This window comes from Balearica regulorum, chromosome 1 (genome assembly GCF_011004875.1).
Source record: "Balearica regulorum gibbericeps isolate bBalReg1 chromosome 1, bBalReg1.pri, whole genome shotgun sequence".
Lineage (NCBI taxonomy): Eukaryota > Metazoa > Chordata > Aves > Gruiformes > Gruidae > Balearica > Balearica regulorum.
Genome location: NC_046184.1, coordinates 34,609,574 through 34,681,662, shown reverse-complemented (window position 1 = coordinate 34,681,662; position 72,089 = coordinate 34,609,574). Strand labels below are relative to the sequence as shown.

At 41.7% G+C, this 72,089-nt stretch overlaps 1 protein-coding gene and 1 long non-coding RNA gene across 2 annotated transcripts; both read left to right on the top strand.

Annotated features, from left to right (window-relative positions):
- The first annotated feature begins 23,927 nt into the window (after positions 1–23,927).
- LOC142600480 (uncharacterized) lies at positions 23,928–31,068 on the top strand. The gene is made up of 3 exons (XR_012833985.1): positions 23,928–24,397; positions 27,431–29,700; positions 30,241–31,068. It is a non-coding gene; the product is annotated as an uncharacterized LOC142600480 (long non-coding RNA).
- Positions 31,069–44,539: 13,471 nt separating this feature from the next.
- On the top strand, positions 44,540–61,235 carry SLC38A2 (solute carrier family 38 member 2). Its single transcript, XM_075745232.1, has 16 exons — positions 44,540–44,834; positions 45,477–45,700; positions 46,011–46,092; positions 46,222–46,337; positions 49,484–49,557; positions 49,655–49,747; positions 49,947–50,028; positions 53,070–53,152; positions 54,144–54,202; positions 54,330–54,482; positions 55,253–55,332; positions 55,431–55,531; positions 55,922–56,046; positions 56,768–56,912; positions 57,030–57,127; positions 57,871–61,235. The coding sequence occupies exons 2-16, from the start codon at positions 45,582–45,584 to the stop codon at positions 57,967–57,969; spliced, it is 1,509 nt and encodes a 502-aa protein (XP_075601347.1). The 5' UTR covers positions 44,540–44,834; positions 45,477–45,581; the 3' UTR covers positions 57,970–61,235.
- The last annotated feature ends 10,854 nt before the right edge of the window (positions 61,236–72,089 follow it).

The window sequence follows — 72,089 nt, the reverse complement described above, 5'->3', positions numbered from 1 at the left end:
CCAGTAAGAAAGTTTGAGAGGTGAGAGTTAATGCTCATTTTCTTGCATCCAGAAGAGAGAGCTTCATTCAGCTTCACCCCTCAGAAGCTACACCAAAAAATTATGCTTCTTATGAACCCTGCACAAAACCCTCCTCTCAGCAGAATCAAAATGACACGTTTGTCGACAGAAGGGAAAGGAAAATGAAAGGAAAACACTGGATTTGTCAATACACAACCAGATCTACTCTAGCTAGTTCATCATCCCCAAGTAGTACCACCAATAAATATGTTAAGGATAAAAGATACACAAGCCTGATGTAAAGATTCTGCTTCCCATTGAAGTTATCCTAACCATTGAGAACTGTAGGTTACTTCACAGCTGGATGTTTTTTTCCACACTCGTTGCTACTGTCTCTCAAGATACTGCTATATGACAGTTGCCAACCTGAACTTTCACATGAATTGTTGAATCTTGCTATCCATTATTTTCTAAAACACACAGTGGCAATGAGCTCCACTCTCTCATCACATGTAAGAAAAAGTTGCTGCTTGACTATCCATCCTGAACTCAGCTACCGGGAAATGATGTAACTTATGATTAAAGGAACTACAAGGATTCCTGCTCACCCTCGCTCAACATATTGCTTCTTTTAGGGCAAGGCATAGGCAGAGTTCCATCAATTAAAGCTGTTCATTACAGATATATATATCACTTCTGTATTTGTTTCATTTTACACTTTGCTTTGTGCTTTTTCAGGCTGTAGTACATCTGTTCGGACCCCGAACCGTGCAGTGTGGAAAGTATACCTAACGAAGGCAGAATTTCAGGCATATTCCTGAGAAACTGTGAAACAAAGCACAATACCTTGATAGCTTCTGCTATTGTTTGGACTTGACTTGAAAATGAAGTTGGTAATCTTTTGATCATATACACTGTAAAATATTATTGTACAGCCATAAATACTATTTCCTGCCTTAAGAAAAATCACAGGCTATTTTCCAGATGCATTGTAGCACAATGGGCATGGCATCAAAAGACAAGATCAATGAGTACAAAAAAACCCCATATATTTCTCTTTTTTAATAAGTTAGACCACTTGACAAGTTTGATTGAGAATTCCAACACATCTAAGGTAAGATTTTAATAGAGAAGGAGCAGTCAACGCACTGAACAGGAATTTGTTCCTTTAACAGATGCATTATCAAATATGTGAAATACCCCAATTTTGTCAGAAAAGAATGGGCTAAATCCTCATCTCAGTAACCGACTGGCTGCAGTTCCCATGGGATGGAATTTGGTGCGGTGAATTTAACAGGAAACAATAGACCAAACAATCTCATCGCCTGTACAAATTAAACACTGTATTTTCATAACTTGGGAGTTATGTAAGGAATATCTCAGAGGCAGGCAGTTATAAGAGCTCCACACTCGGCAAGCGCACTGTGAAGGATAAGGCCAAATGATAATTGCCTCCAGAACTTGGGAAGTATAGAGATCTCAAATAATCACAATCCCCAGAGCACATTAGTCAGTTTGGAAGTTAATGCACTTCTGGAGAGGAGATGTGGGGGGACAAGGACCAGGGGAGGGAGGAGGCCTTCACACAGCCAAGTTTAATCATTCTTGCTCTATGTGCACATGCTTGTCCTTAACCAGCTAACCACCTTGTTCCCCTGAAAGTCCCAAAGTGTATATGCAGGTGACATACACCCCTACCACTCGCATGCATAAGGTTAAATACACCCCAGCATTTTCAGGAGCAGAAAGCGAGTCCCAGCACCTTCCACATCACTGGATTGGCTGCTTTTCTATCAGTAAAAATATGTACACTTTGGTCATGCAGGACAGTGGGAATCGCATACACACCCTTCAGTGTGTATATTGGCTAACCGAGAGCTCAGCCCAGAGTGCCATATCCATTTTTAAACTATCTCCTTTTAAGTTTAATAAAATACACATATTTGAAAAAAAAAAAATATTAAAACATCCATCCAGCTGGGAGAACAGATCTCATGGCTGGCGAGAACTGGGAAGAGGAGATAGAAACATTCCTAAAAGCCCAGCCCTCACCTTTGTCTTGCTTGTTAATTCCTCCCAGACAATGCAGACACCAGGCCTGTGGCTTTTTGGCCACCCTGTGGTCTGCTTCATGTTTCCCCTGTGTTCAGAGCAAGCTTGCTCATGACCAGAAAGCGATAGTGGAAGAAAACTGTAAAGAAGTCAGATTTCGAGGAAGGATTTGAAGAACGCAGGAAGCAACCTGGAATGACTGGAAAGAAGCTGCAGAAAGTGGGAAGAGACACAACAGTGGGAAGATCTCTGCTGGCAAACCCTGTGCCCCACCAGAGGCACATTTGTAGAGCAAGAGAGTCACAGCTTGAGGACCCAGGAACCTCACCACGTGTATTTCAAGATTTACTTTGCATGAGCTCTAGACTGACCCTGTGGCCCACTAGGTATGCTCCCGGAGAACATCAACAGAATTAGCTTCATGCGAAAGGAATTCAGTCAAGCCATGTACTCCAAGACTTGCAGCTTGATTCAAAGCACAGCAAGTGGTGATGATGGGAAAGTTTGCTTCAAAAAACATTCCTGATCCAAACTAAAATACTGAGTGAACACACTCTGGGAGATGTCACATTGCCAAAGCAGGGTAAATGGGCAAAAAGAGCTCCACTGGAATTTTGAACGTGGAATATGCCTTTGAAATCCACATGGATATAAACAAGGAACTAATGCAGACCACACAATTGAGAAGAAATAGTGGTTTATTCTAATCAGCCATACTACTAATCAGCCAACTGAGACCAGGGGAAGGGCAGGTTTCTGTACCCTCCTACCAATCAGGAGCAAAAGAACAACCCTGCCTGGCCATGTCCCACCATTAGGTATGCAGCCCATCCTCTCTCTCGATGTGAGGGAACCTCTGAAGGTTACCATGGCTACATACATAAGTTTTTTGCTTTGGTCTCACAGACCTTATAAAAATGCAAATACAACCCAAATAAAGGTACAAGTCTTCAGTGCAGGGACCACATAGGCCTATAGGACTCAGTCTTAGCACTGAACAGCTTTTCTTTATGCTTGTGACATACATCGGATACAGGCTCTGATCCAACTTGGGAGACATATAGTTGTCACGTTCCCCCAGAAATACCCGTTCAGGACGGAGAAAAATCAGTGAGCTGATTCTGTGTCTTGTCAGTAGAACTAATGCAAGAAGTCACTTGAAATATTACCCAGAGAAGTAGTCCATCTTCTTATGCTGCTCTCTGCAGGGCTGGCACCACAGTAAAATCAAGTTTTGCTGGAATGTTTCACCCATCTTTTTAAATACAGACTGTCTCACCCCTGATCTTGGGGGCAGAAGCCTGCCATTTCCAAGTGTTGCTCTACTGTGGCCCTTTGCTGCACGCTGAGGAGATGGAGTCAGGGTCTGTATCAGCAACAGAGCACCATTGCTGGATTTCTGTAAGACCAAGGGCAACTGGGAATATCAGACAGTAACGAGGGAGCTGCAAAACTGAAGATAAGACTCCTGCTTCCTCCTTGCATTCATCCTGTAATCAACATGGGAAGTATGACAGGTGAATAGAGGCTGTCTTTGGAGGCCACTGTCAATGCCACACTTGTGGCCAATGTGAAGAGCAAAGCCCCAGCTCAGGAGCAGCCAGAGAGTGCCTGCTGGGGTGTGCAGGACCCCATGCGTCTGCCAGGCTCAAAGAGTCAAGCACAGGCAAATCCACAAAAGAGACCAAAATGGCAGCAGCTTAGGTCCTCAAGGCCACTTTTAAAGAGCAATGTAGATTTCTATGTAATATCTAATTAATATAATTTAGATTTAAGAGTAATTTAGTACGTAATTCATTTCCTGAGACAGATGTAGCCTCTCTTCCTCTTTCCCATCCAATTCATTTGTCTATCTGCTTTCTGCCTGTACTTGACAAGAATAGGTTAATCCTCGACTCCACTGTATTAATGGGTATTTTGCATTGGCTTTCAGGGAACTTGTGATCACCTTGTCTTTATCAATGGAAAGAAAGCATAAAGATTTAAGTTGCAGGTAAAGATATGAATTAGTCATAAAGCCAGACTATTTACTAATGTAAACAAATTGTTGTGCTGCAGATGATACAAATTTTTCTACAACTATTCAGAGACGGTTTTTGAGAAACCCCACTCCATCAATGCCAATGGGCAGAGGTGCAGAAATTCAGTTCATATTTGTGATCGCAAGCTTGAAACAAAAGTAATGCAAGCTGCTACACGCAAGCAGGCATGTCCAAATCGGGGTATTATATTAGAGTGCTCTTCCCACATGCACAGAAAAGTGACAGCCAGTTATCACCCTGCAGTGGCAACCCATGAAGCATCTGAGGTGTGGCTCTTCCTGAATGAACACGAACGAAGCAGTGACCATATATAGTGGCATCCTCCCTGGCTACCAAACACCGTGCTGTTCCAAAGCACATGATATTTTTTTCCCCCTCCAACCTGCAGGCTCATTCATCACTGTATTATTCAAGTTTCATGCTGTTATAACTCTGTTAACACCAGGTCCATAGAAACTCTGATTGCCTGCTGATACTGAAAGAAAGCACACATCTTTCCAGTAACATAAAACCAGGTTTTGTTCTGTAGTTTCTTTCAAAACAAGCTGTTCCACTGCATTCAAGTGCATGACAGCTCTGTAAATTAAGGGCCACTTGGCAGCACAATTCTAGAAAAGTTAAATAAAATACATTATTAAAAGTCAAAACTTGCCTACATAAAGCAGCTTTTTTTTTTTTCATACCTTCCTTCTACTTTATTTAAGTCTTGAGTTTTTGACAGACATGTATTTGTTGTAGACTTCTCTTGCAACCACCATAACAAGGAAAGAAAGGGAAAGAAAAAAGGTCAAATTTTTTTTTTTAGAATTATTTAACATTTTAATCCAGGATATTCTTCTACCACACTCAAGAAGAATACACAGTAATACCTATCAATTTTTAAATCAAAAGAGGAATTCTCTTGCAGGCTTGTATTTAGCCATTTCAGCTGAAAGCAACAAATGAATAGCTAAAAACAGCTGAATCCAGTAGAATGTAAATAAGAGATCCTTGCCAAATCTTTCCTGGTTACCAAATGCTCTACCAAGTTTAAAGATCTCATTGCGATACCTTTGTACTTTATTTATATGGCTTTGAGTAAGCCACTCCCTTTCCATATTTGTTTGAGTTAATGCCCGTATTCCCATGATTATTGCAGAACAAATCCAGGTGAAAGGTTGTTCTTGCTTCACAGCAACATGGATGTGAATTTTTTCCCCTTTCCTGATGATATATTTTCAAACCATCGACTGAAATCTCAGAAAAATTCAACCAAAATATCTGAAGTTCCGTTGAAGTTTTGTTTTCCTCAGAAACAAGGCACCTTTCACAAAGCACTTTAACTGCACAGTGGGTCTCAAAGACCTCATTCTAAGGAGCTTTTGTGAAATTTCCAAAGAAGAAAAAACCCTCTGCTTTTCTCATTTCTCCAGCGGACTGAGAACTCTTTGAACCAGAGTAAAGAGACCAACTATTTGGATATCTTTTTGCTTCATCAGTGATATCTGTGGAGTACTGGATGCGGTCCCAAAGTCCTGCCTGAACATATTCCAGGCTGAGTTGTGCAGGACTTAGGAGGGGTTCTCTGAATACCGTCTCTCCTCTGCACCTCCGCTGGGAAAGCAGAACGGCGTTCCCAGGGTGTTACACAACCTCGCCGCAGGTAAAGCATGAGATACCAAGTGGGAATGGTAATTAGAAAAAATTCGAAACTGAGTGACCTTCCCTCAGTGCTAACATGCCACATAGTACTAGCTTTGTCCTGACATGTGAGGCACTTCTGTATCTAATCCAGGAATCGCTTTACATTTCATGAACCTACATGCAACATGAGTCAGATATAAACAGAGTTGCCCAACCCTTTAAAAAAATTCCATTACACTTACTCTTCCTGCCAATTCAAGTGAAAGTTTTAGGCAGAGCAGGTGGCCCACAGCTCACTTTTTTTCCCCTGGTGTGAGATGCTGGGATGAGACAGTGGGTGACAGTTCGGATCACTATCTGCACGCAGGCATCGCCAGCCACGTTTTCTCAGTTCAGTCAGGCCAAGAGCTCTTTTCAGGCCTCTGCTGCACTCCAGCCTCTGGTCAGCACAGTCCTGTCCAGGCATCAGTCCCACTGCACCTCACCAAGGATGCCTTTCGGGTGTCATCTTCTGCCTTGCATTCACGGCACAGGGCTGACCAGACAGCTACAGAGCTCAGCAGCCTCCTTTGGTGGATTACACTTCTCCAACACATACCCATGCTAGAGCTCTGTGGCTTACAAAATAATAGGAATTCCCTATAATCATTAAGTCTTTTTTGTTTTTATCTTATCTCATGATATTTCCTGCCTGCACCAGAGCTCCACTGAAATGGAATGAAGTTATTTGATAGGCAGTTCCTCTTTTCCTACAAAAAAAAAGGAGCGATGAGGTATCTAAAGATGCAGCCTTGCAGGTACCTCACAGCCTCACAGACAAAAAGCTGAGGGAAAACAAGAATGTTTTGTTTGAAGAAAAAAAAAAAACAGGGACAAAATGCATTATTTTCAAGTTCTTGGTACTGAACAGTAAAAGTTGCTTGTATTCACTTACCCTTTACTGCACAAGGAGCTGGCACAAAGGGTAACCACATGTTTCTCCCCAGAAATTGAGAGAAGGCTGGCTGATACATACCAGAGATTTGAACTTAAAATGAAGCAAGTTCAGAAAAATTAAACTAAAAAAATTAAATTAAAATTAAAAATTAAATCAACTTTTAAAAAATAGGCTCATAGGATTAGAAAAATACATCTTCGCCCTCCACCTAGTTCCTTCCTGAAACGCTTGCTAGCTGGCTGATTACTGCCCTCCTCCCCCCAATATAAAACAAAATAAGAAATCTTTATCTCCAACCTCACTTCAGTGACTCACACCAAAAACATACCCTTTTACTTCCCTGAACTTCTGAGGAATTTAGAAGTGCAACCCTCAAAGCCCCAAGGGAAGTTTGGCATTTCATAATAGCCCAGGAGCCCCACCTGAGGTATGAAGAATGCTTTGAAACATGCCTGCGATTAATTAATTAACATATTGGCACCTAACTAGCTTTTTAACACTCCGCCTAATGTTTTAGTTTAGAGCTGCCTGTGCCTGTCACAGAGACTGTGTGGATTGATGCCATTACCTTGTAAAGAATAATGCATTTTACATCTAAGTAAACATAACAATGTAACATAGATACAGCAACCTGAATTGAGGATTAATTACAATGATTCGTAGTGCTTAAAGAGAAGGCAGTTTACAAAGGGAGGAAGCAATTACTTTTAAAGACAGGGGTTTTTTGCTTCAACATTTCTGAGCAGTTGCATCATTCTTACTCCTGACAACAAAGTCAAAACCAGCACATTAGAAAACAGCCCTACAGATGAGAGTCTCAGCTCTGCCCTTCCGTCTGCTCTCCCAAGTGAAACGAAGGCTCGCTCTCCCCTCTCCCCACCTAAGGCCGGAGCCCTCCGTGCCCAGAGCTCCCCGGGTAGGCAGGTGCTGGTAGGTGCCCTGACCTGTGCCCAGGGTGAAGTGCCCAGTGGGCACCGACGGCAGGGAGCAGGGAGGTGATGGATGATTCATCCAGCAGCCTCGTGCTCCACACTTCCCTGTGGATGACGTGAATCAGGCAACTCTGAGATTTAGGCCCTCTTTCTTATCAGCTGAGGAACTCGACTGGGTCATTTCATTTGTGGAAAAAAGATGTTTGCTCAAAAAGAGTGAGTTATATTAAACCTTCATTGAAGTGTTAAGTCAATTACTTGGTTAACCAGGGTATGTTGAGTATTTCTGGTTGTTTGGGTACGCACAAAACCCACACAACCGTAATACCAAAGTACAACCAAAATACTTAAACAAACACAAATCCTCTTTCTCCCCTTCCAGCTACTAGAATAAATAACTTGTTTGTTGCATATGAGAGAGTCTTAGGCAAGTACTAAATCAAAGGAAGGAGTTTTACATTTCGCCCTGAGAGTAAGGGGGTCGATGGCCGTCTATACAGCTCGTGGGTGCACATTTCACTGCGCACCTATAACTTCAGGAAAAGCTGTCCCCTGTGCTCGTGGCTTCCCCGTGACAGCAGAGGAACACTTCATCAAAGGTGGTGCTGGCACAACTGCTAGTGGGTAACCCAGGTGGGATTTTTGGGCTGCTTTCCATCAGCTTCGAAGGGCAAGAGGAGACTCTGACTGCTACCAGGGTCTACCATCTCTGGCTCCTTGAAAAGGAGCCCGTGCAGAGTTGAGAGCAGTCCCTTTTCTTTTCAGTTTGTGTACTGGTCTTTGTTTTGGTCTGACTACAGACGGCAAACTGCAAAGTTGTACACCGAATTTGGAGGTGGTTTGTGAATGTCCCACGGATCAGTGGAAAGATCATTTGTATCTAGTTTTCCAATTTAAAACATGGAAGAAAGTAGTTTTCTCTTTGGATTTCTCTTTGGAAATTTCCCTTTGGAAAGGATTTCTCTTTGGAAATGGTGCAAAGTCTAGATCTTGCAATTGTGATCATCAAAGGAGGCTGATTTTCTAGTGATGAGTGAGACGCAAGATAAACATCAAAACCAAATCAATGTTCACAAATAAAACGATGAGATAAAAAATTCTGGTGGAAAACAAGCAAGTGAGATTCAGTTTAGAAAAAAATGCATATAGAAAATAATAACCCTAAAACCTTTGAGAAAGAGCAGCCTTACTAGAAAAGAGTTGGTACTGAATGACAAAATGTTTATAAACCTAAAAATTATAATTTGGTACTGTTGGTGCAGAACTAAGATATACTGATCTTTCTTATATGACTCTATATACAGATCTGGATACCTCAATACCAGAATGACAGCCACAAATTGGAAAGGCTTCAGCAAAAAGCAGCAGTGGAGATAAAAGAGCTACAGAGACTAATGTATGTTGAGAGAGTAAAGAGGTTAGCACATAGCCTGAGGGTAAAAGAAAAAAATAGTAACTCTTACAAAATATTTGAAAAGTGTGAACAGCAAGGAATTAAACTGTTTAGATTGCTACATTAAGAAGTAAGAATAGTGGAAGTAAGAACAGTAACTTATCCTACCCTTTGTATTACTAAAGAAATATAAACATCATGTACTAAGTAGTCTCATTTGGAGGTGGAAATTAGGAACTGGGTTTTTTTCAATTCTGTTGTTCCTATGTTTGTTTTCCACTTTTCCAAAAGATTTTACTCTCTCTCTAAATTCACATATAAGGTAGCCAAGTAACAAGAGTGGAATTTTTTTTACTGCTGATTGAGCATCTGTCATTTCCACTCTTCCCACATTTCCAAACTCTGTATTCTAGGAGTTACTATGTTTCCTCTCAGCAACAAAAGCATTACAACCATAGCCAATGTCATGGGTGCTTAAGACTCAGCTGCATCCTACAGAGATGAATCTTGACCCAGCATTTCATCACGGACCATGCGAACAACTCTGTGCCATTGCAAGTGGCCAAGTTTTGCTCACAATTACACATCTGTTGCTAGGCTTGAAGGTACATTTGTAACCAGAGGCCCATTGCCTTGAGAGGATCATAATTCACAGGCTAATCAAAAATAGCTGATGACAGCATTTGTTGTTCAAGGGAAGGAAACAGCCTTTGAAGGGCATTTCCACCCATCGGATTTCATTATGCAACACTAAAATACATCTTTCTGAGCATCTGGAGATTTCACATCCTGCACCTTGCAAAGGGCAAACTTCACTCTTTCCCAAAGGGATGACGGGTGAGAAAAAACTATCATCAGGTATAAATTCCAGAACCTGCTTTTGTCCTCCCTTAAAATTTTCACAGTCGATGGTACACTCTGAGTCAACAAGACTCAGCTGACTCAAACTCTCTAGTATGATCGTATTTTTATTAGACACTCTTCACAACTTTTATTCTCACTACATGGTAGCGAACATTGCATTTTCAACATGAATCACCTGCATAAAATGTTACATTCATCACTTAGGATTCTCAGTTCTGACAAGGTTAGAGGAAAAATTTGAAGAAAAGTAATAATCACAGTTACATGAAATCTATAATATTCAAACCATGCTAATCACAAGCTGTATATACTGATTATATATTTTTATAGAAATCTAGCCATAAAGGATCATTGAAACACAAATTCACACTGCATACTACCAATTTCCTTCAGAGGAAAAATTACTTGCTTATCTAAAGACCGATTTTTGGTTTTGTCAAATAATTGGATAACAAAGGCAGTAAGAAATCCCAGGCTCAATTATTCTTCTTCCACATAGCTTCCCTTGACAAAAGTTAACCTACTACTATTGCACTACCTGTTAATTATGGTTTAAATCCTGCATAAGCTTGGCTTTGTGACCAAATTTTGTAGTTCTTCATTGAGAAAAATTACTTTTGAAACCAAGAGGAATGTTGACAAATCAGAACTACAAACTGCAGTCCTGCACAGTTATAAGCCGCACAGTTGTTTGTTTGTATATGAAAACAAACAGCAGTATAAATTAGTCCAAAATCTAAATTAAGGGTACCAATTTGGAAAGCAAATGTGTCCCAAAAGAGTCAAAGACTCAAGGACTTGCTTATTATTGTTTTTAACCTCTCAGATTCTTCTGTAAGTTCAGCTGTGGGTGACAACACAGAAAAGCTGCTGCATTTTCTCAGTTGTTCGGTGGCTGTAAGCGATGTAGGTTGGTGGTCGCTGGCACTGATTTGTGCACTTGTTCAGGAGGGGGGAAGCCATCTACAAAGTGTCTCTGGTCTCTGCCGGGGCCTGGGCACATGCTAGTGACCCTCCCGCTGCATCTGCCCAAGCTCAGCTTCTCCCTCGGCAAAACCTCAAGGGTGCGAGCGTGAATTCACTGGAGGCTATGGCAAGGCTTGCACTGATTTCACACCCTATGAATATGTCACGCCCTAGTTTCAGACACCAGAATTATCAACTTGTTGTTTTCCATCACATCATCAGCAATTAAAAAGGGAGGCAAGAGACTGAAAAATGAAGTGCCATATGGAACAAAACACCAGGAGGGGTTTGATCCTCTGTGCATGCATCCTCCTCAGCATCCCATCCCTCTGTTGTTCCAGGGACACCCAGCACTGCAGCCGAGAATATTTTGGCAGTATAAAAAAGCCAGATTTGTACGCAGCCAGCTCTGATCGGCTTGATGTGTTGAGTTGTCCATGTCTTACCAGCAGAAGTATTAATCACTTATTGGGAGGTGTTAACACCCCAGCAAGGAAACACAGCTCTGCCACTACTCTATGCACACCAAGGCAGGTAATACATTGCACGAGGCTGGAATCTGGGCCGTCCAATAATCTGGCCTTTGTAAAAGAGAAAGAGCCTACTAGGAATTAACGTACTGCACACAGAAACGTCTGCTTGCATTCCTCTTTCACAGACATGTGTTTGGCGCCTGGGGTATTAACTTTCAGACTTTGTTTCTTTTTACTGCGTATTCGTCTGCAGTACTGTTGCCTGCAAATGGGGTGCAGTAGAAAAACAAGCTGTGTTGCCTTTGCCCTTTCTCAGTTCTCTCAGATGAAAAGCTAGTTCATTCATAAGATCATAAACAATCTCAATATTTTCTTATATGAGATGCCATAATCTAATGAGAGTTTATTTTCAATTTTGGTCAGAACTATAACCCATATTAAGTTTCTATTTATAAGTAACAAGGGGTTTTTTTAATGCTCCAGTAGCAATAAAATAAACAGCATTGTAATGAAGTGTCTCTGGTAAACAAGATGAAAATAAGAAATGCTTAGACACAAAACTAAAGGCAAATCATTGTATTTTAACAAACACACAATTGCTTCCAAAAATATTACATCCTTTTCTGGTTCAGAGTTACATTACATGCTATTTTGATTTGGCTTCTTGCATAAATAAAAAACAACTCTTATTTTGCAGACATAAGAATGAAAAATATATTCGGCAGGATGTTACTCACAAACCATCCAAAAGACAGTTTTGACCATAATGCAAAGAATTCAATCTGACCAATGAACTGTAGAATTTATGTTCTGAAAACTCTCTGTTCTATAAAATAGAATTTGCTACATTTCTTCAGAACTAATGTATTTCCCACTTCATACACAAAAATACTATTAGTTCAATCCAGTAATTTCTTTTTTTTTAATGTAGCTGAGAATATGTTTTGATTATATCTTTCCCTGTGTTCCAATGCATTTTTCATAGTTCTAGTCCTTCATCCTCATTTTGTAAGAATAACCACGCAGGTTTCTATTTTGACACTAGCAGGTTGCAATCCTCGAGGCAAACATCAAGAATTATTTAACTTGATAAGTGCCGATTCATTTTTTGCTGTTTGTAAAACAGTAGCTAACAACAAGCATTGGTACCTATGGATAACACATATTATATCCACATGTATAATGTATATTATATTCATTCAATATTAAGCAAAACATAATTTCAATAGCAGGATGTAACTGCTTATACATTATTAAATAAAGGGAGTTGGAAAGAACATTTATGTGAATACACTCCAGAAAAGAGTAAATGGAAGGAGAATACTTGGGGCAGAAGTCATTTCACCATCTTCTAACATGACAGCAACTCTGTGTTCACATATGCACAGCTACTCAGTGCAGGAAAGCTGAGATTAAAAGCTCCTGTGCATGAATACATGTGGACAATGATGTTAACACAAGTCACTCAAAAGGGGATAAAGAGACAATGAGTCAAAAAAGGAAGTGATTTTTGTTAGCAGCATTATCCTCATGTATTCACTAGCACAAGAGCTTCTAAGGCTTTGAGAGCAGAATTCCTTATTCTGTATGCATGGCCAAAAAAGGCTCACACAGACTATAATAAACAAGCACTTTCACACAGTGAAGTGGTTACAGTATTTACCTTCCTGAGATGGTTGTTACTGGAAATTATGCATATTTGGAAAAACACTTACTTTCCCCTACATGAAATACAAGGTTTTTATTATTACCATTTTTTTTGCTCGTTGTTTAAAGCTACTTCTAGGTATCTCTGGATTTCTAGCTTCAGATCCCTTGTAGGGAGTTCATTCTAGATGGAATTTCATGATAATGTTTCAAAAAAAAAAAAAAGAAAGTCTTTCTTTGGCATTTTCACAGCTCTGTCTGGTGCTATAACATATCAGTAGCCATTGATCAAACAGTTGCTGTGAACCAGAGTAGCACCTGCTATTCTGCTCATAGAAAGGTATATTGATCTGGATATTGTGCAGTTAATTTAGTGATGGTTTATTTATGTATTTATTTATTTATTTATCAACATCCGTTCCACTAATTTCAAACAGCTGCACAGAACAGGGTGCTGTTATTGTACAGGTAATAGGGCATCATTACAGAAGAGCCTTTCTTCATTTCTAAAGAAAACCTCATCCAAACACTTATCTACAACTTATTATGTTTGCAAACTGAAATAGGCAAATTCAGAGACAAACTCTCACGTTCCTCCCTTCTTAGTTTACCCCAGCGAGAAATGAGCCTCTTCTTTTCTGTCTTGCCATGAATTTTAGCCCCTATTTCTTTGCATACACAGAAGGGGGAGCTCCCAGGTGGGGTTATACTCCTTGAACTGTCTCCCGGCCATCACCATTGCTACTCTCACCCCCTGATCCCGAGTGAGCAGAGAAGCGACACACCAGTGAAGGGACACAGTATTCTTCCAAATGTACTGGAGCCTCCTCAGAGAAATTAGCAACACTACGTTAATGTAATGCGCTTGATTACACAGGTCTAGAGATGAGTCCTATCTGAAAAATTTGCTCTGACAGCTACTACATGGGACCTCAGTGGGCAAGGGGACCAGCACCCATGCAGCTCCTACCTCTGTATTGACCAATCTGAGGACGTTCCTGGCCAAATGTCAAAGTGACTTGCTCTGGCTGGGATAGCTCTGCATCCTCACATTAAACCCTTACCTGTTGGAGTGAGTCCAGAGGAGGGCCACAAAGCTGATCAGAGGGCTGGAGCACCTCTCCTATGGAGACAGGATGAGAGAGTTGGGGTTGTTCAGCCTGGAGGAAGAGAAGGCTCCGGGGAAACCTCATAGCAGCCTTCCAGTACCTGAAGGGACCTACAAGAAAGCTGGAGAGAGACTGTTTACAAGGGCATGTAGTGACAGGACAAGGCATAATGGTTTTAAACTGAAAGAGGGTAGATTTAGATTAGATATTAGGAAGAAAATTTTTCACTGTGAGGGTGATGAGGCACTGGAACAGGTTGCCTAGAGAGGTTGTGGATGTCCCATCCCTGGAAGTGTTCAAGGCCAGGTTGGATGGGGCTTTGGGCAGCGTGGTCTAGTGGAGGGTGTTCCTGACCATGGCAGGGGGGTTGGAACTAGATGATCTTTGAGGTCCCTTCCAACCCAAACTATTCTGTGATTCTATGACTCTATGATCTCCTCTTCTAAAAAAGATGAAGGTGAATTCTTCTGTCTCCATCCCTTCCTTGTTTTTACCCACAACAGGTGAGCAAAGCCCCAAACCAAGAAAACCTGACACATCCTTTCACTAGTATCACTTGAGTACTCTATTTTACCGTAATTAGCTCACAGTTACATTACAGATACTTTTCCAGAAACTTGTCTTGCCTCACTAGATAACAATGAGTAGAAATTTCACAACACAAAGCTGAATCTTTTGTTAGCTGTGAATCTCAACCTTAGTGTTCTATTAATACATTTCTAAAGTGACTATCTCTATTCCAGTTCATTTCTAATTTTAATCACCTAGATTTTAAACCAGCTGTCCCCAAGTAAGGATGTGAAAGCCGACTTACTTCCTCTTCAGATGAAAACCAGACAGCCCTTTCTGCTCGCAGAAAAATAATATGACTCACCCATTATTTTGTAAAACTCTATGGAAAGCAATATAGATTTGGAGATGCTTAGAAGGAAAGAAAAGTCACTGAAAGAAAGATTATTCTCACCAGCTCCCTGAACCATCAATACCTTCCTCTGTGTTCCCTACAAGGGACTGGATTTTTTTTTCTCAGGAGGAGAGTAGAAAACATAAGAACAAGGGTCACAACTTTTCCAAAAGATTTGAATAATGAAAAGGAAAAAGGAAAAAAAAAAAAGGCTTTGGTGGCCAGTTATGATATTGGCATGATGATAGACAATAGATGTCACTTCTGGGTTCTGTCAAAGACTTTCTGAGTGACCTTGGCTTAGATAAGTCAAAATCGCTCTGGGCCCGAAGTCCATACGTTAAGCAGGGATAACAGTAATACTGTCTTTGTGAACCCATAGATATAATTCCTTAGTGTAACATCTGTCTCCTATTAAGTCCACGTCAGGCACCTAGGACATTATTGACCACTTATCCAGGTTGACACTGCTGTATGATGTAGGCAACTATGATGATGCAATAGTTGCTCAACAACTTTCTGTGCAATATCATAACACCTAATGCAGATCCAGTTAACCTTATGCACTTATTATGTCTGAGCATATCAAATCTGCCTGTGGGCATGTACCCACTTAAGTTGGGCAAATGCTTGTGGAAGAAAGAAATACAGATGTATAAGGAGGCTAAGAAATAGTTTCTCATGAGATCTTAGGCATCTAAGCTAGATGTCAGCAGTTATTAAATGCCTAGGCCCAAACTGTAAGTCTTGAAACACCATCAGTGATGAGTGGTGTCCTTCAGGGGTCTGTATTAGGATCAGTACCGTTTAATATCTTCATCAATGACATAGACTGTGGGATCGAGTGCACCCTCGGCAAATTTGCAGATGACATCAAGCTGAGTGGTGTGGTTCACACACTGGAGGAAAGGGATGCCATCCAGAGGGACCTGGACAAGCTGGAGAAGTGGGCCCATGTGAACCTCATAAAATTCAACAAGGCCAAGTGCAAGGTCCTGCACATGGGTCAGGGCAACCTCTGGTATCAATATAGGCTGGGGGATGAAGGGATTGAGAGCAGCCCTGAGGAGAAGGACTTGGGGGTGTTGGTGAATGAAAAGCTCAACATGAGCCAGCAGTGTGCATTTGCAGCCCAGAAAGCCAACCGTGTCCTGGGCTGCATCAAAAGAAGCATCACCAGCAGGTCGAGGGAGGTGGTTCTGCCCCTCTGTTCCGCTCTGGTGAGACCCCACCTGGAGTACTGCGTCCAGCTCTGGGGGCACCAGTACAGGAGAGACATGGAGCTGTTGGAGCAAGTCCAGAGGAGGGCCATGAAGATGATCAGAGGGCTGGAGCACCTCTCCTATGAGGACAGGCCGAGAGAGTTGGGCTTGTTCAGCCTGGAGAAAAGAAGGCTCTGGGGTGACCTAATTGCGGCTTACCAGTACCTGAAGGGGCCTACAGGAAAGATGGTGAGGGACTGTTTATCAGGGAGTGTAGTGACAGGACAAGGGGTAATGGGTTTAAACTAGAAGAGGGTAGATTCAGACTAGATATAAGGAAGACTTTTTTTTATTATGAGGGTTGCCCAGAGAGGTTGTGGATGTCCCCGCCCTGGAAACATTTAGGGTCAGGTTGGATGGGACTCTGAGCAACCTGATCTAGTGGAAGATGTCCCTGCTCACTGCAGGGGGGCTTGGACTAGATGATCTTTAAAGGTCCCTTCCAACCCCAACTATTCTATGATTTTCCTGCTGCCTAATCCTGTATGTACCTACGTCTTTGTCAGCAGAGTTCTTCAGTACACTATCAATTGTTTGAGCATGATGCAAAGTCACCAGCAACTGCTCTGTGTCCCATGTCCTGTGATATCTACCACTGTGCATGCTTCCCAGTGCTGCATGGCACGTGAACACACTCCCTACGCCTATAGGAGCAAGCACTGGAGGAAGTATTGCAACAGCTGCTCTTTCACTTAGAGGAGGAAGAGAAAAGTTCTGTTGCACAATAGCTTAGCAATTACAGAAGATAATTCTTCCCAGATCCCAAGCAAGTGCAAACCCACCTCTGCCATCTCTCAGAGATGGCCTGAAGTGGGAGGCAAGGCCACGCTGCAGTAAGGATGTCCTTGAAGCACTCACACTGCACGTGGTGTAAGGAATTTCAGTGCAAGAAAGAGCCTGCGTGACTCTCCAGTAGAGAGGTCACATACTGGCCAAGAAGGCAGGTCACCGAAGTTCCCAAACCTGCCCCAGATACAATAATACATAAACAGCTTTGTGTCATCCATGGTAGAAGAACAGGTGAAGCAAATCTCATATACTCAGATATACTTACACACATGCATGTATATAAGTGCATTCTAAGAAAAATGAGTCACTACACATCATTTTTTAGACTAATAGTGAAGGTACTTATCTCTAAAGAAGACTACTTGCTGGAGGAAGGCTCCACCTACAATCTAGAGTTATCTCCAAAGCTGAGTAAAGAAATGGGGCTCAGAACATATTTCATAAGAAAGAAAAATGGGGAAAGAACAAGGACAGATGGTCAGAGGTCTGCAACAGCTTCCATGTAAGGAAACAATCAAATAATTCAGGACTCTACAGTCTGGGAAACAGATGACTGAGGGATGTGGCAGAAGTGGGTAAAATCAGAAGTGTCATGGAGAGGGTAGTCTGGCACCAACTTTGTACTGCATCTACCAATTCAAGAGTGGGGGATATCAAATGAAGCTCCAAATAAGAATTCAAACTTAACTAAAAGATGTAGTTCTTATGAAATGGGTGGGATTCCTTGCAAGGAACATCAAAGATGCTAAAAGTTGATATGGGCTTAAGCAGCAATCAGATCACCTCTTCCTATTTTCTTCATTCAGCATCTGCTTAAGATTACTGGTAGTTCGGAGGTAGGAATATGCTTTAATTCAGGAAAAGGAAGAAAAAGTCTCCTACATCACAAATTTTACAGTCAAGTTCCCTGGATATGGCAAAATTGTAGGAGTCAGCCTACCTGAAGTGCTAGTGATGAGGATCACTCTCAAAAACCACCTTCATGATTAGAATGGCTCTCTGTCAGCTAAGTATCATAGACAGCCTGCTGGGCTGGGTGAATCCTTGTTCTGACCCAGCACAGCCATTCTTAGTTCACCCAGCCCCATGGTATCTCTGTTCATTATCAGACTCTACTCATTCACGGATTCACAGATTGGTAGGGGTTGGAAGGGACCTCTGGAGACTGTCTAGTCCAAACCCCCCTGCTAGAGTAGGATCACCTAGAGCAGGTTGCACAGGATCGCGTCCAGGCAGGTTTTGAATATCTCCAGAGAAGGAGACTCCACAACCTCTCTGGGCAGCCTGTTCCAGTGCTCGGTCACACTCAGAGTAAAGAAGTTTTTTCTCATGTTCAGATGGAACTTCCTGTGTTCCACTTTGTGCCTGCTGCCCCTTGTCCTGTCACTGGGTACCATTGAGAAGAGTCTAGCTCATTCCTCTAGACATCCACCATTTAGATATTTATAAGCTTTGATATTGACTATCAGCATCAACTTATATACTTATACACTAAATACTTCCAATGGCTCAAGATGCAGATCTTAAAAGGCAAATGAGCCTATCTGGAACAAGGCATAGGTGCTAAAATAAACATTCATCACCATGGTCAACTGCCTATGGTCTTGTATCTTTGAAAGTTACACAGGATTTATAACCCCTCTCCTTAACTAACTTCTATCATCTAGATTGCACAGGAAATGTCAACGGGGTATTCTGGATTTGCCCTTAATACAAACATGTCTTGAGAGGAGAATCAGTTAGCTAAATAGAAAGAGTCTGATGAAAACTTAATTAAAGTAGATGGAAGAAACTCCATTGTACATCCTACTCTGGGAATATATGAACCTTATGGAGTTTGAGTTTTTGTGAACCTAAGGGATTTTTAAACTCTCCGAGGACTTGCAAAATGAATTTGGTCTCTTTTTACTCTGTCATTTAAATTCATAGTTTGTTTTATTTCATATAAGGATAATTCAATTTTTTAAAAACCACAAAAAATGTTTTTCTAGCTACAGACAATCATGTGCAATGTATTAAGGTCAGAACAGCCTCCAAGTCCAAGGTTTGGCACAGTCTCAGTCCTAAAGAGACATACTTACAAAAATTGGGATATTTTTTTCTTTCCCTTCTCTGCTGCTTTCCCAGGGTGCCTCTTTCTTTATTCACACAGTCAGCTCTCTGCCTCTCTTCTCACCCTGTTTTTCACCATATATACTTCTGTCTTCTCCCTTTTTCATAGTCACCCTTGAAGAGATAAGCAAGACGTGCTCCCAGTAACGCCAGCGTCAACATCAAAATTTTTAATGAATAATATTTCAGCAGGTTTGAAATCTGTCAGAATGTTTTAGGCCACGTCTAATAAGAACAGGATGTCCATGGATTATTTCCAGCACTCTCTCTTGTGAGTTTATCCCTTCTGATTCAGAAGCACTGCATTTTGAATAGCACCAGGCCCAACCTTCAAAAAGTATTCACTCAAATTAAAATTTGGATTTGTTTGGATGTCTTCATGCTCTCTTTTGCATTCACTCATCATGAATGTGCCACTATGTGAAATTATGACAGAACTGATCAGAGTAAGAATTTAATTGTAACTAAATACATAACAAATTCAACTGTTGGGAAGGATCCCAAGATCATAAAGAATTCCTAGAAATTATCAGGAAAATTTTTTGAATAAATTTGAGATAGCTGTAAATAGTCAGTGGGGATTTCTTTAAGAAAAAAAACAAATTTACACAGGTATGTATCAGTAAAATACTCAGCACAAATATTGAGCATACTCTTCATCAGAGACAGAGTTGAATTAATGGTTCATTCAGCTACTCCAAAGCAACAGTCTAACTTCCAGGGTCACCAACAACCAGCACTTGGAGGAACTTTAAAACTAAACCCAGCTTCTATTATTTTGGCACCTCACCATGCACATCATCAGTAATGACACACACCTCAAATCTTACCTATCCTTACCTATCCTCCTGCAAAAACATCTAAAACACTAGTTGCTAACCAGTTTCCTTCCTCAGACACAGGTAATTCAAAGTCCAACAGAATCTTCCAAGCAGCATCTGCTTTCTGCTACTTGAGAGTCGTAGACAGCTACAATGAAAAAAGGATGTAGAAATCAGCTAATGTACTTAATCTGTAAAATTATATTCTCTCTTGCAGAGAAGAGTTACTTTCTAAAACAGAGTTTATCAAACAGCCCCCAAAATAAACTAGACAACCTCCTCAGTCTAGTTCCTTTATCAGACCTTCTCCAGGTGACTTAAAACCATTGCAGACAGAGGCCAGTTTGAAGAAACTACAAGCTAAATCTTGAAGGGGAGAATGTTCAAAGAAAGAAAACTTGAACATTTAAAAAGCAAGATAACTTCTGAAGAACAGTAAATATTGTGCTATCAGAGACATAACTTTCACAAGTTACATTTTTTACGCAAAGAGGTGCATTCTCATGCCAGCAAACGCCGTTGTTCCTGAGCCTGGTTTGTGCAGAGGATGCAGTTTATTGGTTCTTTCTTGTGTCACAAAATGTATAGTAGTTCACAGGCTGCAGTGATTCGAATTTTCAGAATTTGAAAGACTGCCACTGCTTCTCCATATTGTAAAATAAAATCCTTTTCTCGTGTCCCAGTGCAGAGCCTCGTGCCCACCTGAGCAGCAGAAGGTCAGAAGGGTTGCAGTGCTGGCTGCTCTGCACTGGCTTAAATATCCAGGTAAGAAAAGAGAAGGTGTGCATTGATTGGAGCATACTTTATTTCACACATGCATATTTAGACACATTTATTGCATCAGAGCTACTGCCAGAAACCAAGTAAGTAGATTTTGGATCCAAATTTACCTTTTTGTTGCATTTTAAAGGAAAAGTCCGTCAACACAGGTCAATCTCTTCTGAGCTTACGGTCTTTTAAAGCACAGTGATAAACTCCCTATTACTGACAGCAGTGTTAGCATCAGCATTTCCCTGTTACCGTGCTGCCTGGAAGTCCCTGGCAGAAACCAGGATTTTGCCTGTCTAGAAGCTGCGAACAGGACTTGGTGAAGAAGATCAGTATTAACTGTGATTATTAGACTTAGCTGTAACCGGAACCCCTGCTCAAAGGAAAATTTTGGAAAATCTTGGACCCACATTCAACTAGCTGCTCTGGCTACTTCTGTGGTAATTGCTTAGTCTGCATTCTTGAAACCCTTAGTTGCTAACTCCGACTGGCTTTAAACTGGAGCCCCTTTTCCTGTCAAAATTCCAAGACACAGAATCAACAGAAACAATGGAGGAGAAGAGGATGTTATTTTACTTCACAAAGTATTAACTGAACACAGAATAAGGATAGAGCCTACACCAAAATGTAAAGAAATTGCAGTTTTATATATTGCAGGCAGTAAACTGCCTGCATCTGAAAGGTTCTTTCTTTTTCTCTAGAAGCAAAGAGGAGGCTGTAAGCACAAAAAAATGGTAAAACTAACATGAACAAAACAGGAAGAACTGAAAAAAAAGACATCATGGAGTAATTAGACTGTCTCTTAAATAGTTAATGACTATCTTGCATTGGTGTACTTGTATAATCTCAAAACACTTTATTATTGAGAAATGAACACAGATTATTTGCTTTACAAATAGGGCCAGAATATTTCTGTATTACTTCACAGGAGATTCCTCTCCTCTACAAAATGCCATGATTCCAGTCAGCGAACAATACAGTTTTGTTAACTAGTTATCCAACCTCACATGCAAAGTAATAAACCTTGTGATACGTTGCTCTTGCTTCCATAAACTCTCCCACAAATAAATGTCTTTTCACACTGAAGAAGCAGTGTCTCCCATCCCCCTTGCGTGAATATGTGTTAGTTCTGCAACATTTCTGTGCTACAATGAATCTACAGAAAAGACTTGAGGTGATGGCACAGATTTCACAAAATATATTACGAAATGCTTGCATTGTAAATTCCTCCGTACCCACAATTAAAAGGGACATGTAGCAGCTTGCTGCTTTGCTGTAGGAGGACCTGCAACACATATGCAAAATAATGAGGGAAAATAAACATTTTTAAGGACCTGATCTTGCAAGTTGTTGAGTCACCACCACCAATTTCCATGGGAATGTTTGTGCTTAAAGTTAAGAACGTGCTTAAGATCTGTGCTGAGCCAAAGCCAGAGAACTCAACTTCTCACAGCATTTGTATTTCTTCTCATTTGAAACTGCAAAGATGATCTTGACACTTTCCTCAGCTGTTTTAATTAGTTGATGTCTTCTAGATGTAAGCAAGTTAGAACAATGTGATTTCCTTTTCACTTACAACTGTGTATTTTTTCCTGTGTGCCTAAATACTTTAAGAAAACCCCTCCTCTGCCTAACCTGAAAAGAAGTCATTGACACTTTATTTCCTAACTAATTAAAGTGAGTACTTTGAGTGTGTGATTTACCATGTGCTTTATCTGATTGCATTTGATCTGCCTGACCTTTTAATCGAAAGGGGAAATAGATTTATCTGTGGTGAAAACATGACACGATTACCAACTCTGCCTTACTTTTTGGAATCTATAAGAACTTTTTGTACCAGGATTTTACAACTGTATTGTGAGTCATCTTCCTAGCACAGAGATGTCATCCTATTTATGACACCATGTTTTCTTTTTCTTGCCCCAATTTCCGTTCTGGCTTTAACCGAACAGTTTAACCTTAGACTTTCCCCATTGCTTCCTGTATTAAATTTGTGCTGCTGAGAACTCTTTGCTGATCTCTTAACCTCTTGCATTCATGTTTACTATGTATTGCATAGTCATTATTAAAATCAGTAACATTTTCTTGGAAACATTTTTAAGGTTGTTAAAGTATTTTGGACTGTTGCCTGTTAGTAATCTGCCTACAAAGAATACTATAAATCAGTGCTCAGCCAGTTAAACTATGATTGTTGCTCATGTTATTGGTGTTCTCAAATGACTGGAATTCTGTTGCAACAGGAGCTTCACAAATACAGGAAGGAACAGTACAAAAGAACTCACTGTCGCCCAGATAATACAGGTTTTAAAACTCTGTAACCAAAATGACACATGACTTTCATCAATGAACAATGTTGTAATGGTTCTCACACTCTTGGCTGGGGTCAAAACAGCTGGGTTTTAAGAGCAATTTTTTTTTTCACAGAAGCTAAAATGTTACGTTAATGCTTTAGTTCTTATGCTTATAAACAGAAACTTTCAGATGCAAGTGGCTACAATAATTTGATTTAATACATCATACTGCAATGTATTCTGGATCCTAAAGCCAAAGACAAAATCTGGATGCTCTTGTTTTGTCATGGTGAAAAGCATAATATATGTGCATATTCTCGGACTACTTATCCTAAAAAGTTGAACAAAATGTCCTACCTGCACACAGTCATCTGCACAGTCTTCCACATAATTTATATAACATTTTAACATATTTATCCTAAAATAATTTGAGAAATTATTGCCTCAGTGGTCGCTTCACTTGTCGTTGGCTTCAGTGGCATAACCAGTTTAAGAAGCCTGGGCTTCTCCTCTTTCACCACAGCAGTTTGCTTCCTCCCCAGCAATTCTCACAGAGCTGTTGGTGGGGCTCTGCAAGAAGGTGGATTGCTGAACGCATCTAGGTTACGAGTAACCCTGATACATTGCAGTGTAGGGGTAGGAATGAGAGACGAGCAGAAGAGGCACCTCAGAGGAGGCAGGACTCCTTGAACCGGCATTGTCGTCGTAACACTGATGTCCTGAGAAATATCCTCCTGTGGCTGGGGAGCAGCTGTGGGGAGGTGTGACGAACTCTGCTGCAAGTTCCTAATGCCTTCAGTGAAGTGGAGAAGGCACCGAGGCTTTAGGAGCAGCTGTGACTTCCAAAGGCAAATTAATCACAAGCATTAAAGAGGTTACAAACTCATCCACCCCAACCCAAAGGCTACAAACTACAGCTAAAAAATTCCTCCTTTTCTTGGGATTCCTTGTTCCTTTCAGATGTTGTGATGCTGCTATTTCACTGATGCTGCTGTCATCTTACGCATTTTTCTTAACTGAAAAATGCACTGGAGATGAGGTTAGATTTGGAGAAAGCCCAGTGAGACAAACTTCTCTGGTTGTGGCAGATCCAGTGTCAGTGGTTACCCATGCAGACTTCCCTAAGCTGCTTATTCAGGTCTCCCCACCCATCCCAGGCGAGATGGCTGCACCTTCCCATCTGCTGGCGTCACTGCGTGCATAGCCTCCTCTAACCCCGTTCTGTCAAAATTGATCCAGGGTTTTTTTAAAAAAAAATCCCTTACTATGAAGTATTTAAACTCACTCAAATCATTTTGACGGAATAATGTTAATGAGTAACCAGACATTCAATTCTGCTGGAGACTGGGGGTAGGGAGAGGGACAAAAACTTCCAGCTGGAAGAAAGTGGCAGGCAGGTGACAACAGCCTAGGTAAGTCAGTCCCTTCACCCTGTTGGCAGCCGCCATATGTAGGGTAGGCTTATGCTGGCTAACAGAGTCGGATCTAACCCTTCAATTACTCCTAACTGGTGCTTTTCAGTCAGCCAACAGCATCTGTTATTCAAGAGATGTAGATAAGTAGATAAGACAACTCAAGAGTGCCACAATAAAGGCATGGACTAGATTTTGGGGTAAAGATTAAAAATAACAAAAAAACCCCACATTTTAAAAATATAAAGTTTGAGGTTTTGTTTACACATCATAAAGTATAAAAAATTGAAAATACCCACTTTAGTTTCAATTTTTCATTTCGAGTAACAATACTTCTTGAAAAGCAAAATACAAGCTTTGAGTAAGGGTTGCAAAATTATGGGAAAAGTTAATGTCTTAGGTTGCACATTTCCAAACTTAATAAACTAGGGAGACACCACTGCCTTATCTTATTGTCTTGGATGTCATCTACCTGGACTTGTGCAAAGCATTTGATACTGTACTGCATGGCATCCTTGTCTCTAAATTGGAGATTTGACTGATGGACATTTCAGTGGATAAGGAAGGGGCTGAATGGTCACACTCAAAGAGTTGAAGTCAATGACTCAATGTCCAAGTGGAGATCAGTGGCGAGTGGCGTTCCTCAAGGGTCGGTACCAGGACTGGCACTGTTTAACATCTTGGTCGGCGACATAGACAGTGCAAACCACATGAAGTTCAACAAGGCCAAGTGCAAGGTCCTGCACGTGGGTCAGCGCAATCCCAAGCACAACTAGAGGATGGGTGGAGAATGGATTGAGAGCAGCCCTGAGGAGAAGGACTTGGGGGCAGTGGTGGGTGAAAAGCTCGACATGACTGAGCAATGTGCGCTTGTAGCTCAGAAAGCCACCCGTGTCCTGGGCTGCATCAAAAGAAGTGTGACCAGCAGGTCAAGGGAGGTGGTTCTGCCCCTCTACTCTGCCCTTGTGAGACCCCACCTGGAGTACTGCATCCAGCTCTGGGGGCCCCAGTACAGGAGAGACATGGAGCTGTTGGAGCAAGTCCAGAGGAGGGCCACAAAGATGATCAAAGGGCTGGAGCACCTCTCCTATGAAGACAGGCTGAGAGAGTTGGGCTTGTTCAGCCTGGAGAAGAGAAGGCTCTGGGGTGACCTAATTGCGGCTTTCCAGTACCTGAAGGGGACCTACAGGAAAGATGGTGAGGGACTGTTTATCAGGGAGTGTAGTGACAGGACAAGGGGTAATGGGTTTAAGCTGAAGGAGGGTCCATTTAGATTAGATGTTAGAAAGAAATTCTTTACTGTGAGGGTGGTGAGGCACTGGAACAGGTTGCCCAGAGAGGTTGTGGATGCCCCATCCCTGGAAGTGTTCAAGGCCAGTCTGGATGGGGCTTTGGGCAGCCTGATCTAGTGGAGGGTGTCCCTGCCCATGGCAGGGGGGTTGGAACTAGATGATCTTTGAGGTCCCTTCCAACCCAAACCATTCTAGGATTCTATAGTTTCTCAAGTTCCTTTTTCCATCAAATATGTCTCAGTTGTGGTCATATGACATTGATTTGGTAACTACATTTGCTCTCTTTTGGACTAGTCTTGAGTTAAATCCAGGTCAGTTCATTCAAAATGTGCTAGAAGTGGACCTTTCAATGACACAAATCACTCATTAATTATTCTAATGTTTGAGATACTACGGATGTGATTCTGGTTTTTTATCCTGATACAATGCAGTGTCACTTGTTCAAGAGCAATATAAAGCAATATGAAGCTAAACATTGCTTTATATCAGGCTGTATTGTTGTTCTCTGAATAACACAGCAGCAAGAATCAGCCTCTCTGAATCATTTATATCTTAAGAGAAAATTACGTAGCTGACACATTATTCTTTAATGTAAATTTTTTATGTCTTATTCCTTTCAAAAGAAATGCAGGGCTATACTTTAGAAGTCATGCAATACATAGCAGGTGTGGTATTTGGTAATTTTACTTGCATTAAATAAGCAGATACTCCTAAAGAGCCCTTACAAAAATGTAAGTTTGGCCTCAGGAATCCTGCCTTACCATACCTAAACCAAAGGAGTTATGTATAAGTGTGCATTATTCTTGCAGCTTATTTCAAGGTTTATGTGCAGGCAAAACATTTTAAAATGTTTGCTTGTGGATCTCTACTTCTTCATATGCTGAGCTAAATGACACAAAGTTTAAGTGCCAGTGCAGCTCAAACTACTTATTTTCTTGTAACTGACCTTGGAAAAAAGTGCAATCATTGTTAGCAAGAACAGCAAATTCATCTTCATCATGAGTTTAGATAAGGAAAGATTTTACAGGAAGTTGTAAGAGAGAAAAGCACTTTCCACAGCAATATATATTGTCAAAAGACCATTCTTGTAAAGTATCTGTATAATGGAAGTTATTGAAAAAATAACTGTAATAGAAGTGTTAGTTTAAAAGACATGAAATTTTGAAAAACTTGTCTGAAACCCAAATATATTGAGTGGGTCATTTTCATGGAGGAGCACTGATGAAAATGAAAAAATATCTTTGTCATCATTTTTTTGAGAACAATACAATTTCCTAATGAACCATACCATTTGTAGCACTTAAGTCAAGGGCAGGTTGGGGGGGAGTTTTGTACTTTCAAAAGCGAAAATTAACAAGTTTTTCAATGAACAAGAAAATATACACACTATGGTTTCTTATGGATCTGTCCCCCATGTGTCACATACTCAGACCACCCCAATGGCTCTAGCTCCTGATTGTTTGCTCCCTTCCAATAATACTTCTAGTTTCTGCTCATATTCTTTTTTCTTTCTCCTTCTACTTCAGTATAACTTTTTTTGCTTTTTTTGAAAACTAAGATAAACTCAATTTAATTTTTCATGAGAGAGTTTAAATTATGAAAATATTAAAAGAAAGTTCTAGTATGATGATGTAGAGCTGACTTCCACACCCACGAAGAGAAAGAGGGAGGGTCCATAGCAAATACAACTTCCCTGGTTGTGTGGAAGAGACACTGATACTTCAGGTTATTGTCTTTTCAGCTTTGGACTTCATGAGGACCCTCATCAACACTGTAGCTGAAGATGCTCAGTGCTCCCCAGCCCTGGATGGTTTGATAAAACTTCGCTTCACCACTCTCAAGTCATGGCATCTCAGTGGAATAATTCTCTGTCCCCACCATGCCTGTCCTGTGAGCTCCAGTAACAAGGAGTCACTGACCGGGACATCCCATACCCATTGCATTGCATAATACTTATCCCAGATCTGGCACTTTTCGGTAATTTCATTAATCAATAGTACTTGTATCAGTTTTGCAAAGGATACAATGCTTGGGAAAGCTGTAAGCCCTACACAGATGGCAGGATTTGAATTCAGAAGGATGAACTGAAGAAATAGAGAGGATGCATTACCGCAATAAGAGGTATGTGGTCATTAAACAAATGGAACGCATTTCAGTAAGGACAAATCCAAAGCATAGCACTCGAGAATAATCAACTGAACAAATATGAGATGGGGATGACTGGGCAGCAGTTCCACAAATGAGGTCAAGAGGTTGCAGTGGGTCACAGACTGAACATGCGTCAGCAATGCCACAAGGTTGCAAGAAACGCAAATATCATCCTGGATAAGTGTCAATAGGAAGGTTTTGTTCAGATGCAGAACTCTTCAGTCTGAAGCATCGTTTCCAGGAATGCCAGGAATCAATGGACAGAATACAGAGGAAAGCAGGTAGAGCTCTCCGAGCCTGGGAAACATTGAGAAGACCAGGCTCTTCATCATCTACAAATGAGAAGACTGCAGGGAGACATGGTAATGGCCTTCAAACCTGTAGAAGGCTACTGCAGAGAGAACAGATGGTAGTGGACTTAAATTGCAACAAGGGAGAAGTGGACAAATCTCTGCCAAGAATGGTTTAGGCATCCTTAGATATGCCTTGAGAACAGAGGATGGAACAACTGACTTTCCAGGGCTACTTTCTTTGTCTGCTTTCTATGAATTCTTTAATGCAACGTTCAATAAAACCTTTGAATTGCTCCAGAAGCAAAATATAAACTTGTCAGCAGCTTCAGAGACTTCTTTTTCAGTGTATGTTTAAGTTAATCTAGTATTCCCTAACTAAAAATTTACTTTCTCTTAAATTTAGAGGTAGTAAAGACCAACATCTCTACGCCAACTGGGAGAAAAGGTAAAAATGGCTTCTTGGGGGTGAATAGAAGTATTTAAAAAAAAAAAAAGGGGAAAAAAAAACCCACAGTAACAAGATGATTGCTCAAAACATTCATGATTATTAATGCCTGACAACTGTACACAAATACTGAGGACTTTTATAAGAATTTGCTTTATGACAAAATGAATCAACAAGCTTTAGCAAAAACTATTTCTTGAGTAGACACAACATTTTAGAATAAAGTATTCACCCCACTCTTCAAAGTCTTTTTTTTTTTTTTTCTTGGAATGTTTTTTCCCACAGGAGAATTTTAGCTACAGAGTTAAAACAGATTAATTATTGCAACTATTTTAGCACCACCCACAAAAGGAAGGAGACTGGCTCTTTAGGCTTCCAATTAACCAGAACCTGCTCTTTGGACTCCACGGTGGGCTCACTGTTCTTTTTTTTTTTTTTTTTTTTTTTTTAGATCTAGATAAATTCTAACTGGGGTTTTAATTGAATTATCCCTTTGCTTGGGAACATATTTCCTGGTATTGTCTAAGTTGGCAGGAGCAAAGAAGGTAATGCTTTGTGTCAAATACTTCTCCTGTACAGAAAGGAGCATGTCTGTGTCATTGATTTCATTCACAAGTGCATGTGCACAGAAAGGCGGCATCTGGCTTTTTAAACTAAGAGGAAGGATTGCACAGATAGTCTGGAATAAATTCTCTGAGCAGCTACAGGCAATAACATTGTATTAGCAGAGAATCTGCCTCAATATGGACTCTGCACTGCACCACTTGTATGATAGTACTTGATGTTAGTCAACACCTGCAAGAGTACAATACCATCAGAGTAATTTCATGCTTTACAACTGTGAAAGGATAAATTTTACAATATCATTTTGCTGAGGATTCAAGTGTAGCTATCTTTGGGCCAAAGTAAGACAGCAGGGTGTAGAAACAAAAGTCTGTGAGACGTACAGTGAAGAACGTGACGTTTGAGAAGAAGGACAGAAGGAAGGACGGACAGAAGGAAGGAAGGATGGAAGGAACCAGTTTCAGATTTTGCATCTACAGCAACCAAAAGTGAATATACAACTAATTGGCTGAAGAAGCCACTGTGCAATTTTAAGCACATAAATAAATTTAAAATTTCACAGTATTTACTCCATCCAAAATATGGAATATCATCCTCAATAATATACTATCATAAAGATCAGAAGCAGCACAGAAAGACCAAAGTTGAGTTATTTTGTGTTTAATTTCCATTGGAAATTGGAGATTTATAAAAATAGAAAGGCAAGAATATCACTTCTTACTCACATAGTTTTTTATTTATAGACCTGGAGAACGGTGAAATACTATACTTAAGAATGCATATGTCATTACAAAACTCTGTGTCAGCTCATCTCAGGAAGCTTTTGAGACTATTTGGCTTGTATATTTAGGCATGGTATTAAAGATATCTGGTCATAGAAATGAATGAAAATGAGAAGTAGAAACAAACATTTTTAAGTTTGATAGTTCTTTTCATATGTTTCTTTAACTTATCCGGCATAAGCAGCACTTGTTCAAGTATCAGGAGAAAACTAAGAGTTTTATTAACCTTCACTCTCTTGCAGCTTCACTAGTTTTAAAGAAGGTAATATTTATATTTCAGTATTTAAACATAAAGAAATGTTTTATGTGTTCTACCCAGCACTAGGCAAGAGAGACTACAAACCTAGGTCCCCATCCTAACGTCTGTGTGCCTACGAGGGACCTGCTGACCCCACTGATCTCCAGGATGTACGTGCCCTGATGAATGAAGTTACACCATCAACAAAATTAGAGCAGATCACACCATCCTGAGTCTCTTCTCCTCATCCCTTCATTTGCACCCCAGAACACATTGTTTATCTCAATTCAGCCCAGCTGCAAGTTACCAGTCACCAGATGTTTCTGATCACAAATTTAGTGAAAGATACTATGTCCAGAGCTGAGCTGACGAAAGACATGTGAGCTTTCTTTATGCATTTCATGCAAAATAGCTTGGGTTGTTTAAAATTATCCTGGAAAGCTATTAACTTTCCACTGAAATAAATGAGGCAACTTGACAGCCAGTTTGGCTGTGGGAGCAGTGACACCCCAACGCAGCACAACAACTCCGCAGCAAGTTACTTATCATGGCATTAATGTGTGTTTGGAACCTGAGACCATGCGTGGCTCCAAAGGATTACAGCTTCAAAGACAGTGGCTAGGAAGAACTGACTGAAGAAAATCCAACTGCCTACCCACTCAGATTTACACTACCAATTACATTATCTGTTCAGCATTCCTATGTGTCTAGCGTCTACATGATTATCCAAAGATAGATAAAAGGCTGAATTAGTCATACAAGTTCTGATAATCATAGAATCACAGAATCCTAGAATGGTTTGGGTTGGAAGGGACCTCAAAGATCATCTAGTTCCAATCCCCCTGCCATGGGCAGGGACACCCTCCACTAGACCACGCTGCCCAAAGCCCCATCCAGCCTGGCCTTGAACACTTCCAGGGATGGGGCATCCACAGCTTCTCTGGGCAACCTGTTCCAGTGCCTCACCACCCTCACAGTAAAGAATTTCTTTCTAACATCTAATCTAAATGGACCCTCCTTCAGCTTAAACCCATTACCCCTTGTCCTGTCACTACACTCCCTGATAAACAGTCCCTCACCATCTTTCCTGTAGGTCCCCTTCAGGTACTGGAAAGCCGCAATTAGGTCACCCCAGAGCCTTCTCTTCTCCAGGCTGAACAAGCCCAACTCTCTCAGCCTGTCTTCATAGGAGAGGTGCTCCAGCCCTTTGATCATCTTTGTGGCCCTCCTCTGGACTTGCTCCAACAGCTCCATGTCTCTCCTATACTGGGGACCCCAGAGCTGGACGCAGTACTCCAGGTGGGGTCTCACAAGGGCAGAGTAGAGGGGCAGAACCACCTCCCTTGACCTGCTGGTCACACTTCTTTTGATGCAGCCCAGGACACGAGTGGCTTTCTGAGCTACAAGCGCACATTGCTCAGTCATGCCGAGCTTTTCACCCACCACTGCCCCCAAGTCCTTCTCCTCAGGGCTGCTCTCAATCCATTCTCCGTCCACCCTGTATATGTGCTTGGGATTGCGCTGACCCACGTGCAGGACCTTGCACTTGGCCTTGTTGAACTTCATGCAGTTTGCACAGGCCCACCTCTCCAGCCTGTCAAGGTCCTTCTGGATGGCATCCCTTCCCTCCAGCGTGTCGACCACACCACACAGCTTGGTGCCATCGGCAAACTTGCTGAGGGTGCACTCGATCCCACTGTCCATGTCACCCACCAAGATGTTAAACAGTGCCGGTCCCAGTACCAACACCTGAGGAATGCCACTCGCCACTCGCCACTCTTCTCCACTTGGACATTGAGTCATTGACAGCAACTCTTTGAGTGCGACCATCCAGCCAATTCCTTATCCACTGAAAGGTCCATCAGTCAAATCCATGTCTCTCCAATTTAGAGACAAGGATGTTGTGCGGAACAGTGTCAAATGCCTTGCACAAGTCCAGGTAGACGATGTCTGTCACTCTTCCCTTATCCACCAACACTGTAACCCCATCATAGAAGGCCACCAAATTTGTTAGGCATGATTTGCCCTTAGTGAAGCCATGTTGGCTGTCGCCAATCCCCTCCTTATTTTCCATGTGCCTTAGCAGAGTCTCCAGGAGGATCTGCTCCGTGATCCTACCAGGCACAGAGGTGAGACTGACCCGCCTGTAGTTCCCTGGGTCTTCCTTTTTACCCTTAAAAATGGGGATTATATTCCCCCTCTTCCAGTCAGCGGGACCTTCACTGGACTGCCATGACTTTTCAAATAGGATGGAGACTGGCTTAGCCACTTCATCTGCCCGTTCCCTCAGGACCCGCAGATGCATCTCATCAACCTTCAGGTTCCTTAGATGGTCTCAAACCTGATCTTCTCCTACAGTGGGTGGTTCTTCATTCTCCCAGTCCCTGCCTTTGCTTTCTGCAACTTGGGCAGGGTGGCTCAAGCACGTGCCGGTGAAGACTGAGGCAAAAAAGTCATTGAATACCTCAGCCTTCTCCATATCCTGGGTAACCAAGTCACCTGTTTCATTCCAGAGGGGGCTCACATTTTCCCTCATCTTCCTTTTGTCACCGACATAACTATAGAAACTTTTCTTGTTGTGCTTGACATCCCCAGCGAGACTGAATTCCATCAGGGCTTTGGCATTCCTAACCTGCCCCCTGGCTGCTCGGACAATTTCTCCGTATTCCTCCCAGGCTGCCTGCCCTTGCTTCCAGCCTCTGTAGGCTTCTTTTTTGTGTTTGAGTTTGTCCAGGAGCTCCTTGTCCATCCATGCAGGCCTCCTGGTGTTTGTGCCTGACTTCCTCTTTGCTGGGATGCATTGCTGCTGAGCTTGGAGGAGGTGACCCTTGAATATTAGCCAGCTGTCTTGGGCTCCTCTTCCCTCCAGGGCTTTGTCCGATGGTATTCTACCAAGGAAATCCCTGAAAAGTCCAAAGTCTGCTCTCCTGAAGTCCAGAGTAATGAGCTTGCTGTGCACCCTCCTCATTGCCCTGAGGATCTTGAACTCCACCGTTTCATGGTCACTGCAGCCAAGGCTGCCCTTGAGCTTCACATTCCCCACCAGCCCCTCCTTTTAATCATTAAAAGAATCACATATTGATTATTACAACTGCACACATTTTACAGGCACATAAAAACAAGTATATTTGTTAATTTTGTAAAGTGCAACAATTGTATTTGCTTTAAAAATACAAGTATTTTCATAGTTCTGTTAATTTATAGAATTCTGCTGGTTTAATTCATTCAATAATAATGAATACAAAACCTTGAGAGATGTTATAATAAATATACTGCATGTTTTGCATCCTATAAACTAATGTAAGACCTTACTGTTCTTCAGTACTTTTAGCTTGCAGATTTATACTGCATAGGAAAGATCACCTGTACTTTAAAACGCAAAGGCTGTTCCTTGAATGCTGGTTTAGATGGTCACACAGAAACCTATTAACTAAGTTATGCATTCAAAAATAGATCAGCATAATCTAATACTGTCTTAATCATGATCTATAAGCAGCTGGAGCTTCAGACTTGAACTAATTTTATTTTTTTTTCAAGTGTAGCACTCAGTAAGAAAGTATTTTGTTTACCCACAAAAGCTTGTAGTGACTCTACGCAAAGAGACTCCCACACCTTCCTATTAATAACTTCAGGATTTGGGGCTAAATCCCTACTGAAGGTCTTCAACTACAAGCAACATAATATTACATAAATACAAAATCCCAGCAGTAGTAAAAGATGTCTTGAAGTGCTGTAACATTTTGGAAAAACATTTGTTTATACTGCATGTGCTGGAAGTCATCGAGGGCAATCCAGCTAGGTAGCATGAAGGCGTTACCATCTTTCCAGGAGTCATGAAGGTCAGCAAACTATGAAGGTGTATATAGAAGCTGGATGTGCTCTTACCAAGTTAGGCAGTATCAAGAGACGGATACATTTTTCTTTGTAAAAACTTTACAGCAGCTTGTAAATGTAAAAGCAGCAGAAAGGCTTTGCTTACACCTCAAAAAAGGATGAAACTAGCTGCCAGGATCCAAAAAGGAATGAAAGCTGTGTCAGTCCTCAGCACAGTCAGAATTAGTTGCACCCCTCTGCTGCCCACTCACACGGTGGTTTTATTGGTTCAAATCCCATGCATGCCACAAGGAAGGATGAGCAAGGAGCCCACGGGCACCCCAGGACAGGCAGGCAGAGACCACCAGCACCCCCAGCTACAGGGCAGTCCCACACCCAGGGTGGTGGTCAGGTCACGATCCACCAACAGTCCCAGACACGGGTATTGAACTAAGTCCATAGTCCATCCAGAGGGTGCAGCCAGGTGTTCCTGGCAGTTCAAGGTCCAGCCAGGAAACAGGGCTGGAGACAAGGTTGCCTGTACCGCAGGTCCAGGGTCCGGCCAGGAAGGCAGCCAGCGAACCTGGACTGCCAGGGACAGAGCTGGACACAGCTAGACCTACACCACCACGCAAGCAGGAATAGGATGCCCAGACCTGAGCTTAAAAGGGCAGGATGTGGGTGTGCATCCATGGGGAGGCTGCTCAGGGCAGCTGCAGCCTGTACAAAACACCACAGGTTTCAGCATCCATTAACTGCAGAGGGAGGTTTCTTATAGGACCCAACTGACAAGCGAAGGACTAACATCTGACTCTGGCACTAGCTCGTAGCTACTTAGTACCCAGGTCCTACCCTGTGCTTCCTCCCATTGCTCGGGGGGGATTTTGTTACAACAGCAAAGGATTGCCAGGACAAGAGGGGATGCAGAGGCACAGCCCATTCTGGGATGTCACAGACCTTCAGGGACATACATGTAAAATGAGTGGCAAAGGGGCTTTGTGCTATCTATCACTTTGTGATAGGTAGCTTTACACTCCATGGTCCTTCAATTTTTAGGAAGGTGGCACATGGCCATTTTGCACCAGTGACTGGCAACAAAATTATACACATGCAGGCAGTAACTCAGCCTAGGGAGTACTGTGGTAAGGGTCCATGACAAGATCTCAATGGTAATTCAGCGAACAAAAGGATGATCTGGTCTCTTCATGACTTTCTTGCCTCTCCATGACTCCTCCTAACAAGTCCTCCTCTGCCTTTAGTCATGTTTTTATCTTATAAAGCCTTACTACAGGTTCATTTCAAAACTTTGCCTAAAATAAAAAACTGCAGAGAAGTTTTTCTGTGTCATTAAGGTTTTACAAGGTGCCAGTCTGATCTGAGGAGTGAGGTAGTGAGTCCTGGACGTGAGGTAGACGGCAAGAAGCGAAGTAGACAAAGAACAACAGAACAAAAGATGTCTTGCTGGCACTTAGGGGAACTGGAAGGATAGGTGTGGAAAGGCAACACTGTTAGGTTTGTTCCATTTTCTAAATGTTTGTATTATTTTGTTTAGGTCAGTTATTCTTTCTACTGTGATACTGTCCCATATATCTTCCATAAGAGGGAAAAAAAACTTCTAAATTTGTATGTTTTCCAAGTCCATTTTGGCAACAGTGAAGGTCTCTGACTTTCTATTTGTTACATACAATCCAAACAATATTAAAATAAAGATATTTTTAAAGTTTGGGAAAAAAATAATAAATGATGGGCATGTCTAGTACACTGATATAATAATTAATCTATATTCCCTTCATCCTGTAACAAAATTTTCATTTTTATTACCTCAACCATTTTATTACTCTGTGAGACTCTTCCATCTCAGACTGTTTACTAGAAATTATATCAAATTAGTCATGACTTTGAGGAGTTCTGTAAACTAACATGATGTTAAAAATAACTTAGCAATCAGAACAGAAAGGAACAAATTGTGTCTAATAATAGCATCCACTAGCCGTGATTAACTTTAAAGTCCCATTAAAGCCATTTTTCTCTTTTTAAATACATATTACCTATTTTGACATGAATTGGTGAATCTACTTAACAATATCTCACAAGATTATATTTGAAATGATCTTAAATTTCTGATGGATTCCATTCCTTCCCATAGCTTCTTTGTTCATTAACAGCAGCAAAGATCACCTGCTCCTAAGTTTGTCTGCATGTGCTTACCTGTGCATGCGAGTATACTGTCTGTGGAATAAAAAGGACGGTTTGTGTTCTAGACTTTCTGCGTTTCCTAATTTGGGATGGTTGTGAGTTACATAGATTGCTCCACATGTGTGCTACTCAAAACATACTATGTATTCTATCCACATTAGTTATTTATAGAACTGTCTGCTATTTTAAAATTCTTCAGATAATTTGTACGTTTTATAGTTACTTTTTCATGTCACACCACCAAGAAAGCTTAAGGTTTCCTAGTGTGGCATGACAAAATCCCACAACACATCAAATTCCAGTGCCATTATTTCAATAAAGTGTACTCTATCAGAAATACCGCAACATCAAATCCATCACGTCTAGTCCTGCAAAAGCTTCCGTACATGCACCAAATCACGCACGTGAAGACCGTATGACTCTGTTCAGAGAAATAACTTTCCCACACAAGTCTCGGTGTTATGGCAACTGAGGCACTCATGGGCTACAGAAAATCCAAACCACCTGAAGTTCATACCATAATCTTTTTTTCAATCCAAAGGCGGCCATCAGAAGAATGGTATAATGAGCACCTCCGCTGCAAAACCCAAATAAATGCACTCGCTCTGTCCCTGCTGAATGCACTGACAAATCTTTTTACGGATGACTACGGGAGTACAATAAATCCCAAAAAGATGTGTGTTTACATGACAAATGACAGTAAAATCTTTAATGGCCAAAGGTAAATTTCAGTCTCCGTAAAAAATTATACCTATACATTTAACAAAAAAAGCAAATGGCTAAGTGAAATGTGAAGTACTGTGCTGTTTATGGAATAATTATGCTTCTAGCAGCACCATAAACTAACTACTTAAAGGATTTTAAAGTAAGTAGTAGCTGCAGATATTTCTGTAAATGTAAACTGGGTTCTGCTTGTCACAATCCAAACGTACTTACACACTCAAGGAAAAGAGAATTTAAAACATCATATAGGAAGGAGAAATAAATGTATTGGACATATTTATGGTTCCGTAATAAAACCTTCCTACATTTATGAAGAGGAAGGCAATGTTTACAGCTTCTTATAATTTATTTCGGCCTCACAAACTATTCAATATAGGTTATATATTGGTATCATAAAGTGTAGATTATCTAGGCTTAGACTTAACCACTCTAGTTATGTACATATTTTTCTTTGTTCAGGAAACATTGCCAACAGAGAGTACCATGTCTCTCTCAGATCTATTACTACTCATATATTCAGGCAAAGCTCCCTCTGAATAACTATACTGCAAAACTGCTAGTTCAGCACATTGAAATGAATGCTATTATATTCTTTTCTTTAATAACGAATCATTACTGCCAGTAAATAATTTAATGTGCATAGATTTTGATTTGCTTTACCTGGCTGCATAAATGCATTTCCATTCTCCTGCTCATAGAATTTTCAGTGAAGTCAGCTATAATGTCATGTCATGCTTTCATTTCCTAAGGAAGGGGTGTAACACCGCTCGCCTGATACACAGGCGAGAGCATCTACCAATTCTTAGTAGCAACGGGGCTTGTCAGTCATTCAGTGAAAGCGTGACTCAGCAGCTGCTTATTCCGCAAAAGTACTCTGCACACAGGAGATAAACAGGAGGGACAATGTCTTCACGCACAAATAAATTCTCCAGTATGTATGTAAACAAAAATGCCCTTCCCACCATTCTGAATGTACGTAATAATTTTTTTCACTAATTCATTTCAGATCTTCTCATTGCATATAAGGGAGGCTGTATAAAATGGTTTATTTAACCATTTCTAATTTTTGCCAGGAATTGATCTGTGCAGATATCTATGACTAAATTAAGGATGTCCATTTTGCTCACTGGAAAACCATACACACTCAGGTAGCAGAGTGATTTTGCTTCCCACAAGCAAAATGTTTACAAATGTTGCTCCTCATTATTTAAAACTAAAAACCATCTTTCTAAAACAAATAATAAATGGCTACAAGTTTTCTACACGTGGACTGCCTTTAGAACAGGCAGACCTACAGCAAGGGCTCAATCTAAAAAGTCAAGGGGAAAAGTCCTTCTTCAGAAGGCGCAGATGCACATTCATCGCCCTGAACACAGCAGCAAAAAAATGTAAAGGTAAAATCTGCCTACTGCCACTTTACAGGAGACTCCAGGTCTAAATTTTATTCTCTAACAAGTGAGAAGACACCTATAACATCTTGAACAAACTTTATTTTCTCTAGTACAGGAATCCAGGGGAACTGAAGATATGAAGCAGTTTCTACCTAGTGTCAGATTCACTAGGCTTCAAGACAGACGACCATGCAAAGTATAATTAAATGTTCGTAAGATCCAATTCTTACAGTGCAAAAAATAGGGATCTCAAATGAACTCATCAGGAAGAAGTCTGGGGAAAAAAAAAAATTAATAGATGGAAGAAGCTTTTGTAAATGCCTAAGTAAGCTTTGCCACCGCTTATGATAAATATCAAATTATACACGGTTTCAAAAGTGATTCAACAATTTCATGCAGATGAGTACCAGAAACTATTACATACAAACATGTGGATACAACCTTTGGCTCAGTAAATCCTAAACATCAGACTGCTAGAACATACAGCTGCATGGCCCTATGCTCTTTCCTACCCTTTCTCACACAGAAATCCTCTACTGGCCGCTGTCAGAGAAAAAGTATCAGAATTTAAGGACCTTTTGTGATACTGTAAACAGCCACTCTTGTGCTTTACGTACTGGAGACAAAAAGCGGAATTTTAAGTTCAGTAGATAATGGTTGTTGCCCACAACATCCTCAAGTCCTCAAGCCATCCAGTCCTCAAACTGTTTAGGAATATCAGCAATTTAAAAAAAAAAAAAAAAAAAAAAAAAAAAGATAATACATGCAATTTTACATCCACATGTTTACAGAATGGACATCCCATTATACTATGTTTTTACTGCTATCTGCTTGTGCTATATTTTTTAGCAAGAAGATCTCCTGCCCTAGTTTGCCCTTTTTTGCCCCATTAGTGTATCCACACTCCATTCGAACTGGTAAAGCACAGAAACATCTTGGTAACTACACAATTACTCCAGTTTTGCTCCTTTCTGAACACAGCTCTTGCACAGGGCCTTGCCTAGAGAACGCTTGACTAATTTCCTAAACTTAGACTATCTTTAAGGGAGCCACAAAAATCCAAGTGACTTTTCCAAGATGTGAAGGATTATTTAGTTGACAAACAATATCCTCAAAGATCTGCTGACATAATAAGCGATGCTGATGTAATTACGGCAATAACATCTACTGGATTCCAAATGTGTATCTTAAATTGTACTCTCTGCCACCAGCAAATGGTAAAAGAACAAAAATAGTAGCTCTTATTCCTGTAAGGATCTAAACAAAAATATGTGGGATGGCCTATAGAAAATGACAGAGTTTCAGTTCATTAACAAATACCATTCCCAAAGTTTTTCTAGATTTGTACTACCAAAAAAAAAAAAAAAAAAAGGAAATATAATTTAAAACTTATGCTAATTTCACACAGGAAAAAACAAATAGTGTTTGCTGAGTGGAAAAGATGAATCAAGATTAATGGAGAAATGCTATTTTTAAACCCCCTAAAAATATTACACAGTTAAAAATACAAAGTAAAAATTATTTTTATAGCAACTGGCAATGTCCATTTAAGGCTGACAATTTCTTGCGGATGACTAGTACTATATACCTCATGCAGCACCCACTATTTTGAGTTTTTTGCAGTACAACAGCATAATCAGATGGCTTTAAAACTCAGACTCAGAATCTCTCCCTATTTTTGGCTTAAATTCAAGTTATAATTATAGTAAATGTACTATTTTTTTAAAGAATGCTGCTGCTTATGTTCTTAACATAGTGATTTTGTTGTTTTCATATTGCAAAACTGAAACTAGACTAGGATAAACACAGAGGGAAAAAATTAAGGCTTAAACCAAGTTTAATATGTAACTCCAACTCACCATCATAAAGCCCAAGAGGCAGGATATGCAATCCTGCATTCCTTACGCACTCATAATACCTCTTGGCTTCAGTGGAAGTTTTGTTTGAGAAAGCATATAATCAGAACCTATAATTTCATTAATTGCACGCCACAGGCAGTCCATGTGAGGTAAGAATAATGAACCAAACTGGTTGGAAGGACGGTGGAGCCCTCAGCCCCACCTGCATCTTTGTGGACCACCGAGTCCACGCACCAAAAACGTGAATCCTCATTTTCCCCACTCACCCACGCTTCCAGCTCTTCCCCGCGACAGAGACCACCGTGCAGAGGCTTCATTCGGGACTCTCAGGTCTCGGTCACTACTCCCCATTATCATCCTTCCCCAGAAGCTAAGTAGTACCAAGGATTTCACCCCACACAGATTCTTACTCTGTTGGGATTGTTATATTATTGATACTAGGCACAGGCAAAATAAATGCTATGTAGCTATTAGGACAGATTGCTTTGACATAACATATGACATATTTCATTAGATATCCTTTGGGTAATTTAGAAGTATCATCTAAAAACCATGTGGATGGACTTGACTTTTACAGTATTATTGTACATACAACTTTTCAATGTGTACCATAAACATAAATTACTCTACTGGACATGTGCTACAAATAGTTTTACGGTATTCCACAAGGTTTGTTTATATATGTAGGAAGAAATAGCATGAAACAAGAACCTCCCATCTTATAAAAGCCTTTTATTTGCTAAAACACAAGCAAAGAAAAAACACAGGCACTTGCCAGCTACTTCTTCTTTTTCTAAACATAAAACCAACTAATCCAATTTAAAAAGAAACCGTTCACAGGCTGAGAACTGGTGGGCCATGTTACAGTGAGGGGTGAATCTACAGTGTAGTCTCAGCTGCAAATTGAGATTTAGAAGTGCGTAGCAGACAGCTCTTCAGCTACAAAACCCCTGTTACCTTCCTGTGTAACAAATTGAAAACTCTAGTTCATTTCTACCTAACTGAAGGCAACTCAATTTTTACAACATCTAATTCAAGATTAACTCATAGTTTCTTTTACAACACCTTTACAATAACATATCTGATTTTTGTTTGTCTGGTTTTGCTTTGTTTTGAAAGCGTAAAACATCACTCCATAAATGATTATGTCTTTCAGCAAGGGAAACCTGACTAAGAACAAGAGACATCACCCCACAGGTCTATATTCAAGAAAATACAGCAATCTGGTTTTCAGTATTTAAAAAAAAAAAAAAAAAATCTTTAGTAGTCCTTAGCCTCCAGAATTGTGCTGGGTTACGTTATGACCATATAAAGTAGAAACAGGATCTCCAGATCAAAAAAAAAAAAGTTAATTCTTAACTATCCTAAAGGCTCAAACATTGTAAGGAAGCTTCCAGTGAGTGGCTGCACACGAAAGAACAAAATAAAAAGAAAACAAATGGACGGTATAAAGATGAGGGTGACTGAGGAATAAGACGGATGAAAAGAAAGGGAAGAAAAAGAGAACATAACACTAAAAAAGGGAGGAAAAAACCCAAGACAATGAAAACAAATCGTTGAAACTATGGTGGGAGGAACTGATGAATATTAAATTTTATTATTCTGATTACAAAATACATTTCCAAATTGGATGAAACACATTGTATGTATGTTTTGCCAAGGACATTCTTGGCAATTACAAAGTCAGGAAAATTATAATTCAATCAGTGAGGCATTACTTAAAACCACTTGAAAAAGCAGACCATTTGAACCATCAAATAGGCTGCATGGGTAAAGATTTTACAGATTCAATATTCCGGAGCAATGCAGATTGCACTCGCATGTTGCACAGTGAACCTTCCAACAATGGGGCCATTAGATAAATAGCAATTTTTCTTCCTAAATGTATTTTACCAATTTTTTCTTCTCATAAATGAGTAACGAAGCCTCATCATCTTTTTGCCATATAAAATGAGAGCAGTTCTAGTTAACAACAAAGTGCAAGCACTTGCACAGTACATCTTTTCTTTTGCAATAAAGTGTTTTCAACTTTTTTAAAAACTGTACTGTTCGGGGCAACCAGAAGGCATCTCTGAAGGTGGCTGTACCAGCTGCACGTGGGACACTTCACCGCGCACCAAACCCGTGTGCTCGCCTTCAAAAGGATGCCGCCGCCAGTGCCTCCAAAACGTCCTAAAAAAAATGTTAAGGTTGCATCATCACGTTTGTTGTTACGCTAGCAAAACCCACAGTGCACAGGTCACCTTGACCTCTCTCCTGTAATTTCACAGAACTGCTAACACCTGAAGAATGGGATTGACTGAAAAATGCACAAGGCATTCACCGTTCCCATTCAAAAAAAAAGATGGATAACCTGGCTTCCCCGCAGTAATGCTTATTTACGTTATCACTCTGATCGCACTTTAAAGCGGAGTCGCGCCTTCGGCTTCACCCACCGGGCTGCCGTAGCCTGAGCAAACGGCCCGTCCTCACGCAGCCGCATTTCCCGGAGGACCGAAAACGCCGGCTACGGGCACTCCCGGTACAACTTGTACTTTGCCGTGTCTGTGAGCGGGGGGAAGCCCGGCCCCCGCAGGCCCCGAGCGGCAGGCGGTTCGGACGGGACCGAGCTCAGCCCCAAAACGCGCCGACCCGACCTCCGGCGGCGATTTCAAACCCCGCTACGGGGCGGCCGGTGTGCGGCCAGCGCCCGCTCTCCCCCCCCCCCCCCCCCCCCGCCCCCAGCCCGCACTGCCCGGGGCTCGGGACCGGCGCCGGTTCGGGGCCGCCCACACCCGGCGGCACCGGGCTCCCGCGGAGGCAGGTGCGATGCCGCGGCCGCCGCCGCCCCTCTCTGCCCCGGGGGCTGCGCGGGAAGGCGCCGCAGCGCAGCACCTCAACACGGCGCTGCCAGCCCGGGGCCGGGCCCGCCCCCCACCTCACCTCACACGCCGCTGGGGGGGAGGGGGTGGCGCTGACGTCACGTGCCGGATGGGGGCGGGGGGGGAGAACTGCAGTGATGGAAAATTTTCGGCTCCGCATCTCGTGCGCGTGCCCTCCCCCCGCCCCGCCCCTTTTCGCCCCCTCCCCCCGACGGCGGGGCCGCTCCAGAACGTTCTGCGGCGCTAACGGTCGGCCTGCTGCCGCCTCGCGCCGCCCGGCGGCCTGCCGCCCGTCCCGGGGCCCCGGCGGGTGCGCGCTGTCCTCCCCCGCGGTGTGCCCTCGGGAACACTTCGCGTGTGTCCCCGGCTGAGCCCACGAATGCGTGCCCTTCAGTGGGGCCGGCAGAGCGGGTGGCGGGGCCGGGGGCTCGCTGCCCCTCGAGGGTGCGAACCGCTCCCGTGTCCCTGCGGCCGCCCGACCCCGGAACAGGCAGTGCGGGCTGCGCTGCCGGCCGCCCCTCGCACCTTCCACCGGCCCTCGATGCCACAGAGGGAGGGAGGGAGATAGAGGGACCAAGCGACTCGGTGGCCGGGCGTCCTCCACACTCGAGGCTGGCAGCGTTGGAGTGTGCTGCTGCCGCGGTGACAGCACGACCAGGGCGGGTGGGGGGATGCTGATTCAGAACCCCCCCCAATTCAAGAAACAGTGGCCCGATGGTGCCTCGCTGCCCTCGCCGAGCCTCCTCCGGAGCTGCGAGAGGCGAGGTGGGGCTGGGGCGAACAGTAGAGCCCCGCTGCCCCCTTCCACGGGGGATCGAGCAGCAAAGCCCTCCAAAGTTTCTGGAGTGATTACCTCAGGAAAAGGAAGCAGGATATTTCGCCCCCCGCCCTTTATCCCGAAAGTGGGGTTTATCCTGCATCGCATCACTAGGGGGAAGCCGTCATTCCGGGTCACTTCCCGGAAGGAAACGCTCGGGGAGCCTTTCAGCTGCCCCCGGGATCTGGGCTCGCACGTGCACCACTGCTTGCTCGTGTACTAAAATTAGCAAGTGACTGCAGCGGGTAGCTATGGGTCGGCGGCACCTCATCCCCTGTCATGCACCAAGCTAATGGGAAGCGCCAGAGCTGCGGCCCGGGAGCGCGCCGAAGGCAGGCACGGGGTGGAAACGGGGAGGAAGCCTCCTCGGTGAGTCTGTACCCGGTGCCGCAGTCACGCTGCAGGTGCCGCACCGGGCAGGTGGGAGCAACTTCCAGACAAGCACCTCTCGACAAGCACCGCAGCGTCCCGTCTGCGCTGTGAAACGCAATTGCCCCCAACGTAAACACGGGAGAACTGCTCGGCGTAACGACCGCTGTCATGTGCTGGCGGCCCCGCTCCCGACCCCCCCGCACCCCCGCTGGGCACACGCCCATGACCGGCTTCCACCCGACCCGCCGGTGTGTCGTCCCCCCCCCGCACCCCCCGGGCGGCGGCAGGGGGTCACTCGGGCAGGGCGGGGGGGCGGCGCAAGTGGCAGCGATCGCCGCGCCCCTCCGCGATGACGCGCCCGCATTCCTGCCTGAAGAGCGGCGGCGCCCCGAGGGGGCCGTCAGACCGGGAGCGACGCCTCCGCCACGGCACCGCGGGCACGATATTTTCTTTCCCTTTTACACCGCTGGCTTTTTCAAGTGATTTTTTTTTTTCTACCTTTATTTATTTAGGGTTTTGTTTTCGCTGACGTTTTATAGTTGAGCGTTTTCTCCCTTGCGAGAAGCAGCAGCAGCAGAGAGAAGAGCATCTCCTTATTCCGAGGCTTCGGGAAAAAGCCGGCTTTCAAGCTCTTGCGGAGAAGGTACGGCGCGGCGGCGGGCGCCGGCTGTTACACGGCGGCCAGGAGAAACGGGGGCGAGTTTTGGGACGTTGTCCAGCGGCAGCCCCCCGGCTGGCCGCCCGACACCCTGCCGGGCTCTGCCCGGACGCGCGGTGGTGGCGGCGGCGGATGCGCGGAGGGTCGCGGCGCCGCTGCATCCCAGAAAGATGGAAAATCCCCAAGCGACTGCGGCGCGGTGCAGTCCCGTGGCCGATTTGCATTGTTGCCATTGAAAACGCCGGGATGCCCGGTGTCACCGGCGGGGGAGGGAGGTAAACACGGAGGCGGCCGCGGGACGGGGAGGTCCCGGCAGCCAATGTGACAATCGCCCATCGGTGTTGCATCAGTCCGCGCTCCGCTATCGGGTTGGGGGGGGGGGGGACGGGACGGGGACGGGACAGGTGAGTGCGGCGCGGCTCCCTCGGCCCGGTCCCCGGCGCCGCAGCAGGTACCTTGTCCCCGGCGCCGGGGCTCACCTTTGTCTGCCCGCGCGCCCCCCGCGCCGCGCGCCTGGTACTTTTCCACTCGGCGGCGGGCGGGGGCCGCCGAGCCGCGGGCGCGCGCTGGCCACGTGACGGGCCGCGGCGCCCGCTGCGGCACTGACGTCGCCTCCCACCTCCGCAGGCGCGGCGAGCTCCGCCGCCAAGGACAAAAGAGCGGCCACCGGGCCCCGGCACCCCGCCACCGCCGCCACCCCCCGCCCCGCACTCCCCCGGCGTCACCGCCGCCATGAGCAGCGCCGAGATGGGCAAGTTCAACATCTCCCCCGACGAGGACAGCAGCAGCTACAGCTCCAACAGCAACGACTTCAGCTACCCCTACCCCACCAAGCCGGCTGCCATGAAGAGGTGAGGGCACTCCGCAGCCCCGGGGGGCGGGCGGCACCCGGACCCGGGCGGCCGTAGCCCCGTGTCAGTGCTAATTTGAAACGCCGCCTCGGGTCTGGAGGTGTCGCGTGTTGACACGCGTTACAGAAACACGGAAACGGCTGCGGACGTAAACACGCGCAATGCTGTCTGTACTGGGCAGAGCGTCAGGTGGGGAGGTTCTTCTTTTTGGGTCGTTCCCTTGGTTTTCTCGTTTCCCATTGGAACGGATTGGAGACGCTAAGTGGGGAGTGAATATCCCAAGTCACTAATGATGCCATGTTTTTTACAGCCACTATGCAGATATTGATCCAGAAAATCAAAATTTCTTGCTCGACTCCAATCTTGGAAAGAAGAAATATGAAACTCAGTATGTAAGTACATAGCAATGATGTTTCAAAAAACGAACAAAAAAAATTGCTTTCCTGCCGAATGTATGTTTGTTTTAATACTGAAATAAGTAATAACTTCCTATTAATTATTGCCTATCTCCCTTTCCTCAGCATCCGGGTACTACTTCCTTTGGAATGTCAGTATTTAATCTGAGCAATGCTATTGTGGGTAGTGGCATCCTTGGTCTTTCTTATGCCATGGCTAACACTGGAATTGCTCTTTTTGTGTAAGTATCTTTTGGCTCATCAAAAAAAAAAATAAATCTTTCTGCTGTGTGATTAATAATGGAAAAAATGCTTTATGTAAGAATATGACCTTTACAAAATACCCAGTCATTGCCCTAGGTGCAGAATTGCATTTTAGGATTTATGGCTTGTTTTAAATTAAGAGATTGTGATACATTCAGAAGGACTTGCAAAAATGAAGCAAGATTCATTGCAAGTTCTGCAACCCGCAAAACATTTTACGGTGAATTTTTCTTTACTTAACTGTCGTTTCTCCGTGAATAACTGATAGATTTCCCTTAAATTCCATTATCCAAGTGGAAAAGAGGTGCAACTTAACAGACTGAAGTCTGTATTAACTTTTTCCTTTAGAATTCACTGATTGAAATTAGTGACAACAGAAACTTTTCCATTAGTGGAAGTCATAATTGCACAAAAAGTAACAGGATCAGGCTGTAGAGAGTTAGAAGACAAATGTACACGGCAGAGGATTGTTTTATTTGTCTCATGTAAGTCTGGCCGTATCTACTCTTGAAAAATTCTGTGGGCCAGTCCTGCTGATCAGGGACGTGGCCTCCTTTTCCTCAACTGACATAGTTTTGCCTATAGAGGTACGATGTGCTTACACCAATAAAGAAATCCTTTTTATTGATATGCTTTTACTCGATTCAGGGAACTGGTTTCAGCTACACCTATAAAAATTGCTGTCTCCCTGCAAGAGAGGGATGTGGAATAACCATGTATAACTATATTGGCAAAAGCTGTCAAGGGTAAGACAAGGCTACAGTAACGTAGTTGGAAATTACATGAGGATGCAGTTACGTACAGTGCTTCTAAACATCTTGGGCAAGTACATTTTTCATATATAGGAGACAGTTCAGCTCACGCAATGTGTAATATCAGTGACTGGGTGCAAATGGGAATCCCTGGATATGTTTAAAGGAACTTTGTATTTTTATCCTGGAAATAGATAAATGTGCTGAATGTTCGAGAACAAGTGAAGAGTAACATTTAATTCAAAATTTGCCTTACTCTGTTGCGAGATTTCCAGAAAGTTGTAGGTCAGATTTACTTCCAGATATTCCACAGTATATCAGGGTAGTGTTCAAGTTTCCTGAGGAAATTACTGATGTGTAAAGTTTTGATCTAAAGGATTTTATTTTAAATATATCGTGATACGTTAATTTTCTGCTAAGACCTTCACTTACTTAGATGATGCTAAACTGAACAAACAACTTAGCAGCATGAATTCAGAAGAGATAGATCAGCTCTGTACACATCAGTTTCATGCTCTAAAGATGTTCTGCAACACACGTAAGGTAATCAGCGTAATGCACATTAGAACATCTCTGAGGAGAGGAAAAAGAGAATTTAATTATTCAAATTTAATATTTGAACAGATTTGCATATAATAGGGGTCCTTTTTTCTGAAGAAAAAAATGTTCAAAACCATCAGTTTAACAATTAGTTGCCAAGGTTGTTTAGTTACCTTTCATTTCCCACTACTGCATTCAGATCTATTTGCATTAGTACGGATTCAAAAATAAACGAGCTTGCTACCTTTCAAAACTCAGTGTAGTTTGTATAGTTCCAAGGCAGGAAGGCAGTCACTGATGATGCAGAGAATTTATGATGACACTGAGGGGATTGCAGACATCCTTTAATAACTAGGATACAGAATCAGATCCAGATGCAGCTGATTAAGGCAGTAAATTCTTCGAAGACTCTGTGGAGTCACTTGTGTCAGTGCTGTGACTTGTCACTTGTGTCAGCACTAAATAAATGAATGATACGGTCTGGAAGCCAGAAACTGAGTGAGGTTCGAGATGAGTTTGCTAACTGATCTTGTCAACACTGTAGGCAGCTGTTTGAGGTTAGGACTGAGAGGTCCAGGATCTGTGCTGTTTTAATGACATGTAACCCTTGCACATCTCGGTGTGCTGTTTCTAGTTGATGGCTGAATTAAATCCTGGTTAATCTCTACCTATCAGAAATACAGAGGTTTATTCGTGTACATGTGTTGGTGTTGAATTGGCACAGTAACACAGGTTTCCTGGATTCCTTGTACAGATCTGTGAAGCTTTTCTCAGATCTTCTTGTTTCCAGTTCTTTGTGCCATGTTTACCGATTTCACCAGCGTTAAAAATGACACAGAAGGAAATGTAAAGAGTACTCTGGGAACTCTAAATGGAGCTTGCCATTTTTGAGCAGATGTGCTGATTCTTAGGCTTCCTGTAAAGCAGAATGCTTGTATTGCTATGAGAAAGGCCAGGGTTTTTTTGAATGTACTGTAATTTTCCACTGCGTTCTTCAGCAGCTGAGAAGTCCCCCCTAGTGTGCCACTCCGGGAAGTGCATTTGTTGTGGGAGAGATTTGTTGTTGAGAGATCTGAATTTTAGATGTTGCAAATGTGCTTCTGGAAATAATGTATTATATATTGCATGTAAAAGCTGTGGGGAAGATAAACAAGCTACTAGCGATTCCCATGTAAGCACACATGAAGAATAACTTAGGAAAAGAAAGTATTCTTTTTTTTTTTTTAATGACAATAAATACGTATTTCCATTTGAAGACACAGCTCTCAATTCAATACTTCTGAATTTTCAGTCAATTCTTTAAGGCTTTTGCAGTTTCATCTTTACATAAAAAAGACATAACACAGGTTTAAGCTGAAAAGCTGATTTGTTTAAGACCAAGAGATAATCTTCACTTCAGCTACAGTTAGTCACAACTCCATGGTTCAATAGCTTCATGACACACTGTTGAACAAAGATAGGAAGACAGGAGAAAGACAGTTTCTTACAATGATACAAAACCATTCCCAGTGATACTTTAAGTTATTTGCATCAAATGTAGCCAATTTTAATGACCTGACACTTGCTGGTGCTTATACCACCTTACACTGATTAAGCGTTGTTTAATCCTGCACTAGAATTACTCTGAATGCCAGTGAAATGCATTTTAGTATAAAATCTTTTCTAAACTAGGCTTTAATCGGGTTTTCAGAATGCTTTTAGCTGGCCTTAGAATCTACAGGTTTTTTCCCAGATAACATTTTAATGATTGATGTTTGATCCACCTTTATTTAATAAGGCTACAATAAGTCGTTTATGGCTATTAAAAATTTGCGTGTTTTCCCCCCCCACAGGATACTCCTGATGGTTGTCTCAATATTTTCTTTGTATTCGGTACATCTCCTTTTGAAGACTGCCAATGAAGGAGGTATGGCAAATTACTATTTTACAAACATAGGGTATTTATTTCATATGGTATCTTTGTGAAACGCACCCTTCCAATGGATTGTTTTGTTTTCTTTTAGGATCTTTATTGTATGAACAGTTAGGAATGAAGGCATTTGGCATGGCTGGAAAACTTGCTGCTTCTGGATCAATTACAATGCAGAACATTGGAGGTGAGGATGAGATCTTAACCTATCTGTACTGTCAATAGTAATTGTTCCCTACTTATTCTTGGAGACTTTTTTTTTTTTCACACAACATGTGTTCATTAACTGCTTGTGTTCAAGTGAAGTTATGAAACATGTTATGTGATTCTTGCATCTTGTGGCATATTCTATATTTGTAATGATCTATGATGTTATTCACCTACAGCTATGTCAAGCTACCTCTTCATAGTGAAATATGAGTTACCATTGGTCATCAAGACATTTATGAACATCGAAGAGACCACAGGGTAGGTGTTAGAACTCCTCATCAGAGAAACTATTAGGAGAAACAAATATGGAGACTGTATATATTTTTATACGAAGACCACGTTCGGTATACCATAGGGTAGCTTCTTACTCAGACAGAGATACAGTAAGTTTGCCCTTCCCCTGAGCGCTCTACTTCATTTAGATCCAGCCTGTCCTGGGAAAAGGGTAGAAAAATCAGGTATCGCATCATATTACAGAAAGCTGTTCTCTAAAGAACATCAGGTAAGTGTTAATGTATGTACCAGTCAGTACATACTCTCTCAATAAGGAAAGGTAAATGTGGTTATGGTTGTTGGTTTGGTTTTTTTTTTTTCTTATTGCATTCCAACTGGTTTGGACTGATTATTTTGGTTTTCTAGTGTTAATGTTGTGGGAAGTGATTAAATACAAGACTAAGGTGCAGTTGTGTAATGAGAACAGTTCTCAAAAAGACATGGAGACTAAACAGTGAACTAAAACAGAGTTTATATGCCCAAGATTAAAATGGTGGATGCATTGCCACTTAGCCTTGGAGACACCTTGACTCCACAGTGGCTTTTCCTGCTGGGCTTTAAAAGCGGGCGCCTTGCGTAGGGTTTATGTTATCTAACCATACCATCTGAAAGTTAGATTTTGAGCTCCTCATTACTCTGGTCTTGTATAATCAGCGGAGAAAGTTGATGCTGTCTGCACCTGGCTTAGACACCTGTTTTGGGCATCCCCAGAGCCATATATCACTCTGTATTGAGACGGTGTGTAAAAACAGCTATCTAAAACAAGATGCCTGACTTCAGATGGATAGAGTTAAGTGCTATAAATCTCACTCTTCAGAGTTGTACTTCTGTGCCTTGTCCTGAAGTGTCCCAGTCTTGAGAGGGCTGAGCAGCTCAAGACTCCAACTTACACCTAAGCCTGAGTTCAGAAGGTAGGCATTTTTCTGCCTGTGTTCCCCAAGGGGTTCAAGCCATTTGGTGGTGTTGTACAGCTTGATGATAAATATTGTCATGACAACAGTGCTAGCCATCTCTGTCTCTTTTTTTTTTTTTTTAACGTACTCAACGCACCCACTCTATTTACTTAATAGTGTAATGTTTACAGTTTTTTTTCCTGGGAAGGTTAATTTCCCTCCTTTGGCTGAATTCAAGTCCTTATTTTCCACTTCTTAAGAAACTCTCTGGAGTAGCCACTACTTACGAGAGGGCTTGGAGGCAAGTATTTTTGACTGTCCCATCTTCAGAGAAGAATTCAAAATCGGATGCAGTTCAAGAGGGAAAGCTGAAGGCTGTGAATCTCACTTGGATACAGCTGCTGCTCTGCAAATCTGGCAGACAAAATTCAGAAACTGAGATTTGTATCTTCAGTGTTTTCTTGTTGGCTGGTGCTAGGTAACTGTACACTGATTTAAAGTAAATCTTTTCTCAGTGCTCTGGCAATTGTGGACCCCACTTAACTGACTCTCTCCATGCGTTGCTTAGGGCAGTCTGGGTGGCTACCATTGGCATGGATTCCACTCTGGCAGCCCGGTGCCTAAAATGTAAGCACTTACCTGTTCAAATGTCCCAAAATAATGCTTACGGTAGAAGAAAATATTCTGGAATTCTGAGGCAATATTACAAATACTATCTCTATTATTAAAACTCATTTAGGAATTTTTAAAATACTCAACTGTATTTTAAAGCTGTGCAATCTCATTCTTTACTCTTCAGCACAGAAAAACTTTTTATGTCCTTGGTCTGAAAGTCCTTGGTCTGAAAGTCGGGATGGCCTTCATGTGCACAGTAACAGTGCAAGTTCTTATGACTGTATCAAATGCAAGGAATCTCTGTGCTGTGATTACTTTTAAATTTACCATAAGGCTACTAAATTTTAAAAAAAGGAAACAAAAGGTACATGGCATTAATGTCCTACACATCTGAACTTAAAATATGGTTTTTACATTTAGTTATCCCAGATAAAACTGGAGAAAGAGATGACCAAATTTTTTCTGCATTTTCTGCATAAATCCAGAGCAAGACTGTTAAAGTTATTCCATATTTCCACTAGCATATATAGGCTTATAATTAAGCAGTTGAGTCTGAACACACAAATTTCCAATTGGTTCATTATTTTTTTCTTTGTTTACCTAAATAGCAGTCCATTTTAAAATAAATACTGTTAGCTGATACCATAACAGGACATAAAGTATTAATATTTGGGAATAAATGCTTAGTGTTACTTGAATTGCTTAAAGCATATAGGATGTTCCTGTAGGACAGATGAAGAAAGCAGTTACCCTGCCACGATTAAATACTCAAGATAAGGTTTTTTCTGTTAGTTCAGTGAAACTGCATTATATTACACAGATCTAACTTTGTTTTTCTGTGTTTCAAAGTAAGATGTTAATCTTCTAACACTCAAAAATGTTGTGTCAAAAAGCTGCTGCTTCTTATGGAATAAGTGGCAAAAATGATCAGAAGGAAAAAAATTTCTGAGGTTCTTACTGCAGTTTCCCTACTAAAAGGGACTAAACATGCCTCCAAGAGACTCCCAGTGCTTGGTGGAGTTTTCTCAGCCAGTGGGCTTGAGCTACTGTCTTAACTCCAGCCCATACCTGTTTTTCTTTAACTCTCACAGGGTACCCAACAGAATTTTACTTCCATTAAAAGTGGATCAGCACCCTGCTGGGGCCCCACAATATTCTAATACATCTGGAGAGTTGGGAACCAGCACTTAAGCAAATTACTATTTTTCCATGATTGATCCCAGTTGACTTTTTTTCTGACCAGTCATTTACTTTCCTGTCTTCTGACTTTCAGATGCATATTAATTTTAGAAAAGGACACTAAAGGAAAGGCACAATGCAGGTTTGGGGTGAGATAAGAAGGTATTGTAGGGCTTTAGGTCCATCTAGTAAGTGGAATGCTAATCCCTTGTGACATAAGGTACTACATTTTTTTAAGAAGCCATATGATGTAGGAGAAGATAAGCATGAAGACTAAACTGCAAATGTTGTAATTTTTAAATACTTTGATTGCTTACAAACATTACCTTTTTTCTACAGAGAATGGTATCTTAACGGCGACTATTTAGTGCTGTTGGTGTCTGTCATCCTCATTCTTCCCCTGTCCTTACTGAAAAATTTAGGTAAGCAGTAGAGTACAATCAAAATAGAAATGTATTGAAAATACTGTGGGGAAGTGGGTTGATACGATGTTAGGCTCTTGAAGTACTGTGTGAACAGCTGTCTCCAAACTTGTCTCTTGGGACTAATCAGTGTTCAGGTAATTGCTGTCAGTCCACTTAAAAAAAACAATAATTAAAAAAAGATCACGACAGGTGTCTTAAGTTACAGATGGGTTTGTAGAAAACGAAAGGACGACAGGGTAGGTTTAGAATAAGGCTCAACAGTAACTTTTTGTTAGTGTTCTTATCACAGTTTGACCTATTTTGGTCAGTAGTGAAATAGTATAATATTGTTATTAGCTAATAGTGTTACTAGCTATCCTGTAACAGTCTCAAAAGACTAGGGATGCTAGCTCTCGACGGTTAAATTGTCTTTGCAATGTAAATAGAAGTGGCGGTTTTCACTTTATATCCCAAGCAGTAGCAGAATATTCATACCAGATGCTTTATCTGAAATGGCTGTAATTCAGTGATATATGTGAATAATTCAGTTAACACATTTGTTCAGAGAATCCTGTAGTGGAACTTTACTGAGAGTCTCAATGTGAATTACTTTCTCAAGTTACTACTTTCTACAAATTGACAGAAGAGACAAAAACGGAAGGGAAAAAGCTAAGTTTTCTCATAGTGCATTCTATTAGAATAAATTCTATAATCATTCTTAGTACATAATAAACAACTCACATAGTTGTTGGTCTGGGGTTTTTTTCTAAGTTGTAAAGTTTAATATTGCAGACCCACTGTATGCACAGACCCTAATATGTCTTTCAGAACTTTCAGATCTGGGTTGAGATTAGTGGAAAGTCAATGAATAATTAACTTGTTCTATGTAACACTAAGAAAATGGCAATCTAAAGAGATCACTGACAGAATATATTTTGTCATCATCTTGTGACATGAATGGTGTTTCATGTATTGTACCTGAGATTTTTTTAATCTTTCTTGAACACAGGATATTTGGGCTATACCAGCGGCTTTTCCTTACTTTGCATGGTCTTCTTTCTGATTGTTGTAAGTATAATCTTGTGGACTTCCAGTGCTTGTAAAACTGCATTTCAAAGTGAAATTAAACTGTTTCTGAAAAGTTTCACATATTGCATTAGTCAAAGTGACAGTAAATACATGGCTTTATTTCTAGGTAATTTGGAAGATGTTTCAGATCCCTTGTCCTATGGACAGTGACATAATAAACATGACACATTTAGCAAATGTGACACTGGCATCTTTGGGAGATGGAAACATAACAAGTGATGACATGTGCAAGCCAAAATACTTCATCTTCAATTCACAGGTAACTGACTAAAAATCAGACTCTCTGTTGAAAAAAACTGAGAGACTAAATACATAGCAGATAAATTAGGTCATTTTTCCTTGAAGTAATTGCCAGTTGTAAACTTGGGATGTGCTGGGCCTTTCTGTTCTAGCAGAGTTAGGCACTGTTTTCCTCCTGCAGACTGGGTGTTTCCACACTCCAAATGCAGAGAAGTTAGAGGAGCTTGAGGTGCCTGAGATGAACAGCAATAAACGCATCTCTCATTCTTCAGCACAGCATTTCTCAAGCTTTCTGAAGTTAGTAAAGCACGTTAAAAAGTAGATTGCAGAGGAGGGTGAAGTAAGTAGTAAAAGCATGTGAATGGTGAATGTATGCCAGGGTTTGAAATAGACTTGAAGTTCCCAGTCGCAAAGTCTTGACTCATGAATGGTCCCAATTAGTGGTGAATCTCCACACACGGGGAAGAAGTATGTGTGATAGCCAACACCAAGATCAGGCTATAATGGCTTAAGCCTGTGAGATGCAGAACATAATTCTGAATGTAAATACATTCAGCTCAGCGTGGACTTCAGTGAGGTTTGGGAGTACTTGGTACCTCAGGTTCTGGGTTTAAAGAAAACAGAAACTTGTTTTAACTTTTGCAAAGTTTTAGTAGGAAAGAATAGGTAGTCTTTATCAAAAACTAAACTGATGCCTAAGTCAAAACGGAAAAGTCTACTGATTAATTTTTTAAAACGGAATTTCTAATGTCTGTTGAGATATTTAAGAAAGATACTTTTGTTTTTCAGACTGTCTATGCTGTACCAATCTTAACATTTTCTTTCGTCTGCCATCCTGCAATTCTTCCTATCTATGAAGAGCTGAAAAGGTATGTGTTAGGTGTCTGTGATTTGACTAAACAAACAAAAGTAGTATAAACCAGTATGTTCTCATTGCTAACAATGTTTCTTTTTCTGTTTCTTATAGCCGGAGCCGTAAAAGAATGATGAATGTGTCCTATGTATCTTTTTTTGCCATGTTCCTCATGTACTTATTGGCTGCTCTCTTTGGATACCTGACATTTTATGGTGAATATTGCCTTCTCTGCTTTCTTTTAAATGAATTACGTTCTGCAAAACCACAGTATTATTTTTAAGTTAGAGCAAGCAAGTATTTGCTATGGGTTCTAAATATACACTGTTTGTTGGGGATTTTTTTAATACTTTTATAAGTGCACACCCAAAAGGAGATCAGTAGTAGAATTAGGCCCAAGGCACAGGATTAAAACTGGATTAAAACAGATTCAGTGCCTCCAAGTTATCCCTGTGTAAAATGGAGATGGGCTTACAGGAGCTGTTGAGGCTTTCAATGCATATTGCTGTAACTGTAAAATTCGCTTAGGATGTAGAGCAGAAGTGGGTTACTTTGAGAAGTATGTATGTCAACTACATCTAATTAAAATACTGTTTTCTTTATAGGAAGAGTCGAACCAGAACTGCTTCATACCTACTCTGCTTATCTGGGTGCTGATATTCTTCTTCTTATTGTGCGTCTTGCTGTACTTATGGCTGTAACCCTTACTGTACCTGTAGTTATTTTCCCAGTAAGTAATTTATTGTTTTAATCTTGCTACCATTTTTTTTTTTATTTCCATCACCTGTCCTGCTGCAGTCATTTACTGATTTGGCAACTCCCATTTATAGAATTTTTCTCTTAACTGGAAAAGGAAATTTATTCTAACAAGTTTGATGAAATATCTCTATACTGTTAATTCAAATAAATTAAGTAATTAGGCAACATTTACAAAGCAGTAGATACAAGTATCTTCAGTTATATTGTTTTCTTGCTATGATTTAATTGGGGAAGTGGAACAGATTGCCCCTTTATAAAAGTACTTGCACTATTGTGTTATCAGCTTCCAAAAGTCAGTGTGTTTTTGTTAGTACACTGTGAACATAATTCTGGCCATCTAGGTGTATATTGTTGAGCAGCGTCCTTAGATGTTACAAAAATCCCTGGGATTTATTTTTGTTAAAGACGGATGTTTTCCCTTGTGTTTTCTCCATTACTGGCTGTGCTTTGAAAATCTAAATCCCTGAAGAGAAACAGACCAGAAACACAGAGCTGCCTCTCAAGTGCAGGAAGTAAATATTTAAAAAAAAAAAAAAAACAACAAACTTTCAGGTCTTTCAACTTTTATTAAAATCTCAGGAAAATGATGTTAAAATACTTTCAGAAGGAAGGCCTAATTCAGGTGACAGTCACTGACTTTCCCAATGGAAACTAAACTGTCCTTTTTTTTTTTTTTCCCCCCTCTTCAAAAGATCCGCAGTTCCATCACCCAGCTGTTGTGGGCAGGGAAGGACTTTAGTTGGTGGCGTCACTGCTTCATTACAGTTGCTCTTCTGGCATTTACCAACCTGCTTGTTATCTTTGTCCCTACTATCCGAGACATCTTTGGCTTCATTGGTAAGCTTTTTCACGTCAGTTCAAGTAGTCTTTCAAATCTCAGAAAATGCGGTTCCTAACTAATTAAATTATATTTACCTGTTTATAAATATTTATTTCTATGCTTTTTAAATACAGGTGCATCTGCAGCTGCCATGCTGATCTTTATACTTCCTTCTGCCTTCTATATCAAATTAGTGAAGAAGGAACCGATGAAGTCAGTGCAAAAGATTGGGGTATGTATAGACAAATACGTAATAGTTACACTTGCTTACTAATTCAGAGCAAAAACTTCAGTTTCCTTCTTCACAGTTGAAGAATTTTGAAGTCCTGGTTAAGGTAGTCAGTGAATTGGCATTTAATGTTATTGTATAATATGTGGGAGTTGTATAGGTGCTCAAAACTGAGGAGAGAGCCGTCACACGGCTCAGTTCACTTCAGTGACTTCCTCACTGCTCAGCCCCAATCTCAACAATAGTTGGGTCATTCTGTTGCTTATGAGAACCAGATTTCATTAGATTACCTTTAAGAGGTATACTACAAAAATCTTGTCATTCTTCTTTAAATTTTCTTACAGGACTTATTTACCCCCTAAAAGCTGACCTCCACCAATCATTTGGGTCATCCTGGCTGATCTTGGTGCTCTTACTGGTCTTAGGCTTACTGACTCAGAATCAAATCTTGGCTATACTGAGTCAGAATCAAGTCAGTGCAGTGGCACAGCCTAACTGGTATCAGCTGCTATATTAATTTCCCTCAGCTGAGGGTGAGGTCTGCTATACTGAAAATAAAGGTACTTTTTTATTTGAAAAAGGATCCTAAGTATGGGAAAGATACCCAGCTCCTTATTGTTTACTGTGATCTCTTGTCTCTTTTACTTTGTCCTCGATGAGCAATGGTACTTGTGCCATGAATGGGCATGACTTCATGGATATAGTAGCAGAAACTGAAATACTTCTTTTATGTTTTCTTTTTTCAGGCTGCGCTCTTCTTTCTAAGTGGTATACTTGTGATGACTGGGTGTATGACACTGATTATTCTAGACTGGACCCAGAATGTTGAATCTGATGGCCATTAACTGTCCTGGTTTAATCTCTAATACTCCACTTCAAATGCCAGTGTTCACTCAGATACCTACTGAGAATGAAAATGAGCTATTCAGCTTCCTTTAAAATGCAGATTCTTTGTTGATGGTCCTTCTGATTGTAGAATACCCGAACTCTGTCTCTAAGGAACTATTCTGCATGATGGAAGTGGATATTAACATCAAACCACATGAGTGTCTGGCTGAAGGAAGTGACAACTTTATTCCATTCCAGAGAATGGACAGAACTCTCCATAGACTTTTATCAAGCCATGTTTGGCTTTTGTCATTGTTACTTGGATATTTTGTTATTTTACTTGAATGTGCCTAATGGAACCATTTGATGTGAGAAATAACTCTTTAATTTACAGCAAAGTGTTTAAATAACCAATGAGAGAGAGAGAGAGAGAGAAAAACACTATTATTTTTTGTACCAAAAAATTCTTATGGACCTCAAAAGCACTATTTTGACTTTAAGAAACGTTTTTCTAAAAAGAATGAAAGAATAACATAGAGCTCATAAAAATACTTAATCAGTGTCCTAAATTAAATCTAGTTTGCCTTTCTGTAGAGGCATAATTAGAAGAAATTTTTATTTTAAAAAATACTTCTAATGACCAAAACAGAAAATGAACCAATTCAAGTAAAAAATCTCTAATTATAAATGCTTCCCACAAAATTCACTTAATTCAAAGTAGAGTGAAAATAATTCTGAAAATCATTTGTCAGCTTACTTAAGTAATTATATTTACCTTAGTTCCCCAAAATCGTGTGGAAACCCAAATTTTGAAGCTTTAAAAAATCCACCCTTCAGAACGGTTACGTTTGAGGAAAACGTAGCTGATCTAGAAGTCGTAAAGATGGCATTGACATTTCCCTTCTTGAGGTACTCAATAGTGCAGTTGGGTAAAACAGGGTTTGGGAGTTTTTGTGTTTGTGGGGTTTTTTCTGTTGTAGATACAAACTCAATGGCACTGGGGCGTATCATGCCATTAACTCCCTCCTGGAGTTCTCTTTATTAATATGGTCCATTGTCAGTTGTAGCAATGTGTGTTGGGTTTTTTTTCTGTCCAATCTATCTTGAAACACTCTGTAGGAAAACAAAAAGGTCCTAATGTAGTTTACTAGTTGTGTAATATTCAAAAAGTGTACAGTATTTCTCAAATTACTCATCCATTATTGGATTTTGAATTACTTGACTATTCTGTTTCTGAGTCAAATCCACAGAATAACTGCACCAGTATTTCCTGCTTGGTACAAAGTCTCTTCGCATACGCAACTGGGATTCCTCTTCCAATTTATACTGTATAGTAGTATTAAAGATAACCTCATAGACTGGATAGTCATCTCATACTTGTTTGCTTCAGAAATAGGTAAGTTTCTTATGAGCCCTAGCTAGCTAGCTGATGAAACAGGTGCTGTATGGTTGTGATTAGCTGTTTTGTTTCTAGTGCATGTTTACTCTTTCATTCTTATCCCAGGTTGAAGAGAAATAACACTGGTATAACAGCGTACTTGGCTTATAAGAGGTTCTCACACACAACAATATTGGGTACAAATGCCTAGATAGAGAGTATTAATGAAATAATCATGGCAACGTGGTCAACTGTCTTCATCTGACATGATGCTTTAAAAATCTGATTTACAACGTTCCACTCGGTTGTTGTGTCAGAGGGAACAAGTGAGGGCCTGTAATCTGTTCATTAAACAGTGCCTGAAACTTCTTTGCTCTTGCAGAATTAATCGGGAACAAATCTAAATGATCGCCACTGTTTGGCAGGTAACATCAGTCTCTGCCCAGCCATTTAAAAAAATCTATGAAAACAACTGCAGGTATTTTGTATTGATACTTCGCATGACTGTAAGTACTGGTCACTAAGTCTGTAGTGTAAAACTGTAATGAGAAGTTAGATTCCTCTTGTGTTGTTTGCATTATTAGTTCGGTGGTACTCAACTGGCAATTAACGATCCTGGAGTCAGCGCTGACGAACGCTCCTTAGGTACTTCTCTGCCTCAGGTACTGCACATCTGTGGCTAACTATCCCATGTTACCTGATCTCCACAGAAGTGCTGAGCGTGTGCCTCCCCAGTACTTTGGCAGCTTTTCTTCTTCCTCTCTGCCCACATAGAAAGGTGGAAGAGGATTAAAATGTTGTCTACCTTTGAGCAATTTGTAGCACATAGGGGATGAACTGCTTCCTGTGCCAGCATTTAAAAAAAAAACAGGGAGAAACAGCCTCCTTTCAGTAACCGCAGAAGAGGAAGGAGGTGTAGATGAGAAGTTACTACACAGTCCTTCTGAGCAGCCAGGGAGGAGGAAGATTTTTGTGATGACACCTCATATCATACATGTCACTTAATTCTCTGAATGTAGCAATTTCCAGTTTTTACATTATGTGCTATATTATTTGATGACTGGCTCTCCACCTGCAGCAGTTGAGTTCCACTTGGCTGGGTTGATTTCCAAGGTATGATTTATTTAATTTTGTATTTTTTTCCAAACCTGTCTGCTTAAAGTTACTTATATTACAAACCACCTGAAAGAACAGCTTCAGTATTAAACCACTGTCTTGTCACCTCGGTTAGACATTACTGTCTTCCATGATATTTCAGTCATAAATGTAACATGTTATTTATAAAACATTAATCCATTAAAACTAAACCTATTTTTCAATATTTATGATAGTCTATGTACATAAACTGTATGTGTGTATATACTGTAAGTATGATGTATATAATGTAGGTTTGGAATCGAAAATTTATGTATATATTCCTCTCTCATTACTGATTGTTACATTGTGTCAAGGAGTTGTTCATGTTGTACATCTGTATAACAACTGTCAAAAGAAAGATACTTTTACAACAAAACGTAATGCTTAAAAAATGGAAGAAATGTGTTACGCCTAAGGTGTGTAAGAAAACTTAAGATTGTATTTATTACAAATGTATATGTTGCAATAAACACAGGAGTCACTTGGGTCCATAAAAAGCATCGTTCAGGTTCACGTATACTTTTCCTCTAAAATTTACCATGGATGTTGCAGTTCCCGGAATGCAGCAACTTAACAGCTTTTACAATCTAACGTATTTGTTAGGCCACCGAATTCAGGCATTCTGTGGTACATCCGTGTACATATGTAAATAGCCACTGTATTGTTAGAGGCCAACACTCTAGCTACGGTTGTTGGCAGGGAGTGCAACAGTTTCAATGAAACGTTGTATGTTTGTTTTAACTGAAATAAATAAATAGATAATCCTAAGCAATGGTGTGGGGTTGTTGGTTTTCTGGAGGAGGGAGGAGGCATTTGCAGGATTTTCTTTAAAGACAGTATTAAAAGTGTGTCTTTTAATTTCATACATGTTTAACTAATTTATGAGCACTTTTCAGGAAGGGGGGGGGAAGGAAAAATAGCACACTACTAAGTCCACAATTTATGACACTACAGGAGTAAACAGAACAAGTCTGGACGTTAAATGAGAGATTAAATTCTGCAAGGAACGTGTATTTTTTGCAGTACGAGCATAGTTGGAGACAGGACTCAATGTGTTGGATCTTGTGTAAGTGTAATTAATGAGTGAGTCTTGCCAAAATCCTGTGCCATTTTCCTGCAACTGAATCTAACTGCCTCTATAAAAATTTTTCAAAGCTAGTGCATCTGTTTCACTTGCATTTTAGCACTTGGATACAAACCAAGTGCGGCATATTGGGTCTTTGTTCTCCAGAAATCCCTATCGATTCATAGGAATATTTGTCTTTCCTAAATACTAAGAATTGGATGTGAGAGACACTGGAGGTGTAACTCACTGTGTTACATATACAACAGAACACTATCTGAAAGGAATATTAAAGAGGCATAGTTAAGTGCCCTGAAATTAGGAAATGCCTCAATTAAGGTTGCTTTAATTACACAATCACAGTATTTTTCACCAGAACCCCCACTGACTAGCTATTCATTGGGGTTTTTTTAATCATATTGTCTATGTGTTCACTTACATATTCACTCAAAGTCCAAAGCCTGTCGTGATGAGGGGTAAATGACCTCATTTTGCTCTAGTTCTCATTTTAATGTCATCTTTGTGAAACAAATGATTACTCATGTTCACAATGTTGCAGGACAGTAGGAAGGTGTCGATCAGTCTGCACATCTGGGGACCTGAAGTGCGTAGAAATTTAATGTCCTGCACTTGCTAATTTTGTATTTCTGCATTTGTCTACATGCATCTGAAGCATAACTGCAAACGGGTTTTGAGTGATCATCATTCCTGAAACAAGAACCCTAAGCACCAAGTTAGCCACTTGGAAATGGTGATTCTTGGAAATGCTTGTTCTTATAACTTGTCTACCGTCACACAGGAATTTCATAGCAGTAGAGAACCCCTTTCCCCAGAACCCCACTAGACTAGTTGAGCAATTAAGCCCACCTCTCTGCAATTAGGGGTTTCTAGCAGCTTAATATGGGAAGCTGTCTTTTCTACACACTTCTGATTCCTCCCAAGAGTTAGCTCACCGTGTGATGAATGAGACGGTGCAATGGTTAAAAAAAAAAAAAACAGGAACAGAAATTACATTGTGTGGCAGTGTCTAGAATCCCGTGCTTTGAACCTCTTTACCCACCACAAGGTCTTTGCTCCAGAAGAGGGATAAGCTGTCACTTAGGGTTTATTCACAATGCGGAGATTTGGGAATCTCTCGAGGCCTCTGCAGGTGAGAGATGGCATCTTTACTTTCTTCTGTTTTCCCTGAATTTTACCTCTTTTTCCTGCCCTGGCCTTGCAAAGTCTGTTCTGTCCTAAGGTCATGCCCAGGCACCTCACCCCGAAGTGCTCACGCAGTGGCTGGATCGCATCAGGTCTTGCCATAGAATCGCTCTCCCATGGTGTAGCTCGTATCCCTGTTTTAGGGAGCACGGCTCCTGTTCAGCCTGTGTGCCCAGGTTTCCTTTCTGGAGAAACAGAACAGAGGGTGGTTGGTGTACTCCCAGGTTTCAGCACCAGAAGGAGCTGAGGTGCCGTGAGGGAGCCCCCAGTCCTGTCCTTCCAGGAATGTGGACGTGCCATCCCATTGCCAGTGCAGATGTGCCCAGTGCCAGTGCAGATGTGCCCAGCGCCCGCCTCCTCGGCCTTTCTGGTATCAATCTCTTGAGCTGCTTCCGCATGCATTTCCTTCTGCCTCCTTGCACAGCTGGTTTTGGCTGTCACAAGGTGACTCCTTGACAGCTCTGTCACTCTTGCTCTGACCCCAGCCCCAGTTTGCCAGCTCCCCAGCAGCACCACCTCTCCCAGCTCCTCCTGCAAGCCGCCTTCCCCCATCTTACTACCTTCCTGACTACGTGCCTGCCCAGGTCCAGCCCCCACCCTTCCACGTTCACTTTACCCAGGCACAGCTAGAAACATCCTCCTTGTATTTTCCCAGTTTCTGCCCAGCTTGTCTCCTTACAGCCTCCGCTCTAACCACAAGCCTTATTTTCTTGTTCTCTGGATGTTCCCTCCAGTCCCAGTTCTCGAGCGGTCCCTTCAGTTCTCCTTCAGCAGCCTGGAGAAGCCCACCTCCACATTCAGTTCAGGGACCTCTTCTTCCTCCAGCCTTTGGCCGAGGGCGAAGCCCTGCCATAGACAATGGGAGGGGCAACCTTTCCCAGGAAAAATGATTCATTATTTTACTACGGGAAAACATCCTCTTTTCCCCGATTTTATTCTCAAATGGGCCAAATCTGTTTTTCCACACAGATGCACAAAAACGCCACACTGCTGCAGTTACTCATAATGGAAAATGTCAGGAGAAACATCTCAAGCTAGGTAAAGTTTAAAAGAATGGAAGCATATTCTAGTAAAAGAGAACTGTCTCAGAAATCTCAGTAACAGGTGGCATCATCAACTATGTTTGAAAATTATATTTAAATTAGAAACAAGCACTATTTTTTATTTTTGTTATTATTTATATATATGAAAAGGAAGGGAAAAAAGGTTTTCTAATTGCAGAACATAAAGTGATAGGTAATATATGTTGGATAGATATTAACAGTAATGTAGAAATTTAGTATGGATCTTGGAAAGGAAGTGTAGCTTATAAAACTAGCTTTTTGGCAATCTTTAAAATATTCTTTACATCATCTCCAAACAGCTTGGGCTGCAGCAAAATGAAATGGAGCCAAGTGAGGTGCTGCGGGTATTCCCAAATGCTCAGAAGTTATTGGGTTGGGGCTAACGTGGTCAACCACACATCTACTTTTTTTGTTAAAAAACAATTTGTGAACAGCTGATATTGCTCCTTCCTGCCCACTTCAGTAAAACAATTTAATGCACTGGAATCTCAGGGCTGGAGCCCAGGTCACTACACAGAGCAGACAGACAGGCAGACAGGTATTAGGCGAGACAGCGTGGGCTGGGACCCACCCCCCGGGCACCTCACCCTGCCTGCAGTGGTGTCACCTGGAGGTCCCGCTTGAACCCCCACTGAGGATTTGGGCGATGAATAAAACTGGTGATGGGCAGGCGCTTCCACTGTGGGCAGGACATGGGGAGCGCACCTCAGTGTGATGGCCAGGCAAAACAGAACAGCAGTCAAAAAGGCCACAGCAGAGCTATGACTTTGTGGAAACATGGAGAGCAGCCATGGAGAGCATGAACATAGTTTCACACCGTGTCCGTCAGAAAATGGCAGCAACCAGAAGAGAGACCTTCAGAAGACAGGTTTGAAAATAGCCGCCACTAAAATATTTGAATGAACATTTGAATTTTGAATATTTAAATTTGCATTGCTCTTTTGACATAACTGGGGAGACATCAGCTGTGAAACTGTTGCTCTGCAAGGATTACTGGACTCCAAATGAAAATGGTGTAAGAAGGATGTGTTTTTCTGGGGAACAAGTGAGGAAGTTCCTAAGGATGCCAGCTGCAGGAAACCAAGCTGTCACAAGAAGCTGCCAAAGAGTTACCAGAGGCCGTCGCTGGGTGCAGGTATTTCCTGCCGAGGCGCAGTGCCAGGAGCAGGGAGCCTGCTGTGTACACTGGCCTGCCTGCAGAGATTGAGCCAAAATTTCTTGACTGCAGGAAATGATGAAAGTTGCACTAACACTGATCAACTGCCTGTGGGGACCACCTGTAGCCTCCTGCCGTCACCCAGCTCGGAGGGGCTGCAGGCTTCCCGTTTGCGTGGGATTTTGACATTTGCCCTCTTCTCAGAGATAAGACAGGTCTCTCGGCTTATTGCAAAGATGATGTTTCCAAGCACAAATAAGAATTCTTCTAATCAGATTATTAAAACTATGGGTGTCCCAAGAAACATTTTGAAGTAAATGAGTCGTGCTTGATGTAATGATCATGGTTTGGGGTGACTCTGTGTGTGTGTGTCTGTGTGCACACTGAACAGAGGATACAAGGGCTCTTCCAATCTACTTGGACTTACCTGGAAAGAAAATAAGTCAAGTGGGGGAGTGAAGCCAGAAGTCCCTCTTCCAGTAAACCAGGCAAGAACCAATATTGATTCCCACACCAACATTATTTTTCTCAGTCCCAGAAAGGTTCCCCTTTCATGCTGTACTTTTTGAAGCCTGTACTCACTGGTAGCTGCAGCAAGCTGGCCTTTAATCTCCATTTTTTTCTTCGAGAGCATTCATTTCAGGTATGCAATATTTCACATACCTGGCTTCAGATCTTAGTCAACTTCAATCCCAAAATGATTATAAGGCATAAATGCAGCAGCCTTTCCTTTCCCAGGACCCAGACTTAAGCTCTGCAGTGAGCTCCTCTAAACTACCAAAGAAAATAGAGGTCATGGTCACACTACCATATGAGCTGTGTTTCAAAACCCAGTCAGTAGTTTAACAGAAAACAAATGTCTTTGGTTTTTTGCTGCCACAGATTTCCAGCCACGTTGGTGGGTCAAATGCAGCACTTCACTATTCCTGCATTTAACAGAGCCAGTTTCCATCTTGTGGTTAAATTTCTCAACCCATTTAAACAATCCATATCTTGGATCAACACACGGCTTATCTCTGAGTCCCAGTGGAGAAGTCCTATGACGGTTATTGTGTTTGAGCATGGCTAACTGCTAGAATATCCATCTGTCCTCCTCTGCAAATTTTAGTTTGACAGGGAACAGCAGTTTTCTCTTCTGCATTTTCTAGCAGCAATTTGACCAAAACTAAACCTCTGAAGTATTTCTTTTCTTACTTGCATATGGATAAGTGTGAGAAAGAATCACATCCTATCTTTGTCATCCAGAAACTTTGGAGAACCATGAAACCGTTCTGAAAAAGGCATCAACAGCTACTTGGACTAACTACTTTGATTGTCCTCTTATTATTATAAATACTGAGAAAATTTAAACACACGGAATCTAAAGTACTTTTACAGATGATTTTGTTTCTGTCAGGTCTGCTGTTATCTGAGTCAAGTTGCCTGTATGATTCAGATTTATCCCTTGCTGAAGTGACCAGACATGGTGCTTTCCCTCTCTGTGCACAGTGTGTTATTATACATAGCCCAATAAAACAGAGATAAAATTACGGAAGTTCCTCTGCTAACTCTTTCCTGTTTTCATTTGTTTCACTCTTCTTCAGACTAATGCAGTCACTTTTCTTTTCAAAGAGGAAGTACATAGGTCCTTTTCACCCACTCTAGCAAATAGACTGCCATACAGTTTTACAGTGGGATTTTACAAAAGTGTAAAAGAGGGGGAATTTTTGAAAGACTCCGTGATTAAGAAACAGTAGAACGATGCTGCAATATCATGGCAGTGAGTATGACAGCCAGCTGATGCATTAATGTTACACTAAACTATGGTTCACCTTTGACACTGGAGAGCGTAAGTGAAAACATAACTGCACAAAGTTTTCTCTGCATCCTCCCCCTGCAGCTCGGCCATGCTTATCTGCTACCCTGCACACTGATCTGGCTTGCAAATCTTCAGGGTTTGCGCTTTTTGCCTGTAGCCAGTGCTATGTCCATGAGCCCACTCACCTTGCAGCCTCCCAGGGAGCTGGCGGAGGGGAAAGATGCCGCAGGGGCGAAGGGGTGGGCAGGCTGCCGAGCTGGCTGCGCCGCCCAAAAGAGAAAGGTGTCCAAGACAAAAAGTCGAGTGTGTGCTAATGAAAGCGATGCTTGATCAAAGTTCCCTGCCTCATGGTGCCTGAAGGGTGGGAGGGAGAGCTGCCAGCAGCCAGTTATGCTGCACAGGGAAAGGAGCCACCACCATGGGCCAAGCGCCCATGGCCATGGGGGCTGCCAGCCCCTCAGGTCTTCTCGCCCTCCCCAGCATGCTCACAAGCAGGTTGGTGTCACCAAGGGGTCCCGCAAGCATGAGTGAAGACGTAGACAATGACTCCATTTTTGGAGTTGGCAATGGGACTCACTGAAAGCGCAAGCCATGGGGGAGGAAAGCAAGCCAAAAGAAACACAGGAGGAAAAAGAGGCCTGGAGAGGAACAGAAAAAGAGCATAATTTCATTATTATGAAGAAGAGAGAAAGTAGACCCACTGATAAACGAGAAGGGACGTGAGAAGAATGTCTGTGCAAAACATCAGAAGTCTCAAAATGATTTCAAGGTTATTTGCCTCCTTGCTTTCCCTGAACAGGAAGGGAGGAAGGACTTTGTGCAAATAATCCTGGACAAGGTACATATAACAGAATGTGTGAAGAACTGAGTATCAGCCAGCCCAGCCCATAAAGCGGCTCGATTAATAAAAATTCATAATAATTTGAAATTATTTTGAAATCATGTGAAAAAAGGTTGGAGAAAAATGCATGTGTTGACAGTCTCCGAGGGAAACCTGAGTCATGACTTAACTCTTGTTATTTAGTGCCCACAAGGCTATCTTCTATCCCACCAGCACATTAACATAAGTAATAAAATAAATCACCATAAGCCAGAACCCTTTCCTGCTGACTCTGAGCAATTACTACCATTTATATGCTCAGTGAAACCAAGGAGATAGCTCATCCAAGTAGCATGGAGGTCCAGATGACCATCCGAACATGGATTTTTAGAGTGGATAACCATTAGAAATAAGCCCAAAAGGGATAAGTAAGTTTTTTTCAGACTTCACTTGTTTCTGACTCTTAGCCAAAAATACATACATACATACATCCTGGTTTTCAAGCTGATGATGAGCAAACTCACCCTGGAAAACAAAGGAGCGCTGGCTCCCAGCACAGCAAAGAGTCTCAGGGCAGCCAAGAAGTGGTGGGCAGCAACGGCTGGTGCAGCAGGCATGGCCCACGGCCATGCAGCAGTGGTGGTTGATGCAATGGCCATGCAACAGCCAGTGCAGCCCTGTAACAGCCCTTATAGGCAAACTGCAGGCAGGTCATTCCTCCTTCTTCTAAACAGTCACAGATCAAATACACAGGGATGTGTGTGCCCCTCTCCAGAAAAATGTTCTTTCTTGTTATGGAAAGTTTTTGCAGTGATGAGTGTTGGTGCTACAAATATAACTGTAAAACTTACTCATTCCCCAAGGAAATGGTCAGCCTGGTCTGTAGCCTTGAGGGACCTCAGGATTGTCACTCTGTACCAGAACATACCAGCAATGCTGCACGCTTTTGTACTCGCAGTTAATTACAATATTCTGAATCACGAGGATCATGTAAAAATTGCAAAGTCACAAGCAAGGTTCTGACCTTGAGTTAGTAACTTCACTTCCTGAAAATAAATCAACAGAAAACAGTAGGTTTGATGCAATTTTCCAGGAACCAGATAGGAAGGAAAAGAGGGTAAGTATTTTCTTCTGGCCAAGAGATTGATGGCGATATTCACATTTGAAGGGAGGAATTTGCCTTGACTCATAGGAAATATCTTTGTTCTTGGGGATTAAAAACAGCCTTTGTGGAACAAAATAGATGGCCTGAGCTACGCCTGTGTTTTGAGGAAGGACAACTTCGCCTATTGACAAGAATAACAAGGTGAAGAAGTATTTTAATGGAATGTAAGGGTGTTTTCATTTTTCTTTATAGCTGGCTGAACCAAAAGCAGATGACAGTGGTGAATTATTTTAAAGAGCATAGCAACACAGAAATTTAAAGCTGTTTAGATTTTGAATAATTAATTAGGGTTATCTTGCTGTTGTCAAACTGAAGACACAAAAATGGATAAATTCTTTGCTCTGAAGAGATTTCAGTCTGAACTGTGATGGTCTCACATAATGTCAGTACTAGCTGTCACATATCTACCCCAGCTCACCTTTTTTAAACCTACCACAAAGTTAACAGGGATTAATTGAAGCAATAACAGAAACTGAGCTGCAAATCCCCTCCAAAACCCAGTAAAGGTGCTCACTCATCTTCTACTCAACTTTTCTATGCAGAAGAGCGGCCGGTGCTTGTTAAAAACATCTTCAAATCTGACAGCATCATTATTACAGTCCCAGGGTTGTATTTTTTTCTGGAACATAAGCATTTGTACTCCAAGCACAATGATGGTGCTGGAGGAGGCCAGCAGCACTTGAAAGAGGAGCAGAACTTAAAGGCGAAGTTTGCATTCACTGCATGGTGCCTGGGGCTCAGGGGACCCAAATTAAGGATATGTTTTAAGTGGCTTGAACAGTCCCACTAACTTTAATGCTTATTTTAAAGTAATTTTGGACTCAAGCCTAGAATAAGTTATTTTTGTGCTGAAGTCCTCCTATAAGGAATTAATTTGGAAACCAAAAAAAGAAAATGGAGCTCAAACTTTGCACCAAAATAAGCAAGTAATTCGGGCATGTGCTGAGAAACGCAATGGGGAAAAGCCCTGCGGTATGAGAAGAGTTACCCCAACTCCCAGGACTGCTGCTGATACCTAATCCTATTACAAATCATGCCTGGATTGTTACCAAAACTGTTCTCGTGATATTTTCCATTTCAAGGCCGAAATGCCTGCATGTGTTTCACAGCATCAGGCATGGCAGCCAGAAGAGAGGGCACGGTGTTGGCGTGGCCAGGCAGGCCATGGTGGTAAAACAAGTTGTGCTTCTGGGACACATTTACCAGGCATTCGGTCTTTGAACAAACCCTCTTTTCAGTTTTATGGGCTCTTACAAATATTCCCAGACATTGATTCAGCTGTACCAGTCAAGGAATTTCTCACAGATGCCCCTTCATGGTAAATGTTTCAAGGAACTTCTCAGATAGCGGGCCTGAAGGTATTTCAGGGAAGACATGGCCACTTTTGGAAGGAGACTTCTCAGCAGGGCAATTAGGAAGATGAAGAGAACCGCCTCAGCGTGGCTGCTGTGTGAATATCTTATTTAAACGCCGGTGTCACCCTACAGCCATCGCCATGATGTGCAGGTGCCCGCACACAAAATGGCCACCGAGCGAGAGAGCAGTGGCCATGCTGTGTGTGCCGGGGCTTCCTGAGCCCCTTGCACGGGCTGGCAAAGCCACCATTATCCATCTGGTGAGGTCATATGACAGCACACAGAACAATATTGTTGTGTTTCCTTCCCGCTGACTAATTAGCAGCCAATCTGGTACTTCAGAGAAAATTAGGACAATTCCTGCCTGATGCCATTAAGTTTTCAAGTTATGAAAAAGCAATCATTTCCTTTAAATTCACTTTTCATTCTCCTCGTTACATTTTTTTCATTCTGCTGTGATATAAGACCTTTTAACATTATTTTCTGTCTGTTAAGTTTCCTGTGTAGGAAGCACCATCCTGACGCACTGCATTAATCCTTAAAGAGGATCAAACGACAAAAGATAAAAATATTCAAATTTCAGAGTTATTATGATCCTCTTGAGGATGATTTTCTTGTTTTCAATTTCCTGTCAGAATTTGATTTTGCAAATGAAGCTGACATACACAAACCCTGATCACATCTTGCTATTAGTTTTATATTTAGATTTATGAGTGTGATTTAGATTTAGCTTGGGATTATCAGAACTTCAGCTGCTCATTTCTTTAACTCTGTGATCTGAAAAAAGCTCTGCAAGGAAAGCGTATCTGAGGACAATACCACAATAGGTCAATAAGAGCATTATATGTCATAACACATTTCTATTAAAGTGCTTCCCACTTCTCTGAAAGGGGTACACCTCTCTCCTGGAAGAGCAAAAAGAAAAAAGAGATGAAACTATATATCCCAAACCAAATGCATACCAAAACTGATGTGGAAAACAGAAAAAAACTAAAGAATTTTGAAGAAAAAGAACTCACACTCAAATCTTTCTATACATCTTAAACAGGACTCTGGACCAACTGTGGTGTAGCAGAGGAATACATATTCTCAAAAAGTCCATTATAAAACCTGGAATGTCCCATAAGAATCATGATCTATTTTGTTACTTCCCTCTGTGAACTTTGTCACAAGAACATATTATCTCCTTCACATGCTGTAAAATGAAAAATGAGAATATGCCATAATCTGTATCAGTTAGTTGTATTCAATTAATATTTGTATCAAAAGACATACCATTATTGTAGCCAAAAAAGCATAAGAACATAAACAAGATGAGTTTTGTAGGCAGAGATTATATCTTTTATCAGATGAAATGGTCTAACTAAAATAAATAAATAAATGTTTGCAGGAGCACCAGCTCTTGTGCAGGCCTGAAACAGAAGCAGCAAACCTAAGTTTACTACGAAACTATGTTTTGTTGCATGTCACAGTCTGCTCCTTTCCCATCCTCATGTCAGGCTGGGGATGCATTACCCCTCCCCACACTTCAGGGGATAAAGTTATCAAACTTTACTGCACAAGTACCAGCTACCTTTTCTGTCAGGTGGCCTAATTTACACACACCTAATCTGCCTTAGAGCAGCTTCCCTCCACTTCTGCCAAGCTTTGAAGTTTGCTTCTACATCTTACCTAAAGAAGGCCGTGTGTGCTCAGAAGTTTGCTTTACTCAGCATACAAACATCGGCTTGCCAGCGTGTGTTGGTGCACTCCATCTGCACAATGTCGCAGGTCACGGCCATCCTGCATGATGTGCTAACATTGAATAATCCAAAGGACTAGAAACCAGACGGCAAGTTTTACTGCAGCAACATGACGATATGAACAGTTCAAGCATTAGTGCAATGACATTAATAGCCTCGTGTCACTGGCATAGGAGAAAATAAGCACTTCCACAGTAAGAAATAATTTCTTAGGGAAAAAGACACGCTTGCAAATGAAATACGAGCGAATTCTGTA

Excerpts from the sequence above, each read along its gene's own strand:
- SLC38A2 (XM_075745232.1), top strand. The coding sequence starts at position 45,582 with ATGAGCAGCGCCGAGATGGGCAAGTTCAACATCTCCCCCGACGAGGAC. Across the intron at positions 49,558-49,654 it reads GAAGACTGCCAATGAAGGAG|GATCTTTATTGTATGAACAG; the intron begins GTATGGCAAATT and ends GTTTTCTTTTAG. Across the intron at positions 56,047-56,767 it reads TACCTGTAGTTATTTTCCCA|ATCCGCAGTTCCATCACCCA; the intron begins GTAAGTAATTTA and ends CCTCTTCAAAAG.